Genomic DNA, 72,089 nt, shown 5'->3' with positions numbered 1-72,089 from the left:
CAAAAAAAATGCACCAAAAAAATAGCTGGTCATCTGAAAGATTTGACCAAATAAGGTGTTGGGAAAAGGTAGCTCTGCAATCATCAGCAGGGTTTTCTCTGAGTAGAAGAAACACCTCAGGTAGCTATTAGAATACAAAAATCCAAAAAAGGCTATTGCTATTAAATTGTTTATTGAAATTTGTTGAATGAGAATTATTCAACACCAGATCTGGATTCATCATGATGTTTTAAAGCAGTTAAAAGTAACATTGTTGAAAAAATACACCCTTAAAAAAAAGGATTTGATAAAAAAATTATTGGATATGCATGCTTATAATTCAAAAGCCTGCATGAACTATAGGTACTATGAAGTGCTCATATTTTTCGTAAGGCACATAAAAAAATGTAAAGGTAAACTGACGTACGCATTGCCCTGGCCGCTGTAGACCCACTTGGTTGTACCAATGCCTTGGTATGCAGATGCCACATAGTAAAGGCAAGAGTTGATATGAAGGGCGAACAGGAGATACCCAATAGTACGAATTACTCTGATAAAAAAACCAGATAGAATTAAAGGCATTATCAAAAACTTAAATGTATGTGATTGTGATTCCGTACCTCCAGATGTATGCCTTTGTCATGATGCCCTCAAGCCGATCACTGAACTCAAAAAAAGCCTCAAACTTAAAAGAGATAGCATCAGTGATCAGTTTCAAAAAAAGAAAACAATAACACTAACAAAACAGAATGATTTTAGGTATCACAAACCCTCATGATGCGATTGATTCTAAAAATGGACTGGAATCCAAATGGAAAATACAACAAATCCAGGGGTATGACTGATATTACAGCATTCTGAGCAGAGAAAATGAAGATCAATTAAAGTATTTTAAAATATTATTAAGTTTCTCACTGAATTTTTTTTTAATGTTGTTTTTTTAATACCTGAAACTTTGTGGAGGCTCTGTAATTCTTTTTAATAACAGCTTGGTCATACTGACAAAATGGAACAAATTTAATTTTAACAAGTAAATGATACAAAGTGAATGCAATTTGTGTTGAGACACAAATAATTGTAGGAAGATACTTTAATTTATGCTTACAATGATATCTCCAGCTTTGCAGAACTGCAGCCTTGGTTGGAAAATGATCATATCGATGATGTAGATCAGGTCAGCTATAACATCAACAGTAAACCACAGCGGTACTGAGGTAGGAGTGTGACAGGGGAAGGTCATACGAACTGGTATAAACCAAAGATTGTAGCTGAAGGCGATAGTCACCAGGCTAAGCCAAGTGATGTAGCGCCGATCTAGAGATGGTCAGGTAGATCAGTGAACATTTTGGGAGAATCAGAAATAGCAACTATTAAATATACTGCATTTGTATGTAAAGTGGATTTACATTAGTTTATTGATGATGTGTATAACCTGTGAATGAATCTATGGATGTGCCCAATACTTTATCCATTCTGTCTTCAATAGGTTTCAGGACTGTATCTATACAGGTGCATCTGATTATCGGACAAAGAGAAAGCATTTTTTCCTTGGCTTCTTCAACTTGTCCTTTCCCTTCTTCCTTCTTCACTTCTTTCTTCTCTTTCTTTTCCTCAGCATTTGTGGCTGCTTTCTTTGCCTCCTCCTCCTTTTTGATTCTCTCCGCCTCTTCTTTTCTTTTTCTCTCTTCCTCTTTCTTTTTGAAGAAATGCTTTTTTCTCATAACAGGTGCTAGTTTAAGCAAAATAGCCAGCAATGAGAGTAGATAATGGTATTGCTAAAATATTTAAACGATGATTAAAATAAAAATAAAAATAAAAAATAAAAAATAATAATTAAAATAAATAGATAGATAGATAGATAGATAGATAGATAGATAGATAGATAGATAGATAGATAGATAGATAGATAGATAGATAGATTTTTAAAACATTTATTCATGTGAAATGTTTTTGTACTCACTGACTGGAGGGCTGTGCTCAGGTGATGAGGTGTAGGGGTCTATGACTTTTTCTTTGTACAGTTGTGTACATTGTCGCATCTGGTTGATTATCTTTCGAAGCTGGGCATCGGAGTACCTATTTATTACAACTGGACATGGTGCAGATGGCTGTGGTTCTTGCCTAAATTAGAAAAGAAAGGAAAACAATTCTGTTAAGCTAAAAAACCTTGTTAATTTTTTTTTTGCTTTTAGGATTTAAATGTACAGTGGAACCTCAGGTAACGAACGCCCCGGCATACGTATAATTCAGGTTACGAATCACAGTTCATCAAAATTTTTGCCCCTGGTTACGAACAATATATCGGGATACGAACGTCACGCACCAAGAAATCACAGGCAAGTTGGTTGTTTTTGCTCTATCCACGCAGCTCGTCACATCAGTTAGCGTCCTGTGTCCCTAGCAAAGCATCGTGTTACTTATCCGATTGAACTTTTCCCGGCAGCAGCGTAACAACTCGTTAGTTGATGCTTGTGGAATGATGAGATGGACAACATTAGCCGATGCATAACCACTTTACTTGTTTTTATGAAGATAGATTAGCAGGGTTACAGTCTTTTCCAAAGTACAATACCCATAATGAATTTCACTCTGGACTTCAATACCAACTGATAGTAGCCTTAAAGAAACAGTTCTCATTTTCCCTCTAATGCAACAATTGTCTCAGCGTTCGTGTTAATAACACTGTCTTTAATATTCTATAATATAATATATAATAATATATAAATAATATAATATAATAAGATTCTCCTTCCAAACAATAACTCTCCCTCCTCCCCCTTCTACAAACGTAGTCTCCTGCAGCGAGTCTTCTCAAAGGGAAAGTACCCGGTAAAGATGTTTTCCTCTTTTATATGTTTTTATGTGGTATGATTTTAATATAACATGTTAAAAGTAAATAATATTAGTGAATATTGGCTTTATTTTTATTTAAGTAATATTTTTGGTTGTCCAGAACGAATTACCGAAGTTTCTGTTCATTATTATGGGGAAATTTGTATCGGGATACGAACTTTTCAGGTTACGAATAAAGTACCGGAACGAATTAAATTCGTAACCCGAGGTTCCACTGTATATTTATCCTTCTCCAGCAGCCAATGATGACCTTCAGTAGCTGCTTATATGTGGATTTTTCTCTCTTTATGGTCTGCCTTCAGTGTAAAACAGTCTCTGATGGGTTGAGCTCCATTGACTGAATCTGCCATTTAGGAGTATTACCGTAATTTCCGGACTATTAAGCGCACCCAAATATAAGCCACACCCACTGAATTTTACAAAGATTTTTATTTTGAACCTAAATAAGCCGCACCTGTCCCTAAGCCGTCTACTTTACACAGGGTTTAACGAAAGACAGTGTCTGTAATAGGGTGTAATGGGTGAAATATGTTGTGACTCCTTTAAGAGCAGAGCGACATTTTGGGAATAGCCTGCCACTTTTTTTCCCGGTATTACTGCATGTGTGCAAGACTAGGAATATGTCCTTATTATTTTCTGATGCTCATTACTAAGTTTCTTTGACTAACCCGTAACGCTGGAAGCTTTTCTCCCGATGCCGTGCAGCTCAGAACACAGGTGAAGTGTGTTTTTCATGCCCGGTTGTTTTCAGCGTGACAAATGATTCTCCTTTCCTGTAGACAGTGCGAGTAAACGGCAGGTCAAACGTCAGAGGAACCTCATCCATATTTATGATGTGGTGCGGCCTGATTCAGTGGGAGCGCACCCGATTTAATATAAAGTTTCAATGTTATGGGGCTCAGTTTTTTGGCTTGAAGCTTGTGAAACCGGGAAAAACACAGGAAAGTGCATAAATTATCCATTTCGTTGTTTAAGCCGCGAGGTTCAAAGTCTCAGAAAAAAGTGGCTTATAGTCCGGAAAATACGGTAGATGTTTTGCACAGAAGCTTGGGTTAACACCAAAAAGCTGCCGTCTGAACAGATTTTTATGTAATGTTATGATAAATCAAATGCAGAAATTTTACTACAGGCACCTATTCTGGCAGAGTTGCCATGTAATTATTCTATAAACCGTCCCTAAGAAATAATGTAAGAATCACAAGTAGTTGTGAATAATGTTTAGAAAAATATGATTAAATGATCAAAACTGATCATTTAATTAAAAAATTCACTTTTGGTAAAAAATATTGTGGAGCAGAACAAAAATAATGAACATGAATTATGAACTACTGATTAGTTTGCTAAATCCCTCAAATTAATCAATAAGTCAGATAAAAATAAAAATTAAAATTAAAAACACTTTTTTAGTGAAATGTTTTGCTAATTAGAACTATATAAAACCCCAATTTAGGGTATTTATGTATAAAAGTGTACTTTAAAAAATGCTAAATCCACATATTGTGTAAATCCTCAATTAAGACATTATAAAGTATGTAAATGATTATAAAATATAGTATGAAAGGTGAAGCAATTTGTGTAAATCAACATTTGTCTATGTCGTAAACGAGGTGTTTGCTCAACCTGATGCTTGTGAGTCTCGACAGAACAGATCCAGTGCGACTGTCCCGAACAAACAATTTACTCAATAGAACTTCATTAAACTATACCATGTTCACATAATGAGGATTACACAGTTTTTACTCACTGTACTGATGTTTTGCATTCATCCGTGAAACCAGTGTGTTTTCTTTTCACGTGCTCGTGCATCACTGCGCTACTTAGATGCCACACAAGCTAAGCTTTGCATAATTTGCAGGTTACAGTGTTCTTTTTTGCGTTTTAATATAAAATGGTCCCATGCCTTGGATGACTTTGGACGCACACTTTTTCCTGCTTCCGTTTGAGCCTGTATTCAATTCTATTTCGCAAGCTGTGCTACCTTACCATCACACTAACACATAACTTGAGCAGCCCAACTAATTGATAATGGCATTAGTTTACAATGTATTTCATTACCAATTATATCGATTAGCTGTTGCAGCCCTAATGATCTCTAGTATTAATCTCCAGTCTCATACAGTTGTAAATGTAACATACAGTTAGAGTAATTTTAAGTGCTGCTCAAATACAATTTTGGGTATTTGGAACATGTTGTTGGTCCACCCAATTACGTTTATATGTATATACACATGAGGTCTGCCTTGTGCTGTTGATTGCCCACTAAATGCTGGATCTTTTAATGCTGTTAACCACTTTGGTACTCTGATCAGGGAGTAGGAGCGATCAAAGATCTTTCCACATTTTAGTTTGTTCAGGGGTCACCATATACATATTAAGTTTGTATCAGAGATTGAGTGAATGAACAATAGTAAAGAAAAAACTAAATATCAAATATACCGTAATATCCACATACTGTTGTATAGACCAGTAACTGCAGATTAAACAACTAAATAACTCTCTAAAGGTGTGATTAGCCGACTAAAGAACAATAGAGTATGGATATTGGAAAGAACATGAGTATGAAACACGTAAACAACTTAAGCTTCTACATTATAATACCGAAGTATAATAAATGTACAATATGCTAGAATCAGAAACATAGTTAAACAAGGCATGGGACACATGTGTTTTACATATTTAGAAATATTAGCAGAACACCTGTTTCACATTGCACAGAAAAGTGACTCATATTTTCATAGTGCCGTATGTGCACCCGTGCGCACATCAAAACTGTGAGCACTAGGGAGTGCGCAGCACACGTCCTACATTTGTATGAAGTATTTTGTTTCATGTAAAGCAATCTAAAGTATAAAACACAGCAGCCACACACTGAAAACTATATAATTTAAAGAATTCACAACATACGCCCTCATATTTGAGCCACAAATGTCTAGAAGTCTCTCTTGTCATCTTTAAGAGCAGACAATGGAATAACGCAAATGACTGCCTTGGTGAGGACATTGACGTCTTCTGTTCTCACACATCCATTTGTACTGACCACAGTCTTGGAACTTTTCCAATAGGACACTGTGCCCTGGGGAGTTGTGGGTCAACTATTAAGACTACCGAGCCCGCTGTAAGAGTTTTTCACATGTCTGGAGTGTGGTTAGGTAGTTCCTTGTAAACTGAGTTCCTTTCATTTAAATCTCATAGGCACAAAAGGCTTCATGCAGTTTTTAGTCAGCATTACAAAGGTTTGTGCTACAGTCTGACCTGCTCTCCTTCAGTCTGTTATGTCTGGCTATGAATCACAGAAGAGCAAGCAGGAATGCATCCACATCCATAGAGTTTAGAAGCTCTATGTGGACAGCTCTTGTGGTGAGGCATTTGAAAATGATACCCAGCCCTTCTCAATCTTTCTGCCTATTTTAGCTTTATAAGGGACAGAACAGTCCACTCCTGTTGAATAAAACAAGGGAGAGAAATGCCTGAGAAATCTGCCAAATCTGCCATTTGTGGTACTTTGGCTGAGCCTTCTATCGTTGACAGGATTAACAGTTCAGCTGGTGGTGTTGAACAGCTTGCCATCCCCGCAAGGTCCAGTATTGCCTCTGTAATTCTGCACACAGCTATTCATTACCTGGGTGCAACAATCGCTCATCAAAGTCTTTAATGAGAAGCTTTTTTGCTGGATGCTGTGAATCTAGCATTATGGGGTGAATCTGTTCAACATCTTGGTTTTCCATTCTTTATAATCGTCCCCCAACTCTGAGCATTCTGGATCCCACTCTGGAGCAAGACACATTAGCCAACTGTGGTTTGGTGTAGTTTATGTGCTTTGAAGGCAGATATTTCCTCAAGCTTCACACTCTCTCCGTAGGACACGTTCTGCTTCACGATGATCAATGAACTGGTTGTCTGATGGATCCATCCATTCTTTTGAATAGACTTGTCAAGTCGCCGCCACTAACTTCCATGTGCTGAACTGAGTAGCATCCGGAGGTGCTTGAGCTAGATCTGTATTTGTTAAGGCAGCAGATAGTAAGACTCTTCAGTTTAGGTAACACGTCATCCCTCGGCTGTGCCTTTTGGCTAGTGCTCGGAACTCAATTTCATAAATAGTGATCCCTGACTCCAGCTGTAAGGCTCATCCTTATGATTTAGCCACAGCAGCCATAAGTTGCATTGGGGTAATGTTAACTCCCCTCTTCAATTAATTGGCCACCTGAACTTTTTCAGAGTCCAATCTTTATGCTCCCTAGTAAACTTAAGACCATTTTCCTAATTAATACTGAAATGCTGAAACCCTATTGTTTTTGTAGAGATTTTTATTATTATTATTATTATTATTATTATTATTATTATTATTATTATTATTATTATTATTATTATTATTATTATTATTATTATTATTATTATTATTATTATTATTATTATTATTATTATTATTATTATTATTATTATTATTATTATTATTATTATTATTATTATTATTATTATTATTATTATTATTATTATTATTATTATTATTATTATTATTATTATTATTATTATTATTATTATTATTATTATTATTATTATTATTATTATTATTATTATTATTATTATTATTATTATTATTATTATTATTATTATTATTATTATTATTATTATTATTATTATTATTATTATTATTATTATTATTATTATTATTATTATTATTATTATTATTATTATTATTATTATTATTATTATTATTATTATTATTATTATTATTATTATTATTATTATTATTATTATTATTATTATTATTATTATTATTATTATTATTATTATTATTATTATTATTATTATTATTATTATTATTATTATTATTATTATTATTATTATTATTATTATTATTATTATTATTATTATTATTATTATTATTATTATTATTATTATTATTATTATTATTATTATTATTATTATTATTATTATTATTATTATTATTATTATTATTATTATTATTATTATTATTATTATTATTATTATTATTATTATTATTATTATTATTATTATTATTATTATTATTATTATTATTATTATTATTATTATTATTATTATTATTATTATTATTATTATTATTATTATTATTATTATTATTATTATTATTATTATTATTATTATTATTATTATTATTATTATTATTATTATTATTATTATTATTATTATTATTATTATTATTATTATTATTATTATTATTATTATTATTATTATTATTATTATTATTATTATTATTATTATTATTATTATTATTATTATTATTATTATTATTATTATTATTATTATTATTATTATTATTATTATTATTATTATTATTATTATTTCACCCTAAAACTGATTGTGCAGACCAAACCATAAGGAATAAAGACTTGAAACTTGGACAGATAGTAGAGATTATATATATATATATATATATATATATATATATATATATATATATATATATATATATATATATATATATATATATATATATATATATATATATATATATATATATATATATATATATATATATATATATATATATATATATATATATATATATATATATATATATATATATATATATATATATATATATATATATATATATATATATATATATATATATATATATATATATATATATATATATATATATATATATATATATATATATATATATATATATATATATATATATATATATATATATATATATATATATATATATATATATATATATATATATATATATATATATATATATATATATATATATATATATATATATATATATATATATATATATATATATATATATATATATATATATATATATATATATATATATATATATATATATATATATATATATATATATAAATAAATAAATAAATAAATAAATAAATAAATAAATAAATAAATAAATAAATAAATAAATAAATAAATAAATAAATAAATAAATAAATAAATAAATAAATAAATAAATAAATAAATAAATAAATAAATAAATAAATAAATAAATAAATAAATAAATAAATAAATAAATAAATAAATAAATAAATAAATAAATAAATAAATAAATAAATAAATAAATAAATAAATAAATAAATAAATAAATAAATAAATAAATAAATAAATAAATAAATAAATAAATAAATAAATAAATAAATAAATAAATAAATAAATAAATAAATAAATAAATAAATAAATAAATAAATAAATAAATAAATAAATAAATAAATAAATAAATAAATAAATAAATAAATAAATAAATAAATAAATAAATAAATAAATAAATAAATAAATAAATAAATAAATAAATAAATAAATAAATAAATAAATAAATAAATAAATAAATAAATAAATAAATAAATAAATAAATAAATAAATAAATAAATAAATAAATAAATAAATAAATAAATAAATAAATAAATAAATAAATAAATAAATAAATAAATAAATAAATAAATAAATAAATAAATAAATAAATAAATAAATAAATAAATAAATAAATAAATAAATAAATAAATAAATAAATAAATAAATAAATAAATAAATAAATAAATAAATAAATAAATAAATAAATAAATAAATAAATAAATAAATAAATAAATAAATAAATAAATAAATAAATAAATAAATAAATAAATAAATAAATAAATAAATAAATAAATAAATAAATAAATAAATAAATAAATAAATAAATAAATAAATAAAGCTTCTACATTATAATACCAAGTATAATAAATGTACAATATGCTAGAATCAGAAACATAGTTAAACAAGGCATGGGACACATGTGTTTCACATATTTAGAAATATTAGCAGAACACCTGTTTCACATTGCACAGAAAAGTGACTCATATTTTCATAGTGCCGTATGTGCACCCATGCGCACATCAAAACTGTGAGCACTAGGGAGTGCGCAGCACACGTCCTACATTTGTATGAAGTATTTAATTTTATGTAAAGCAATCTAAAGTATAAAACACAGCAGCCACACACTGAAAACTATATAATTTAAAGAATTCACAACATACGCCCTCATATTTGAGCCACAAATGTCTAGAAGTCTCTCTTGTCATCTTTAAGAGCAGACAATGGAATAACGCAAATGACTGCCTTGGTGAGGACATTGACGTCTTCTGTTTTCACACATCCATTAGTACTGACCACAGTCTTGAAACTTTTCCAATAGGACACTGTGCCCTGGGGAGTTGTGGGTCAACTATTAAGACTACCGAGCCCGCTGTAAGAGTTTTTCACATGTCTGGAGTGTGGTTAGGTAGTTCCTTGTAAACTGAGTTCCTTTCATTTAAATCTCATAGGCACAAAAGGCTTCATGCAGTTTTTAGTCAGCATTACAAAGGTTTGTGCTACAGTCTGACCTGCTCTCCTTCAGTCTGTTATGTCTGGCTATGAATCACAGAAGAGCAAGCAGGAATGCATCCACATCCATAGAGTTTAGAAGCTCTATGTGGACAGCTCTTGTGGTGAGGCATTTGAAAATGATACCCAGCCCTTCTCAATCTTTCTGCCTATTTTAGCTTTATAAGGGACAGAACAATCCACTCCTGTAGAATAAAACCAGGGAGAGAAATGCCTGAGAAATCTGCCAAATCTGCCATTTGTGGTACTTTGGCTGAGCTTTCCATCGTTGACAGGATTAACAGTTCAGCTGGTGGTGTTGAACAGCTTGCCATCCCCGCAAGGTCCAGTATTGCCTCTGTAATTCTGCACACAGCTATTCATTACCTGGGTGCAACAATCGCTCATCAAAGTCTTTAATAAGAAGCTTTTTTGCTGGATGCTGTGGATCTAACATTATGGGGTGATTCTGTTCAACATCTTGGTTTTCCATTCTTTATAATCGTCCCCCAACTCTAAACATTCTGGATCCCACTCTGGAGCAAGACACATTAGCCAACTGTGGTTTGGTGTAGTTTATGTGCTTTGAAGGCAGATATTTCCTCAAGCTTCACACTCTCTCGGTAGGACATGTTCTGCTTCACGATGATCAATGAACTGGTTGTCTGATGGATCCATCCATATTTTTTTTAATAGATTTGTCAAGTCGCCCCCACTAACTTCCATGTGCTGAACTGAGTAGCATCCGGAGGTGCTTGAGTTAGATCTGTATTTGTTAAGTTTAGGTATCACGTCATCCCTCGAATGTGCCTTTTGGCTAGTGCTCGGAACTCAATTTCATAAATAGTGGTTCCTGACTCCAGCTGCAAGGCTCATCGTTATGATTTAGCCACAGCAGCCATAAGTTGCATTGGGGTAATGTTAACTCCCCTCTTCAATTAATTGGCCACCTGAACTTTTTCAATCTTTATGCTCCCTAGTAAACTTAAGACCATTTTCCTAATTAATACTGAAATGCTGAAACAGTATTGTTTTTGTAGAGATTTATATTATTATTATTTCACCCTAAAACTGATTGTGCAGACCAAACCATAAGGAATAAAGACTTGAAACTTGGACAGATAATAGAGATTCAATATATATATATATATTAGGGATGCACTGAAATGAGAATTTTTGTCCGAAACCCGAAAACCGAAACGAGGAAACACCGAAAGAAATAATGCCAATTATTATTAATTATTATTTTTTCAATTGCATAAATTAGTATTAAAGTTTCAAAGAATTTTGAAGTGATTTCTCACTGGTTTGAGTATACACACTGGAAGCTGATGTCATTCATCAGAAGGGTCAAATTAATGGCCTTTATGAAGTAAAATAATAATAATAATAATAATAATAATAATAATAATAATAATAATAATAATAATTATAATAATGATAATAATAATAAATATAGATGCAAAAAGTGATTAGCGGGTTCAAGCAAATGAGGTTTTCAAGTCATAATGAAGTCATAATGAAATAAAAATTAGGAACATTAGCAACATTTTCTAACAGGTGCTCACATGTAATTGGCAGATTGCGGCCATGTTTTTCGAGATACGCAAAATGTCCTCATAAGATCTTATGGCACACACTGCTTGCCCAGTGTCAAGTCTATCGGATGAATGGTTGCATAGTTAAAGACGTTTTTATCTTAGGTTTGCCATTTTGTGGCGCTAAACAATCTCATTCCAGTGACACGCCTACTTTGAAACTTTTGGTGACTTTTAATAGTGAGTAGAAATGTTTTTTATTATAATTCTTTTTGTATAATTTTCCTAATCACTGCCCAAAGAACATTTCTGAACTGAGTTAGCTCCGATTAGATGAAAAACCTAGTAGTAGTTCGCAGGAAGTAGGTTTTTAACATAATTAAGAATAATTTATGAAGGATTTGATTGACAGCAGATTGACACCTTGAGGCGAAATTGCTCAGCGTGAGATCAATAAAATCTTATGAAAATTGTACGTTTAAAAAATCGTGCAATATACAATGAAAAACACGATGTCGCCCCCTAGTGGCCGATGCTATTCAAAATTCATACAGACTTTTAGGGCCATGGGTCGAACATGCCTACCGAGTTTCGTTTTGATCGGCTTCCGTTGACCTTGTCTAACAGGTGCTCCAATGTCATTGATGGTTGTTTTTTGAGATACGCACATGTCCTCATAAAGCTTAATGAAACAGTCAATAGATATTTTCTTTGTTAAGACTGAAGGATTTCAAGTATCTGAAAGTTTTGAGTCTAGGATGTATCTTTTACGAGCTAGGGCCAGAAATGTGTAAAAAAAAAAAACAACTTTTTTTTAAACTGTAGTGCTTCCCTTTGGACCACTAGGTTGATACTTTGTCAACCTCTCCACAAATTGAAGCTCTACCATCTGGCCAAGTTTCCCTACGGTTTGATCTACATGATCAGATTTAGAAAGGAATAATATTAATCTCTACATTTCATGCTTAACCCCCTTAAAATCTCTACAATAACAATAGGGTTTCAGCATTTCATGCTTGAACTCATAAAAACAGTTATTGTGAAGTAATTTTGATTTGTTTTTATCCTGATAATTATGTGGAAAAATACAAACAAGTATGCAAATCAAAGTGTTTTCATTTTAAAAGATCTGCTACATTATGGACAACCAAAGCTAAAATACAAAATATAAATATAAGGTAAAGTTAGAAAATAATACAAAATGTAAGCGGGCAGGAATAGCTTGTGTACATGTTATGAAGAAATTATTCATCTCCCTTGCCACAAACATTACAGATGTGTATAATTGCTGGAACATGGTTCTGGTCCCACTGACTTGTAGAGACAGTTGTGCACCTCATGTTGAAAATGTGGCAGTAAATAAGGTGGCAGTGTGCACATTCTGTGCTCAAACTTTTTCAATATGCTACAGTGGCATAATTGTGGTCTGCCTGATGTGCTAACCCCTGCAAAGTTTTGCCTATTGTGTGCAGCAAATTGGATGACTGAGCAGATAGTAAGCACATTGGAGTTGTCCAGGGACCAGCCGCTAGTGGCAAGAACGACAAGTGTCTGTGCATTCCCTCTTTACTCCGTTGTTGTTTGCTTTCATGAGTTCCATTTTTTCTTTGTGCTCATTCACTAATTTGAAGAGACAATCGGAGTTCTCCTTCTTGCCAACGAACTCCGCCGCTGATTCAGAAAACAGCGGACACTGTCAGACTAGAGCCAACAGTCCTCACACTGAGAAAACTAAAGCCATTTGATGAAGTGAAATTCTTCCCTCAGACCTCAAAACTACTGTCAGTCATTATATATTAAACAAGTTACAAGGGACACGTTACAGCAAATAATTACATGAAATTTACACAAAAATCTTCAACACACTTAAAGAAACAGAAATGCACAGATCCTTGTATTAGAATTTGAAAGTTGACTTCTAGTTGCTTGTGGTCCTAGAACAAGTACTGTATTTCTGTCTTCTGTCAGAAATATAATAATTTTACATTATAATAGCATAACAAATCCGAAATAAAAATAGTTGAAAGTGATTAACAAAAACTGTTTCCATTAACCTGCTTATATAATACAAATGTATTTATTTTTTATTTTGTGTACTTGTTATGCTAGTTATATGAAAATTACCATATTATTACATTTCATCTTTTGGGTATTAATTTGACTTGTTATTTGCTAGACATCCCAGTTAAGAAAAAGAGACTGGGGAAGAACCCTGATGTCGACACCAGCTTTCTTCCAGACAGGGAAAGAGAGGTAAAGGTTTTTAATTATTTAACACTTCCTTACCAGAAGGCTACAATGTATGAAAGAGACCTAAAAAATAACATACCAGCACCAGTGAACAACTAACAAACATAAATAAACAAACACACAAATCATGTTTATGCACACACAAGTTTTTAAAAGCACAGCCTGTATTATGTATGTAAGGATGAGTTTGGTTATTCAGCTGAGACACCACACTGTGACAAGACTAGCATTTCTTAGCTTCCTGGTATGTTAATAAACATGGCCAGAACTGTGACAGAAAGAGGCAATTTGACATCAAAGCCTTTTTGTATGTTGATTTTACAATCCAGCATCATCTCCTCATTTATATTGTTTCATTTTATTTTTATTAACATTTTTTGTAATTCTTTGCTCTGACTAGCCATCAGCTGTTCCTTACAATTACAATACTTGTTTTGTAATTTGGTGGCTTCATGATTTTGTCTTCTTTTGCAAAGGAACCTTGACCTTGCAGACCACCACTTACAGCTGTATATATTTTTGTTTCTACATGTATTTTTTTTTACAAGTTCATTTACAAATAGATTGTGTGTTTTTGTGTGTCCAGGAGGAGGAAAATCGCCTCAGAGAAGAAAATCAAGGGTTGGTAATCTGAAAAAAGTTTGGACACATGTTTTATTTTATTTTATTTTATTTTTTTCCGTCCCTGTATTGTACATTAATACTAAGGACATCTAAACTATAAAAGAACACACTGAATTATGTAGCAAACAAGAAAGTGTTAAATAAACCAAAATATGTTTTATATTTTTGATTCTTCAAAGTAGCCACCTTTTGATTTGATGACAGCTCTTTGCAATCATTTAGTCAGACTCATGAGGCAGTCACCCAGAATGGTCAGAATGGTCTTCCAACAATCTTGAGGTTTCCAGGGTGTTGAGTGATTCTTGGCTGCTTTTTTTCACGATTTTGCAGGCCAGGTCATCTTACAAATAGCTCTAACATAACCTAAAGGTGTTTTTGGAGTCAATGTCTTGTTGGAAACAAACAAACAAAAAAAGATAATCCCACTAAGTTAAAACCAGGTGGAATGGCATGTCTCTGCACAATGCTGTGGTGTGCCCTAAATTTTGACTAATTCACCACTTTGCTGCAATTCCACTATAAAGATCAGAGTCTCTCTGAAGCATTTATGTAAATTGGCAGGTTCTGAGGCTGGTCATTTTAATAAACGTATCCTCTGAAGCAGAGGTATCTTTTGGTCTTCCTTTTCTGGGACAGTTCTCATGAGAACCTGTTTCATCATACCATTTGATGGTTTTGCTGGCTGCACTTGGGAATACATTTGAAAGTTTTTGGGTTTATTTTTGATTGACTTACCTTCATTGCTTAAGGTAATAATGGACCGTATTTTTTTTCTTTACTTTGTGTTATTTGCCATAACATAGATTTGTATAGTGGTTGCAGTAGCACTAATATGTCTATTGACTCTTTACTCACCCTGTCCTCTGCCAAAGACATCTGATGGTCTAAAGCAAATTAAGAAGGCAAGAAATGTCACAAATTACCTCTTGACAAGGCACACCTGTGAACTGAATCCATTCTAGGGACTACTTCATGGATCTGATGAGAAAATGCCATTCAGTTGGCAAGCAGTCATCAAATCTAAATGTAGCTACTTTGAACTATATAAAACATATCCTGGTGTTCTGGGTAAACAAACACTTTTTGTTTACTACATTATTCTATACATGTTCTTTCATAGTGGTCCTTAGTATTTATGTACAATGTTATGAAAAATGTGTTCAAACCTTTGACTGGTGTGTGATATTTTAGACTCTTAACTTAGACCCAACATGAGCCAGAATGCAACTGTGCTAAATAAGTAAAATTAAAAGTGGATGCTAGTGTACTAATCTATAAACTATAGCAAAATATAATAGTTTGTCCTATTCAGGTGAAGAAATTGAACTTACTTTCAGCTACTGGGATGGAGCTGGACACCGGAAAATAGTCAAGGTACTCACAACCGCAGCATGACAGCAAAATATTATTTTGTCAAAATATATTGTTCCAGGGTTTTCATTTGAGCTTGAGATCAAATGATAAAATGTGAATTTTTTTTTTATTTTTTTTTTTTGATATTTTCATCTACGTATTCTATGTGTTAACTAACTTTGAACAGGGCACCTGTGGTGGCTTCACCACTAAGCTTATGTAAACAATCTCAAATCTTTTTGCAACTTTTTATGGCCTCTATATTTTTGCCCTTAAATGGTGGACTGTGATACATTCTTTCACCATGGAGGTTTTTGAGGTTGCTGACATTTGTTTTTGGGGTTTCCCTCATAGCCCTTAATATGCTATCAACTTTATCAAGACTGTTTGTTAGTTTACCAGTGGTCTGAAAAGAATACAAATTGTTTTACTGGTTATGCCTAATGCTTGTGCAATGACAAGCAGTTTATATTTCAAATGATTTTCTTTTTTTTTTTTTTTTAATACTTAAAAAGGCAAATAAATCAAATAATAAAAATTTAAATTAAAATATTGCATGCATTGGTAAATTAGTTAACATTGCTTTTTTGTGCTGATGTTTTTTAAATGGATTTTACCTCTTTTGTGTCTTCATATCTCTGACTCTAGATAAAGAAGGGCAATACTATTCAACAGTTTCTCCAAAGAGCCCTGGAAGTTCTAAGAAAAGACTTTAGTGAGTTAAGGCAAGTCAACCTAAAAAAATATTGCTAGTATTCAAAAGCTTGCTTCCAGCTTTGAGGCATGTTTAGCCTGTGTTTCTTATTGTTTTGTGCCTTTAAAATATAAATTTTATATCAGTCTGTTAGTTATTTATATATTTATTTAAATGCAGAAGAAAAGTTTTAGCCTAAACTTTTGTCATTCAGTTGGATTTAGGTTGCATGGTTATATTAATATTGTTTGTGTAAGGATTAGATGCAGTCATGATGGAATTAACTCTTGTTCTCACATAGCAAAGTCTTCTAATATATAATGCTGTAAATGCAAGGGTATTAATACATTACACGTTGTTTTCTTGTCATTGGTTAATCCTTGAGTGGAAAACCAGGATGTGATAGACAATACAAATATACTGAGCATTCAGTTTAATCGTGTACATGGCAGTATAGGTGCATGATGAGTCATATACACACAAAGGCCAGATTCACAAAAGTATAGAACATTATGTTCTTGTGCTAGGGAATGTCTTGACCTTCTGCTGGGGAACAGGTTCTCTGTAGAGAACAAAGAAGGCAGAGTGTGCTGATGATTAGTTTAGAGCATATTAGGACATTAGCTATTTGTGTTAGGTTTCTATTTTCTGCTATGACTTCTAATGTATCTGATCTTCCCCCTCTATTTTGTTTCTTTTATTTCTATTCTTTTCAATACAGACCTTATATGTACTATTTCAATATTCACAAAATGCAGTGTTACCAATTACCCAATTACTTTTGCTGAACAACAGAAACCCTCTTTTAATTTTATGGTTTTATGTATCAGGAAATACAGTATCACCCAAAAGTGAGTACACCCCTCACATTTTAGCAACCATTTTAGTATATTTTCTCAATGGACAATACTATAGAAATAATATATTTTATAATATTATAGTTTAGAGTAGTCAATGTGCAGCTTATACAGCAGTATAGATTTGCTGTCCTCTAAAAATAACTCAACATACAGCCATTACTGTCTAAATGGCTGGCAACAAAAGTGGGGATTATGTTCTAAGACTAGTTAATTTTAAATGCACCCCCGCAGCCCCTATAGTACATTAGTGGATTCATCTAGACATTTTCACTTTATAAATGTAATAGTGTACAGTATTTGACCAAATACGAAGTATAGGAACCAAAGTATTTGACATAGTTTCAAATGTCTTTCCTAACGTTCCTAAACATTCGGTCCTGCTGTGGATTCCCGCGAATTTTAGGATAATTTGCAACTTGCTGTTAGTTAGGTTCCAAATGAGAACCCGCAAATTTGCAGAGCCACGAGTTTCAAACCGCAAATTATCGGGGGTTGACTGTACACCCTAATTGAACATGCCCAAATGTCAGTATTGTGTGTGAACACCATTGTTATCCAGCACTGCTTTAATTCTCCTGGGCATTGAATTCACCAGAGCTGCACAGACTGTTGCTGGGATCCTCTTTCACTCCTCCATAATTACATCAAGGAGCTGCTTTTCTACCTTCTGCTTCAGGATGCAACACAGGTGTTTAATAGGGTTCAGGTCTGGAGCCATACTTAGCCACCTCTTCACTTTCACTTTGAGCAGCACTCTGGCAGCACTCATGCATCTGTTTTTTTGAAGCCAGCTTCTGCACTTGAAGCTCAGCTTCTTTGATCGACCCTTGAGAGGCTTGTTTTGAGTGGAAAACCTCTGTCTGAACCTGACCGCTGGGGTGTTACCAATCTTCTTATAGCCTGGGCCATCTTTGTGGAGAGCAACAATTCTAATTCTCAAATCCTTTGCCACGAGGTGCAATTTTGAACATCCAGTGGTCAGTATGAGCACTTAAAGCACCAAATTTTAACAAGTACAAGATACACAAATTTGTATGGTCCAGTCAAGCAGACAAAAACATGGCCTTGCATAGTTACATGACGTACAGCTGTTATCACTTAGGATGTGCTCACATTTGTTGCAAGCTATTTAGAAAATAATGGCTGCATGTTGAGTTATTTTCAGAGGACAGTAAATCTGTATGGCTATACCAGCTGCACATTGACTACACTAAAATATATAAAAATTTCATTTCTATATTACAGGTAGTCGTCGACTTGCCATACCACAATTTTTTTCGTAAGTAGAGTAGGCTATATGTACAGTACTGTGAAATGATGCCGGAAGCTGGTAACAAAATAATGTACGCCGCGGCTAGCGTTTGTGGTCGTAAAGTCGAATGGTCGTAAGTTGCATAGGTTTTAAGTCGATGACTACCTGTATTGTCCTTTGAGAAGATATACTAAAATGGTTGCTGAAATGTGATGGGCGTAATAAAATCATCTGGTCCTCATAAGGGCTTTAAATTATATATATACAAATTCACATGAAGAAAAAAACCATGAAATAATGCACCGTGTCATTATTTTTTTTTTTTTCTAAAGCCATGTGTGAAAAACTAAGTACAACTTTACTAACTTTAAAGGATTTAAGAGGCCAAGTACAATCCCACTTCCAAAACTGTTGGGACACTGCTTAACATTTTACTAAAATCAGAATGCATTGATTTGCTAAACTCGTAATCCCATATTTTATTCACAATAGACAACACAGACAGCATGATAATCTTAAAATGTATCTTTTTAAGAAAAGGTTTAGGACATGTCTGTGAAGTGGAATTCACTCCCACAAGGGAGATTCTGCTGAAGGTATTTACTTTTGCATATATTGTGCACAAAGACACACACACACACACACACACACACACGCGCTCAATGTTTGTGCACATACTTGAGAATCTGGGCTTAGTGTAGCCAGTTCTGAGGTGTGCAAGTCAAGTCAAGAAGCTTTTATTGTAATTTCAATTATATATACACAATGAAATGGGACAACATTCCTCCAAACCCCTGGTGCTACATAAAACAACATAAAGCTACATAACAGCAAAACACAGAACTAAGGACTAAAGTAAGTTGTCCTCGCCACGTAAGGTGCATTGTGTGCAAACAGTGCAAGACAAGACAGTGCAAAAGACAAATACACAAAACACAAAATAGCGCTGCCAGTAAACCTACTGTGTATTATACAGTACAGTGTGCACAAGAGAACTGGATACAGGAGTGTACTTGTAAATAAACACAAAATTTAAACATAAAAGGTCATGCAAAACAGCAATAGCAGCAGTCAAATGGGAAAAACAGCATGTGTAGTTGTGTAATAATAAAATAATATAATATGGGTGGTACTGAAACATGGATGTGTGAAATGAGTATGAGTGTGTGTTTGAGTTCAGATTTGTAATAGCTCAGCAACACAGTTGAGTGAGGGTGTGCGTGGGAGTTCCAATTCATTTCTGTGTGTTGAGGAACCTTGGAAAGGCTTGAGGGAAAAAACTGTTGCACAGTCTGGATGTGAGGGCCTGAATGCTTCGGAACCACTACACCTTGATGGTAGGAGAGTGAAAGGTGTGTGTGTGTGAGGGTTGTGTAGTCGCCCACAATGCTGTTGGCTTTGCGGATGCAGCATGAGGTGTAAATGTCCGTGATAGATGGGAAAGAGACTCAGATGATTCTCAGCTGTCTTCACTATCCTTTGTAGGGCCTTGCGATCTGAGACAGTGCAGTGCCCAAACCAGGCAGTGATGCAGCTGCTCAAGATGCTCTCAATGGTCCCTCTGTAGAACATGATAAGGATAGGGGAGGGAGTAGGCTCAGCTTCTCTTTCCGGTGCTAAGGGAGAGTTGTGTTGAATGCTGAACTAAAGTCTAAAGTGATGGCCACTCCAATACCTTGACTTTGTTGTCCTTAAGCCACTTTGTAACTAATTTGGAGGTATGCTTGGGGTTATTGTCCATTTGCGCCCAAGCTTCCTTCCAGCTTCCTTCCAAACTTCCTGGCTGATGTCTTCAGATGTTGCTTTAATATATCCACATAATTTTTTTTTCTCATGATGCAATCTATTTTGTAAAGTGCACCAGTCCTTCTGCAGCAAAGCAGCCCCACAACATTATACTACCACCCCATACTTGACAGTTGGGATGGTGTTCTGAGGCTTTAAAGCTTCGCCCTTTTTCCTCCAAATATACCGTTTATCATTATGGCCAAACAGTTCAATTTTGTTTCGTCAGACCACTGGACATGTCTCCAGAAATTATGATAATTTTTCCTCATGTGCAGTTGCAAACTGTAGTCTGGCTTTTTTATGGTGGTTTTGAAGTAATGGCTTTCTCCTCTCAGAGTAACCTTTCAGCTCATGGCGGTACAGTATTCGTTTTACTGTGGATAATGACACTGTCTTACCAGTTTCAGCCAGCATCTTCACAAGATCTTTTGCTGTTGTGCTGGGGTTGATTTGCACATTTCACAACAAAAAACGTTCCTCTCTGGGACTCAGAATCCATCTCCTTCCTGAGCGGTATGATGGTTGTACATTCCCATGTTTTTTATACTTGTGTATTATTGTCTGAACGGATGAATGTGGGACCTTCAGGCATCTGGAAATTGCACCTAAGGATGAGCCATACTTGTGGAGGTAAACTATTCTTTTTCTGATGTCTTGGTGGATTTCTCTTGATTTTCCCATGATGTCAAAAAAGAGGCTCTGTGTTTGAGGTGTGCCTTTATATGCATCCACAGGTGTGCCACCAATGAACTCAAATGGAATCAATTAACCTATCAGAGGCTTCTTAAGCTCAGAATGGAATCATCTGGAGTTTTTTGTTTAAAGGTACCATAAACTTAGTGTATGTATACTTCTGACTTTGATGAAAGTGATAATAAAAATACATAAAAATTTTCCCTCGCTCGATTCTGACATTTAACAAATGCAAAAAATATGTTAATATTTATTGATTTAAAACAGAAAAAGTTTACTCTGATTCAATGTATGACAGTAAAGAAATAAAAGTTTGTTTTTTTCTGAAGTGTATGTAAATATCTGGTTTCAACTGTAAATGATGAGTATTATGATGAATATACAGAGCATCATTTTATACCAGTCCCCAACAAGACTAATCACCCTCGACTCCTGATTTGCTACTAAAGCAGTGACTGTTCTGCCCATGTAAATGTTGTCTTACAATTGGCAACATTTGTGCAAAAGCATATGGCAACTGAGGTAAAATCAGCGTTAACAGTTAAAATATCTTGTTCTACATTTGAAACATTAAAAAATAGTTTAATATGTGATGTGTTTATGTTTATGTACAGTGAGGAAAATAAGTATTTGAACACCCTGCTATTTTGCAAGTTTTCCCACTTAGAAATCATGGAGGGGTCTGAAATTGTCATTGTAGGTGCAGCAAATGGACAGCATAAATGGTTTAGTACCTGGGCCTTCAGTGGGAACTTAGTTAATCCACCTCTTAATACCACAATTATGTCACAATTATAGTAACCATCAATTCTATACAAAAAAACGCAATATAACAACGCATTGTTATATTGTGTTTTTGTAAAGTATTGATGGTTTCTATAATTGCAATGTAGATGGCATTACAAAGAGAGAGGCATTTCACATATGGAGGGTGAATACCATTTTATTAAAGCAAAAAACCCAGTTAAGACTCCAAACCTCTACACTACAACCTCAACTGTGCCACCCACATCATCTGGAGCAGTTCAGAATCAATATTTGTCTAATAACATGACAAAAACATAAAAAATATGTAAATACAATGCAACCTACTCACCAGAGATGCAGACTCAAAATTTGCACCGCTCCTCAGAGTCTGTAGGCCAGTGGTACCGCTCGTATTCACTGGTCTGGAAGTGGCGAACAAACCCTTTCCCGGGCTGAGACAAGCTAGCTAGCTTCAGGGTTGACCGACCTCTTCTCTCAGATGTCTAGCTTTTATTGAAAATGTATTTTTAGAATGTATTTTTTTTTGTTTTGTTTTAATAACCTTTTTTTGGGTAAGGATTCCAGTCCCAGTAACAAGCAGGTTCTAGTTCCTGTGAAATTTCACTGAATGCACATAAGAAAAAAAAATGTGTTAAGATTGTACTGTGAATGTGTATCTTTTGTTAATGTTGGATAAATAAACTGTTTAAATGTATTTTAGTTGTGTGACTTGTGAAAGATATAGACTAAGTTATTAAAGTCTATTTATAAAACAAATTAGCAATGCTTACACAATTATAGGGAGTAATATACATTGATAAAACCAAATAAGTGAAAATCTCACAAAATAATAATAAAAAAATCTACTAAGTAGTAATTGATAGTATTGATTTACTTAATAATTTGATACAATTTACTTTAAATACTTTAGATTACTTTAAATAAATCTGACATAAATTAAATATATGTAGGTAGCTTTTACTTAATTTCTTTATGAGCATTAAATATTAATTAGATTTACCTGATAATGACAGGTGAGGTCTAATAGTACTAATATTAAAGCAGTAAAATTTAATATTTTTTGATACAAACATGTTATGAGGATTTTATCAAGTAAATATTAAGAGGTTTTTTTATGTATGATCTTAAAGCTACAGTGTACAGCTGCTTCATAATAATTCTTGCTTTGGTTGTGCCTAGACACATCGAAGAGATCATTTCGTACACAAACATCATAAAGAGATTTCTGATGTTATTGAGAGAAACTAATGGGTACTGGGGTCTCATGTCTAAGTCAAGTAAAAATGAGAGTGATGAGTGCTCCATGTTTTTTTATCTTGATGATTATGTGAAGAATTGTCTTTGATGTGTGGTTGGTAAAAGTCAAGTTTTCTCAAGTCAAGTTTATTTCTATAGCGCTTTTCACAACAGACATTGTCTCATAGCAGCTTTACAGAAATCAACAGTCCAGGTGAATGGTGTGTATTTATCCCTGCTGAGCAAGCCATGGCGACTGTGGCAAGGAAAATCTCCCTTAGATGTAATGAGGAAGAAACCTTGAGAGAAACCAGACTCAAAAGGGGAACCCATCCTCATTTGGGTGACATCAAAAGTTTGATCATAAATCTTTCAACAATACAGAACACTGGAGAGTGAGAACTAACATGAGTAATAGAGTATTAGAGTAATAGAGTAAGATTATAAGTAATGTTCTTTCTGCAGTCTTATACAGTCTTTATGGTTAGTAGCTCCGATTTTTATGAGCTTAACATTTGTGATCAAAAACCTCAGAACCCAATGCTTGTTCTTCTTCAAAAAGTATCGGTACATCAAAACCTCTGGAAATGGCCTGCATTGACTTGATCTGTGGATGTGCTGATTTTAATGACATTGCCGAGAGGTTCAATAGGACTCTTAAAAGCATGGTCATTAAAGCACTTAATAGTCTCTCACCACAGTATCTTCTTCATGAACTTCTGTACCATTATGATCCACCATGCCAACTTAGATCAAAAGGTGCAGGCTATTTGTTTGTACCTCAAATAATGAAGACTACAGCAGGGGGTAGCTCTTCCCCTTTTAAAGCCCCACAGTATTGATACAGACTTCCAATTAGTGTTTGGGCTCAGACACAGTCTCAGTGTTGAAGTCGTGGATGAAAACATATTTATTTAGTCAAGCATTTTATTTATAGGTTTTTCGTAGGTAAAGTTGAAGATCTGGAAGGATTATGGATATAGAGTGTTTGGTCAACTGGGATATTTGTATGCTGTCGTCCCCTCTCTCTCTCACGCTCACGCATTTTTGTGACAATGGTGTGGTGGGCCGTCTCTTAACCCAGAGATCCATAATGTCTGCGTTACCTTCTGGCTCTCCTTTGTAGTTCTGCTGCCAAAACGAGTTGTCTTCTTTTTTTGACTTCAGCCATTAGGGGTCGCCACAGTGGATCATCCGTCTCCACACCACACCACGTCACCACATCCATAAACTTTCTCCTTGGCCTGCCTTTTTTCCTCCATCCTCAGCATCTCCTACCGATATACCCCATGTCCCAACTCTACACATGTCCAAACCATCTCAATCATGCCTCTCTCACTTTATCTCCAAAAAGACCTACATGTGCTGTCTCTCTAATAAACTAATTTCTAATCCTGTCCATCCTTGTCACTTCCAACGAAAACCTCAACATCTTCAGCTCTGCTACCTCCAGCTCCACCTGCTGTCTTTTACTCAATGCCACTGTCTCTAAACCATACAACAACGCAGGTCTTACCACAGTCCTATAAACTTTACCTTCCCACTCCACCCTGCCTGCACTCTTTTCTTCACTTCTCTAACACACTCTCTATTGCTTTGCACTGTTGACCCCAGGTACCCAAACTCCTACACCACCTCTTCTCTATGCAACCGCACCACTCCACTGCCCTCTTTCTTCACACACATTTAGTCTGTCTTACTCCTACTGACTTTCATTCCCCTTCTCTCCAGCACGCATCTCCAGCTCTCCAGGCTATCATCACAAATCACAGTATCATCCACAATCATCATGTACATGGAGTCTCCTGTCTGACCTCATCTGTCAACCTGTCCATCACTACTGCAAACAGGAAAGGGCTCAGAGCCGATCCTTGATGCAGTCCAACCTCCATCTTGAACCAGTCTGTTGTTCCTACTGCACACTTCACTGCTGTCACACTGTCCTCATACATGTCCTGCACCACCCTCACATACTTCTCTGACACACCTGACTTCCTCATAAAATACCACCATGTCCTCTTTCGACACCCTGTTGTACACTATCTCTAAATCCACAAACACACAATGCAACTCCTTCTGACCTTCTCTATACTTCTCCATTAACATTCTCAAAGAAATAATGCATATGTGGTACTCTCCCTTTGCATTAAACAATACTGTTGCTCACAAATGGACACCTCTTCTCTCAGCCTGGCTTCCACTACTCTTTCCCATAACGTCATGGTGTGACTAATCAACTTTATTACATTACATGTACCTTGCACAATGACAATAAAGTTGAATCTAATCTAATTATCCACAAATGGGGTGCAATTATATGCTATCAGTAAGTAGTACTGGGAAATGCAATTCAAGATTAGTACAAATAAATTAGGGCTGCTGCTATTATTTTAGTAATCGAGAATTCTAACGATTATTCCATCGATTAATCGAGTAATCTGATAAGAAGTAGTTTTTATTTATTAAAGAGTAATACTAAATAAGAGAGAAAACAAAATGAACAAGTAGTTTTTTTTTCTTATAAGAAACATCTTTTTTGGTGAAACTGCATACAAAAATATTGGTAATATCATTTAAATATAAGTAAAATAAAATATAAATTAATTAAAACTAAAACCATTTAATGCATTCAATATCTCTATTACATCAAAATACAAATACAGTTGTGTTCAAAAAGGCCCTCTGCAGTGACTGTGTAGAGTAAATTATGGGAAACTATTCCTGTAATTATTCTCACTCATTTATTTATTAATTAAATCTCAGTATTATGATGTGGTTTTCTTGTCTCTCGAAAAGCTGCTTGAAATTTTCCACGCACTAAATCTGTGTATTTATTGACCGCTTTAAAAATGTATACGGCCACCGCGGAGGCACTTTTTGAAAGCACTTTATATAAATAAAAATACATTTTAAGTTACTTTAAAAATGGTATTGTACGGTATTTTCTTTGTTTTATTTTGAAATGATCCCAAACTTTGAAAACTTGGTACATGGGTTTATTTCATTCCCAGCTATCAGAATGCATATTTGTGATAATCTGAAACCAGGTTTTTAACATTTTTGAAAGAACTCTAAAAAATCTGACTCTGTAACTATAACAATGTAAAGAAAATGACAGGAATTTTAACCTCCTACAGACCTTTTCAAACAATACTACTCGGTCCTGTATTTTTCTTGTGTACACCTGCTCCTGACATTTTTACTAATTGTATTTGCTATATTTAAGTAGCTTGGAAATAATGATGCAGCACAACTTACAAAGTGCTTTGAAGTCTCAAATTAAACCTCTGGATCTCTGGGCCTTCAGGCAGCACTACATTAAAAACAGGCATGGTTCTGTAATGGAAATCACTGCATAGGTTTAGAAGCACCTCCAGAAATCATTGTCTGTGAACATAATGATGATGTAAGTGAACGTGATCCAGAAATGCCACTGTCTTCTCTGGGCTACAGTCCCTGACAAAAGTCTTGTCGCTTGTGTACAAATTGACCTGAAGTGGTGCTGAAATCTATTTCTAATCAAGATTCTTTTACAAGAAATTGCTCATTTTAATCCCAACAGCTTTTGTAATAATGTTTCAGTGCAAAACGAAACGTATTCAAAAGTATTCTAATATTCACAAAAAGCCCAATGAGTAAATTTTTGCAAAGACATAAGTGTTGTCACCTTGTCATATGAGCTTCACCTGTGACTAATAATGGATCAATTAAGTCTCAGAAGTGTATAAAAAGAACCCCAATACACTAGACCTTCACATCAACTGCAACTAGACCCCTGCAAACATGCCTAAGATTCACCCTGAGACTAAAGTTTTGATTATCAAGAGGCTGAAGCCCAGATCCACTGCTGACGTGGCAGACACCTTCAATGTGTCTCAGCGTCAAGTACGGAGGATAAAAAAAAGATTTGAAGAGACTGGAGACGTTTTTGACAAGCCCAGGTCAGGCAGACCCCGCAAGACAACTGTTTGAGAGGACTGTTTGTTGGCTAAAAAATCCAAGGCCAGCCCATTTTCCACTGCAGCAGAGCTCCACGAGCCCTGGTCACCTGAAGTCCCTGTGTCAACCAGAACAGTTTGTCGGATTCTGTCTCGAAATGGCCTCCATGGTCGAATCAGTGCCCAGAAGCCAGCACTAAACAAAAGACAATTGAAAAACTGTGTGGCATTTGCCAAGGCCCACAGCCTGCTAAAAGGATGGACGCTGGAAAAGTGGCAGAAGGTGGATTTTTCAGATGAATCTTCTGTGGAATTACACCACAGTCGCCGCAAATATTGCAGGAGACCTACTGGAGCCCGCATGGATCCGAGATTCACCCAGAAAACAGTGAAGTTTGGTGGCGGAAAAATCATGGTCTGGGGTTAAATCCAGTATGTGGGTGTGCGAGAGATCTGCAGGGTGGAAGGCAACATCAATAGTCTAAAATACCAAGAAATCTTAGCTCCCTCTTATATTCCCAACCATAAAAGAGGCCAAACTCTGCAGCAGGATGGTGCTCCATCGCATACTTCCATCTCCACATCAAAGTTCCTCAAGGCGAAGAAGATTAAGATGCTCCAGGATTGGCCAGCCAGAGATGAACATCATTGAGCATATGTGGGGTAGGATGAAAGAGGAAGCATGGAAGACGAAACCAAAGAATATTGATGAACTCTGGGAGGCATGCAAGACTGCTTTCTTTGCTATTCCTGATGACTTCATCAATAAATTGTATGAATCCTTGCCAAACCACATGGATGCAGTCCTTCAAGTTCATGGAAGTCATACAAGATATTAAATTTGGATCTCACAGCACCACTACTTAATTTGTTGACATATTTTTGTATTTGCAGTAAATTTGTTCAATTTCTGTAGAGGCGACAAAACTTTTATCTTGCCAAAATTTGACCTTTCTGTCTTGAATAAATGATAAATCTTTTTTCAGTGAAACTAATTTATTTCAGTGCATTAAACATTATTTGGGAGGGTTTTAACTTTTAATATGAGCTATTTCTAACACCAATTGATTAATTAAAAGTCAGGTTAATAGCAGGTGTTTCTATAAAATAGATAAGCAACAAGACTTTTGTCAGGGACTGTATTTTAAAATTTCTTTATGTATTTTTCGCAATTTTTTTTACATACACATTTATTTATTTTTTGTGTGTAGTAAATCTGGTGTTAAGTCTCAGAAAGCGGCACATGAAATGTCTTGCAGTCTCTCCATATTTCCCTATGGGTTAGTTTAATAAATCAGTTGCTCAAAAATTGTGTAATTTCTTTCCAAATCCAAGCCTCATTTCACAATACCGTGCGAGTTCTGTAGGCTTTTCTCCTGCACCTAAACAAATAGGGCTGTGTGGTGTGGTGGTGGGAAATTGCACTCATTTAGCCACAAGAGCTTTAGTGATGTCAACCTCTGATATCTGGTGAAGAGGTCTGAGGTGCAGTTAGTGGGCCAGTTAATCCCAATTTGTTTATGGATACAAGATACAAAGACACTGTGTGCTTCCAACATTGTGTCAACAGTTGGGGGAAGAAGCACATTTGGATGTTATGATCAGGAAATGTTAATGGAAATGTATGTAACTTTTTAGTGAAACCTCCATTTAACATCTATATTTGACCACATTTGACACGCTAATATTGGTGCTCATGCTGGCAATAAAATACCATTCTATTTCACTGGTAACTTGTTACTTCTAGGATTCTTCTGACATTAAAATATGGTATATGATATCCTAAAATCACTTAAGTAGTTAAAATAAATGTGGCAGCATTTTACCCTGGAAACCACTAAGTCTGAGAAGTTATCAGAAGTGGCAAAAGTACATGCATTCTTCACTCAAGTAGAAGTACAAATACTTGTGTTTTGAAAGACTCTGGTAGTAGTTGAAATACAGATTACACTTTTTCACTCAAGTAAAAGTACAGAAATATGGCATCTGACATGTACTTAAGTAACAAGTAGTCATTAATGTTTTAGTGCCATGCTGGTAACTGGACCTCACATCATATTAATATATTAATACAAAACAAATTTCAAATTTTGTTATCTAATAAATGTATAAAGGGTGAACATCCACCATAAAGCAGAGAAATGATGATGATGATCAGGTGATCAGGAATGTCTCTGTTCTCATTCAGCTCCCTCTGTCTCATCCACGCTAACCCCAGACTTCTGGTTGTCTTCTGCTCTTCTCATTGTTACAGTAGCATCGTAAACTAGTCTACGTCTGTGGTGTGTGAGGAAATGATACACCAGTGGTAGATTGGAAAAAAAAACTGACAAAGACAAGGAATAGGTTGATGGACTGAAAATGGTGTAATAATAAGAAAAGATAGTGACATGTCACCAGATAGATTAAAACTAAAGTGAAAGCACAAATATTTGTGTAAAAAATTTTAATAAGTGAAAGTAAAAAGTAAATTACCAGAAAAATCTCCTGAAGTACAGTAGCAAAGTATTTGTACTTCATTGCTTCCCACCTCTGTAAGTTATTATTAGAAAAGAGCAGAACATATACATGGTTGCCTAATAAACTTGTATGTTTCAGGTAGAAGAAAAAAATTTATATTAAAGCAACCTAAATATTTACTTTGCACAGTGAAAGTTTGCCAAGATTTTAATTATTTGCCAAATTGCATGACAAATAATAACATGCACAAGCTTGAGTAATGATATACTTTCTATTTGAATTTGTTCAGAAGAACCTGTTGTGTCCATGGAGATATTTTTCTATTATAAAAAAAAAAAGACAAGAAATATAAATGAATAGGAAATAATCATTTGCTTTTAACCAATCACCGGTGAGCAGAAACCGAACGGCTTGGGAATGTTAAATTTTAATTCAGGGGTCATCAACGTGGTGACCGCGGGCACCAGGTCGCTTTTCTAAAAATAGCTGTTTCCTACCTTGTTAAATCAATGTTGACAATTATTGTGAGAAATCATTAACATGATCAGTGTCTTCACATAGATCAGGGGTGTCAAACTCAGTGTCAAATCCGGCCCGACGTACAATTATATCCGGCCTGCGAGATGATTTTATATAAATCTATTATTATTGTTATTAATGTCACGGCGATATGACGTGCTGATAACACAAACTACAGATCCCATAATGCAGCGCTTCAGCTGCCTTACCGAACGCTAGACTACCGGTAAATAGAGCCTTTCAAAACCAATGGGATTCTGAGTAGATGTTTATTGACACTGCCGGGAAACACGTGTGTCTTATATGTGGAGCGACTGTGGCTGTAATTAAGGAATTGAATCTAAGACGGAACTACGAGACAAAACATCAGGAGAAGATGAAAAACCTAAATGCAGAGCAGAAGATACAGAAAGTAGAGGAGTTAAAGAAGAATCTGACATTTCAGCAGATGTTTTTCACCACAGCAAAATCACAAAGTGAAGCTGGTGTGAAAACAAAGGAGAAATCAGAGTCATATCAGCCGGTTATTTACTGAGGGAGAGTTTCTGAAGAGCTGCATGATGAAGCTGTGAGATGTCTGGTGTTTGACAGGAGATATTTTTATAAAGAGCAAAATATTTTAAGTTATTTAAAGTTTAAGATTATTTTTTATAAAATGGCATAAGAGCAAAGAAATCTGATACTTAAAAGCAAACTTTTTATGAGTTTTTTGCAGCATGTTTATATTTCTAACTTGTATAATTTTGACAGGAGATATTTTTATGGAGAGCTATTTATTTAAAGTTTAAGTTGATTTATTATGGAATAATATTCCTGTCTGTTTTTATTAATATTTATGTTAAAAAAAAATTTAGTTTTAGTGTGTTCAATAAATTTTTCTCCTGTTCGGCCCGCGACGTAAAGTGTGCTTTGAGTTTTGGCCCCCTGTGCGATTGAGTTTGACACCCCTGTACTAGATGAATATCATTAATTAATTATAACAACATATAATTAAAGGTAAATTGAGCAAATTTGTTATTTCAGAAGTGTGTATCAAACTGGTAGCCCTTCACATTAGTCGGTACTCAAGAAGTAGCTCTCGGTATCAAAAAAGTTTGGTGACCCCTGTTTTAATTGATAGTAATACACTGCTGACCAGAAGGGGGAGCTACAGAGACTATCTGAAACTCGTTCAAGTCTTCAATAATATAATTACATGTATTTATTAATTTTTTTATATTTCGCCATCTTTTTCAGTGCAGCAGAGACGTGCAGTAAGGAGAGGCAGCACCTGTTATATTCCAATAAAAAAATACTGAAATGTGAAACTATAAAACAAAGCTTTGGATTACCTCTGAGCAATCCTATTTACACTGAACTGAGCGTGGGGGAATAAGTACGTGTATTTGCGTGAATATCACCAATATACTGTTTGTAGACTTTCATTTGCATGCCATTGCCTTCCATCGTAAAGGTAACTTATTTAACATCTGTGTAAAAATCTGTGCTATCGAGAAGACTGCAATAAAAATAAACCCTGAGAGGCAGCCAATATCCCTGCCGCATGGGGGCGTGAGAACCCAGGTACTGGTTGTATAACTTTTTTTTATTATTATTCCCCCAGTTTCTGACTGAAATTTTTCTTTCTTGAAAAGACCTGTAGTTACTAACTCGGTTCTGTAGATATCACTAGCATCTGAATTAAAAGGAAACTCTGATTCAGTCTTAGTCCTTCATCTCATAATTCACAAAACCACTAGAAGGTCTGACAAGCACATATAATACACGATGGTAACCCACTTTCTAAATACTTAGCTACATTTCAACCCGACGTTTAGCTCTCAGCACCGAAGACTGAAGACAAGGTTTATTATTGTATTTATTTTTGGTCTTTCTTGAAAGTACAAAACAAAAACACAAACATTACAAAACATTCTTTAACCAAGGCGACATAGGCAAATATGAATAAGTAAAAAGACAATGAAATTCAGTCAGTAATGGTGCAATCTTGAGGTAACAAGCAATGTAAGTGTTTTGGGGGTTTCTTAACCAAATAACTTACTATGTCCTCAGTAGTGTTATCGAATATGCCTGGGTTATAAATTGAACACACATTTGTTTTACTACATCTGAAAATGTGTTAGATAAGCAATGATTCAACCATCACGCTATCTTCTAATTCTTAGCAAATGCAAATCCTAAAAGCACAGAAATAAGTAGGCATGCTTTCAGCACCAATACACCGGTATGTTTGGCATATCAGCCAACCAATCTGTTTCCACACAGGCAAAGATGTGCAATAATTTTCAAGCAAGAGCATGAGGAATGATAAACCATCAAAACAGAAATGGTAAACTGTGCTTGAGGCACAAAAAAAAAACTAAAAATAAAATAAAATAAAAAAATACCCAAACCAACATTCACATACAAAGTGGCAGAAGAGCAACAACAAATGCTACTCCGATACAGACATCTAATTTAGACTTACATAAAAAATAAAACCCATGTTAAAATCGAACAAATGTAAAAACTTTACAACACTGTCTTCTTTAAAAAAAAATTTAAAAAAGGACAACAATTTATATTTTCTATGTTTTAACAAAGACACTGCATTGAATGAAGTTGCTGCGTTGACCCTGACCCTTTGGATGTTGCTTCTTATAACCCTTTAATGGTTTTGCATCAATCATGGCAGGTAGATTCAGCTAGCGAAATTATTTTCAATACGTACATGCACTCACTTCAATATGGATTCCAAATACAAACTAAGTCCGTTACCCTTCACATTTTTTAACCACTTCAAGAGTTATATGCTATAAAAACTGCAAGACAGTCCACAAAACACAAGTCTGCGTGAAGAGCTAGTCTTCTGATGTGAGATATGCCGGAGTACATGAGTAATGCTAACAAATGTGATCAGAAACGTAAAGGTTTTTATTCCCACTCCAAAATTTTCTTTCTTCGTCCAACGGGGTTCAGATTCACATTATGCTTAGAAGGAAGAACGACTGGCTGGGAACACATGTGGCATCAGCCCCAACTGTAAAATACTGGACTGTGCAAATGCATATCTATCATCTTCTAACCTGTGAAGAACACAGGGACAGTTAGAGGATAAAATGCTTTATATGTAACATGTATAATAGTGGGAACTGAAATATGGGTTTATACTTACAGTGCTTTCTGTTCACCACTGAGGGGGCACATAGCTGTAGGTGGGTGTGCCAGGAGTTCGATATGTGGGCACTGTGACTGGGTGGGGAGCTACTGGAGTTGGGGAGTGAGTTGTTAATAATGTTCCTGTAGAAAGTAGGAGGCATTACACACATATGCACAACCCCCCAAAAAACGTTCCACTTAAACTGTGAAATACAAAACATATAAAAATCTCTGGTGGTGGACTGCATAAAGCAGATACACAAAATAAGCATGATTAGCAATCAATAAATCATGGTTAATAGATTCAGTTAGCAACAGTCATTTAGAAATTATATATATATATATATATATATATATATATATATATATATATATATATATATATATATATATATTATATATATATATGTATATATATATATATATATATATGTATGTATATATATATATATATATATATATATATATATATATATATATATATATATATATATATGTATATATATATATATATATATATATATATATATATATATATATGTATGTATATGTATATATATATATATATATATATATATATATATATATATGTATATATATATATATATATATATATATATATATATATATATATATATATATATATATATATGTATATATATATATATGTATATATATATATATATATATATATATATATATATATATATATATATATATATATATATATATATATATATATATATATAATATGCGATGGTAGTATCAACTGATAGTGATACAGTTCTGAAATAAAAACATTCCAGGAAGCAGCTAATATTTGGGAATAGTTCACAAACACAGCAGCTTCCATACATGTGATGACTAGAACTTGTTTAAATGATTTCATATGATCAGTAAAATGATTTCTTCTCAACACTGGAGAAAATAGAGCAACATATTAAGATTTTTCCTCACACAAAAACAATAAAAAAAACCCAGGAGATAGACATTAAACCATATTTTTTCTAAATAATACTAAATAATTCGAACCCCATTGACTCTGACCTGGACAAAGCACTCACTTAAGATGCTCAAACTACTGAACGAATGAGTAAATTCCAGTTTACACCATGTGACCTTTGCATATGACAGGAGTAATGCAAGCATCATACTGCATCCAGGACACAAGCATATAAATCAATGTCTTAATCATCCCTTTCTTTAAAAAAAATAATAAAATAAAAAAAATAAAAATTATAATTATAATTATAATATTTGACTGCATGTAATGACAATAACAGCCACCAATTCTTGCACCCTTTTTTACTGGATCGTGCAAGATCTTACTCCTAATGAAATGTTATTTTAAGCCTTCTGATGTCCTGAAACAGATTTTGCTTCATCTGTGAAAAAATGGCTAGTCAACTACTTAAAAAAAAATATAAAAATAAAAATTATTATTTATATATATATATATATATATACCGTATATATATGTATTTCTGATACAGCCGAGACAATATTGCACCTTATTTTACTTTATATTTTGTGTAATTTTTGCCTACATTTTTTATACACGCAGTTCAATATGGTCACCAAATACTAATTCCCTCTCCTTTATTTAAACTTGCTCAGGATTAGGATTTTTTTTTATTCAAGTGTATTTCTAACTGGTGTGTGTAGGTTACAAAGGGGAAAATGAATCAATCAAAGGGCTGGGCAGCATGATAAAATGATTACATTATGATACTTATTTTTATACATAATATGTTTGGAGACATACAAAACAAAAATGTTGTATATTATAAAACTAATTGTGTTAAATAAATTATTCATCACTAAAACAAAGTCTATCTTTTGTCTTCAAATTAAGATTTTTACTAATCTAAAACATGCGGTACAAAACTTTTAGGAAAATTGCTGACAATAATTGTGACATTGTACAATTGATCATAATGTTAATGTTGTATAACATTGCTGAGCTATACAGTATGTCACAATTTTGTTTGCTTACCCGCAGACATTGCCATAGTAGTTCCTGCTACCATTCCCATGGCAACTCCGTTAGGGCGTGGAGGAGGGATGGGAGGAGCGTATATAGCCGCTGGCATCCCATTGGGCTGAACCACTGTAGTGTGATGAATAACATGAGGTGGTGCGGCGTACAGAGGCTGTGTGTAGTAAGTGCCTTGCTGCTGTGAAGATATATATATATATAATTTTTGTTATGAAGAAAAAGTCATCTACATGCGTACTCTGCAGGATAATGTACACATGAATTGCATTAGCCTCTTACCTGAGCATAGGGATTCTGCTGAGGATAAGAGCTCCTCACAGGGTACACAGCAGCAGGGTAAGGATTAGGGGAAGAGGAGTAGGGGGGTACAGCACCTGTTGTTGGAGAGCAGGACATTTTGAATGGTGTCCCTTGGGCATAACCTAGAAAATAGTTATAAAAAAATAAATTTAAAAAAAAAGTCCAAAAAAATGTAGTCACTGAAGTGTTCAATTAATCTTTATTATGTCACAATCATCCAAGTGCAAAGAAAGTAGGGCTGCAATAACTAATTGATAAAATCAATAACAAAATTCGTTATTGAATAGTTGGGTTGTTAAAGTTATGGGTTTAGCGTGGCAGCAAGATAACACAGCAGCTTGACTAATGGCGCAAGGTACAGGGTCAACCGGCAACAGGAAAAAGTGTGCGTCCCAAGTCATTCAAGGCATGGTAGCATTTTATATTAAATGCAACAAAGAAAACTGTACCTGGAAGTTGTGTAAAGCGGAGCTTGTGTGGGATTGAAGTACCACAGTGATGAAAAGAAAACACACGAGTGTCACGGATGAAGGCGAAACATCAGCACGGTAAGTAAAAACTGTAGAATCCTCATCATGTGAAAATGGTGTAGTTTAATGAAGTGCTATTGTGTTAATTTTTTGTTTGTAACTTCAGGACAGTCGCACAAGATCTGTTCTTCGTAATTCGCAAGGTTGTGTGCATCAGGTTGTACAATCGACTCGCTCGCGACAGTGATGGATTTAATTAAAACGGTGCAAACAAACTCAATCTAAAAGCAGCAAATAGAAAATTTATCATTTCTACTCACTGTTGCGGTTTTCAGCAAATGATTATTCTTTTTTTTTTTTTTTGATAAGGCCTGTTAGCTCGCTGTGTTTCTCTGTTCCATTCCTTTTATAGCATTTATTTGCTACAATGGATAACTTCTGTTTTCCAACTTGATTTACTGCTTTACTTTATTCAAATGCTTGTTTTTAATGTTTGTATATTTAATTTATGCATACCGTATTTTCGGACTATAAGCCACTACTTTTTCCCCACGCTTTGAACCCCGCGGCTTAAACAATGAAGCGGCTAATTTATGGATTTTTCCTGGGGTTTTTTCCCGGTTTGATAAGCTTCAATCCAAAAACCTGAGCCCCATAACCAATGAAATTGCCGAACGGGTTCAGGTAAACCAATGAAACTCTTTATATTAAATCAGATGCGCTTCCACTGAATCGGGCTGCACCACATAAATATGGATGAGGTTCCTCTGACGTTCGGCCTGCCCGTCACTCGGACTGTCTACAGGAAATGCGAATCATTCGTCACGCTGAAAACAACCGGGCATGAAAAAACACTTCACCTGTGTTCTGAGCTGCACGGCATCAGGAGAAAAGATTCACCGATGGTGATTTTTAAACGCACGACGATGCCAAAAGAAAAACTCTCGAGAGAAATAGTTGTGAAAAGAAGGAGGAAGACAGTAAACAATGACTTCCTTTTAGGCTACTGTTTAGATACAAGCCGTTTAACAGACACTGTCTTTCATTAAAGCCTGTGTAATGTTCATTAGTTTCAATGTAGACACCTGCGGCTTATAGACAGGTGCGGCGTATTTATGTTCAAAATAAAAATCTTTGTCAAATTCAGTGCTTATATTTGGGTGCGCTTAATAGTCCGGAAATTACGGTATATCATTTAATTATTATACAACATAAAATTATTTATATATTCTAGATGCTTATATCTTCGCAAATGAACAAAATATCTGGTTTTTTTTTGTTTGGTTTTTTTTTTACAAAGATTGTCAAAACAGTGTTGTACAGTCATCCCTCGATTTATCACGGTTCGAATCTCACGGTTCCACTCCCACTCCATGTCGCAATTTTCAATTTGGCACATAACTATTTGTTTTGCAAATGGTCCCGATTTCAGTTCATCATAAGAAATGAGTACCATTACAAGAAACCGTAGGTTTCTGCTTATTTACTGGTTGTAGTGTCCTCTGACATAAAAAAAAAATGGGTGGAGTTTTAGCCAATGAAAATAAAGAATGCAATGATGTGTATCTTTAACTCAATCCCTTTTTTATGTCATAGGACACTTCAACCAATAAACAAGCAGAGAAACTATGCATATGCTACAGAACTGTACTACAGTACTCACTATAAATCAGATTTCTTTTTTTTTTTACAAATTTATACACAATTCATCTCGCTATATTCTTGCAAATATTTTCTGTGTGTGTTTAAAGAATGTGGCGGAAATTAGTTTTTCGTGGATCCCAACAAGCAGCCACTAGAAGCTTTATCATTTCTAAATTAAAGATATTTAAACTCAATAATGCAAAATTGCTTTTGCATTTTTTTAAAGTATACTTTTATACATAAATACCCTGAAAATATGAATTTTATATATATATATATATATATATATATATATATATATATATATATATATATATATATATATATATATATAAAATCCTTAGTTGCAGCCCTAATAGAAAGCAAGTAAAGCAAGAGGGGAGAAGGGATTCAGCATAGCAGTTTTAATCATTATGGCGTTTGGGTCTGAGGCCAATACAGGTCTTCTTTCTGGATGTCTCTCTTACCTGTAGGAAATGCTGGTGTTGCTCCAGAGTACATGCTGGGGGAATATGCAGGGGCAGCCGCTGCATAGCCAACTGGAAATCCAGCTATGACACAAAAACAGAGGAAAACTAGTAATACATCCTAAGAATAGTATAACAATCAGGCATGCTTTACAAACCATTTATTTTACAAGACAAATAGTCAACAAAATCTCTTCATTGTTTACCTGGGTATCCTATTCCTTTAGCGTTGGCATAGGGAACCCCTGTTTGTGCAGGGCTGTAGACAGGATTCATAATGTTGATTGTTTGGCTCCTAAATAATTACAAGGTAGTGAATAATTATAGAATTAGGAATCAGACAATGCAACATGTAAACCTACCCACTACACTATAGACCAGTTAATATTTCACACCAATTTCTCTATTCATACATATAACATTTTATCACTGATCATCCGAAATATCTCAAGTGGCATGTTGGGCCTCAAAAAAACATAATACCTTGACCTGTGTGTATTCTTTTAAACGTATATTTACCACCATGTCAGATACAACGCTGTGAAAACTTGATTGTACGGAAATGCTCTACTTTTAAATATCTACGAATGTCTATATGTCGCTGTATCCCTGTTTCTGCACATTTACAGTCGTGTCTTCACACACTCCAAACTTTTTGGCTGCAAACACTTTTCTCTGGCCAGATTTTTGTAAAAATGATGATAAATATTTTCCAAAGGCTGCAATGTACTTTTGACACTTATTTTCTGGTAATCTACCCTGGTGCTTTTTTAGCAGTAAATCTCTACAGTATTAAGATACTGTGTGTGTGCGTGTGTGCGTGTGTGTGAGATAAAGCTGATCTACAGCACTACAGGACCATGTCACTGTTCTAAAAACTGGAGTATACTACAGCTCAGCCAAAACACTTCTCTAGTGTTGTGCGGTTCCAGCAATGACATCTATGCTGTTCAGGTGCAGTTTTATTTACAATGACATTTTTGGTCCCTGGTCTCGAGTGTAATTAATCTTTGGTACACTACTGGTTTATGTGAGCATGTTAAAAATCAGCAGTGAGCCTCCAGACTGGACACAGCCAAGTCCCTCTTTACGGAATAGGGGGTTGAGGAGAACATGGCATGCTAGCGGTGTGAGGAGATGCAGCAGCGTAGGCCGCGGTTTTGGCAGTGCATGGCATTGGATTGGATTGGATTGCACTGCGTTGCGTTGCGCTGTTTCATCCTCCCGTATCCCCAGATTGTACCACCTTATTCTCCCACTCGCATCTCCGCCGCATCCATCTCCCGCTCCATCCCACACTAATCCACGCTCAAGGCCCCTCACCCCGGGCCCGTCCGCAGCTACACAGCGCCGCTGACGCTTACTTACGTCTGCTCGTGTTGTGATGTGGATTCTGTGTCTCCTCCCTGCGAATAACAGCACAGAAACAAGCGCGATCTCTTTTTCTGATTTTAGCCCTTGATGGTCGCCTCGCACTCTAAGACTGGCTACGAACACTGCGCAGCAGGACTGTCGGAGATGTGCGTCACTTCCGGATTCATTCACGGAAACTGTGTCAGGTAGAGACCCACAGCGGCGCTCAGTGGTTTGAGAGAGAGAGAGAGAGAGAGAGAGAGAGAGAGAGAGAGAGCGCGCGCGCGCGCTGGACAAAGCACACCCGGGGAAGAAGAACAAGAGGGAGAAGAAGAACAAGCAGCAGCAGAAGAATGAGGAGAATAAGAGGAACGATAAGAATGAGAAGAACAACAAGAAGAACAAGAACAAGAAGAGGGGAACAAGAAGAACAAGAAGAACAAGAAGAACAATTTAGAAGAAGAAGAAAAAGAGGATTAAGAAGAAGTAGAAGAATAATAATTATATTATTATTATTGTCATGCAATTTAGTGACATTAATTATTTTCAGATTTTTAAATTCAACACATGATCTGATGTCTGATGTCTCGGTTGTCTAATCATGACGTCTCTGATCATTTATACCATACAAATTCTGTACACACCTAATACTCATAGCGCCTCACTTTAAGATGCAACCGACATTAGTCCTAAAACTAAATCCAAAAAGACCTAAACCTAATTACTGCCTCTGAAAACGCTTCAGAAATTCATACTGGATCGGTCGAGGCCTGGGTTACCAACAACCACCACAGGTATCATTAGCCAACAGGGTACCAGTGGAAATTGGGCTACTGCTGGTCGAATGAGGAGACAGAGAGGAGGAAGATGTCTACAGAGACAACAAGGATAGGAGAAGTGTAGGAGAGTAGAGGATTGGGTTGATACTTTAAATGTTGGTACTATGGCTGGTAAAGGGAGAGAGATAGCTGATATGATGGAGAGAAGAAAGGTAGATATGTTTTAAGTTCCAGAGACCAAGTGGAAAGGGAGTAAGGCCAGGAACATTAGAGAGGTTAAACTGTTCTATCATGGTGTGGATGGAAAGAGAAATGGTGTAGGGGTGATTCTGAAGGAAGAGTACAGTAAGAGTGTAGTGGAGGTGAAGAGAGTTTCTGATAGTGTAATGAAAGTGAAGCTGGAAGTTAATGGGGTGATGATAAATGTCATAAGTGCTTATGCTCCACAAGTCGGCTGTGAGATGAAGGAGAAGGAAAGATTCTGAAGTGAGTTAGATGAAGTGGTACAGAATGCACCTAGGAATAAAAGACTGGTAATTAGGGCAGGCTTTAATGAGCATGTAGGTGAAGGGAACAGAGGTAATGGGTAGATATGGCTTTATGTATTTAGCTAGAATGATGGAAATGGCAGTGGTGAACACGTATTTTAAGAAGAAGGAGGATCATAGGGTGACGTATAAGAGTGGAGGAAGGTGCACACAGGTGGACAATGTTCTATGTAGGAGATGCAACCTGAAGGAGATTGGAGACTGTAAGGTGTTGGCAGGGGACAGTGTAGCTAGACAGCATCGGATTGTGGTCTGTAGAATGGTTTTGAAGGTGAAGAAGAAGAAAAGGAGAGTGAGGACTAAAAGAGGAATAAGATTATGGAAACTGAAGGAGGAAGACTGTAGTGTGAGATGCAGGGAAGAGGTCAGACAGGATGCTTGTGGTGGTGAAGAGGTGCTGGATGATTGGGCAACTACTGCAGAAGTGATAAGGAAGACAACTAGAAAGGTATTTGGTATTTGGTAGACAAAGAGATGTGGTGGAATGAGGAAGTGCAGGAAAGCATATCAAGAAAGAGGCTGACAAAACAGCATTGGGATCGACGGAGTGATGAGAAAAGTAGGCAGGAGTACAAGGAGATGCGGCAGCAGGTAAAGAGGGATGTGACAAAAGCAATGGAAAAGACATACGAGGAGCTGTATGAGAAATTGGACATTAAGGAAGGAGAAAAGGATTTGTAACATTTGGCCAGGCAGAGGCCGAGCTGGAAGGATGTGCTACAATTTAGAGGAATAAAGGATGGAGACGGAAATGTGTTGACTAGTGTGTTGAGAAGGTGGAGGGAGTATTTTCCTGTTTGCAGTGTTGATAAACAGATTGATGACTCAGACAGGAGTCTCAATGGACTAGGATGTTTGCAGATGATATTGTGATTTGTGGTGAGAGTAGGGAGCAGGTAAGAAGAGCCTGGAGAGGTGGAGTTATGTGCTGTTAAGAAGGGGAAAGTCAACCAACTGTTTGTCTGATTTACCTGAAACTTGGCATGTAGAGTTTGTCCAGTCTGCCATAAGGATTTATGAGGACATTTGTGTATCTCAAAAACATTGCCGCCATCCACCAATGACATTTGGGCACCTGTTACACAAGGTTATCGGAGGCTGATCAAAACAAAACTCGGTAGGCATGTTCAACCCATAGCCCTAAAAGTCTTTAAACATTTTGAACGACATCGGCCACTAGGGGGCGATATCGTGTTTTTCAAGTGTATAAATAATTGTAAATTGCACGATTTTTTTAAAAAATCAACTCAATTTTTATATAATTTGATTGATTCTGAGCAATTTTGCCTCAAGGACCACTGCTGACAATCAAATCATTCAATAAATATTTAAAAACTTACTTTTGCAAACTAGTCCTAGGTTTTTCATTTGATCAAGACCAAAAACCAAACCAGTGCAGAAATGTTAGCTTGTCAAAAATTATAACAAAAAAAAACAAAAAAAACATTGCATTTCTTTCTCAAAGGATCGCCACAATGTAGTAGTCGTGTCACTTTGACAAAATGGCCATAAATCATGAACGGAACGAGGCATCTTTACAATTGCATAGCTTTGCCACTTGGTGGCGCTAAACAAAGAAAAAATACTAAACCGTTCATCCGATCGACTTAATACTTGACTCGCAGTGCCTTTTTTCAAATGTGCCGTACATTTTCATGAGGATATTTGCGTATCTCAAAAAACATGGCCGCCATCTGCCAATTACACGTGGAGCACCCGTTACACAACGTTACCAGAGGCGTATTACAACGAAACTCGGTGGATATTCCTGTCTTTTTCTTAATGACCCCCAGTACCCCAGTTGCTTAAACACTGCTAATCGCTGCTTGTAGGTATATTTATTATACATTTGATGCTAAACTCACGTTTATTTGTTATAACTAAAACACTTTCCCCTTTGCCTCTTGCCTACGTCTCTCTGGCTTGTTTGTAAGAAATTAATTAATTGTTTAGCAACTGTACAATAACCATTGCTGAGACTGCTATATAAATAACATTAATTTAGCAAATGTGTTTAATAAGCAAAATGTAAAAAAAAAAAAAAAAAAAAGAAAAAGATTTGTCTGCACTACACGCATGTATACCCGCGCGCGTCTCTTTTCACTCCGCTTTAACCGGTAGAGGGCGACCGCGAGTCTCCTCCTTTAGTTTTCCCGGCATGCACCTGCAGCTCCACCAGCCGACTGTCGCCGCACACAGGGAACATGGCGGTCATCAGTAAATACTTAACAGCGAAGAATTCCTCGATAGCTGGCGGTGTCCTGCTTGTTTTGTATCTGCTCAAGCAAAGACGAAAGTCTTCGAGGCTGAACAGGTGCGTATCATGTCACTGAATGTTTTCTTTAGTGTTCACAACTCCACACGCGCGCGCGCGCGCCGCTTTCACGGCGAGAGAGTCGGACTCGCTTCGCTGTGTCACACTTGACCTGCATTAGGCAATTGGTCAGAACGGTCACCCTCTGCTGTTGTCTCGCGCAGTTAATGATCTCTTCAGTGTGACTGATTTCAGAATGTAATCTCTTCAGCGCACTTAGTGTCTGTTTAAATGACTTCTGCCATTTATTTCATTCTTCATTGTCCACGAGTCCAGCAGTAGAAATGTCTCGAGGACAGTTGTAAAGCAGTGGGACAGGAATGTGATCCACATACGAGCTCACAATTTTACAAACATGTTTTTCCTGCCAAGTAATTACACACAAGCATGCATGCCTGTCAAAGACAAATTAGTAGTTGACTCACATTTTCTTTCATTTTTCACGCAAAAAAAAAAAAAAAACAGCAAGAAGGGTTCATCCGAGCTGATCTTGAACAATGAAGTAAGTCATCTAATGCATATCTGTTACCGCTTCTTTATTATTCTGATTAGTCTGTAAATATTGTAGTTAAATCTTCCAGGATGTTTTTTTCCATATAAGCATTAGTTCAGTGTGTCTTCAGTATACACTCTAACAACAGGGTTTTACATGTACAAATATATAAATTAGTTAAGTAGATTTTAGGGCAAATAAAATGTATTGAAAACTACAGTTTTCTTTTTTTTTTACTCTAATTATTCTTGCATTCTAAGTTGTTTTTTTGTCCTCAAATAATCAGAAAGATCATAAAAAGGATCGGGCCGTCGTGGACCGGCTGTTTTTTAGCCGTATCATGCGGATAATCAGGATCATGGTCCCGAGAATGTTCTGTAAAGAGGTGAGTGCTTCAGAAGAATAAAACAGACTTTTTTTTTTGTCATTGACAATTAACACAAGTGTAGCAGTGAGGATGGCTGGAAGGAATTGCTTGATAAGATAAAGCCGTAAATTTGAGCTGGATGCACAGTGAGTTAGTATGTGTCAGTTTTTGTTCTTTTTCTTATAAAATCTAGTATTAAACATCGCCATTTACACCCAAATATATTGTGATCGATTGAATTTGTATGCTGTATTTTTGTAGTGCAAAAACATTTCATGCATATTTTATTATATATATATATATATATATATATATATATATATATATATGTGTTATATTTTATTATCTTTGTTTGTATATTATATCATATTGTTTTCCTAGTCCTGGTACCTGATCCTGATTGCGGTGATGCTGGTGGCTCGGACCTACTGTGATGTTTGGATGATTCAGAACGGCACAATGATTGAAAGGTTGTATCCTAATACTTAACTGAAGTAATGTAGTAAAAAGTAGTAGTTGTCATTATGTCTAAATTGTAAAATATTATTTTAGAAACATGTTTTGATTATATATATTTTTTTCACAGTGGTATCATTAGCAGAGATATCACACTGTTCAAAAGGCACTTTTATTCCTACATTACAGTCATTCCAGTGGTAATGTTTCAGACTAATGTATATATATTGTGTGTGTGTGTGTGTGTGTGTGTGTGTGTGTGTGTGTGAGAGAGAGAGAGAGAGAGAGAGAGAGAGAGAGAGAGAGAGAGAGAGAGAGGGAGAGAAAAATTGTGCTTTGGACTTAACATTGTCAGTTTGCTGATCCAAATCAAGAATGTTGATTAAACTGTCCTTGAAAATGGCAACTAATGTACTACTTAGCTGTGTTTGTTTCTCACACTGACATACAGATCTCCTCTGATTTACTTTTTTTTTTTTATTGGTGCGCGCACACAATTTATTTTTTTTTTTAATGCCATTGCATGTTTTTGAACATTTTCTTTTCTTTAAAAAAATGTTTCTCTTGTTTCTGTGCATGTTGTGGTTTACAGTGCAATTATTGGTCGCTCTACCAAAGATTTCAAGACGTATTTGTTCAACTTTATGAGGGTCATGCCCATTGTAAGTCTTCTCTCTATTTTCTTTTAAATACTATTTAGCTGTAACTCAGCATTGCTCTGTGATTTAGTAGAATTATTTCGGTTTTCAAGTCTGAAAGGTTGTAGAAGGTCAGAGGAGACCTGGTCATATATAATCAGCTTACTTTAACTTGTGTTTAACAGTCTAATTTAGCAGCAAATCAACAGCTGCAAAGTTTGTGCGCATATTTAGCTTTCTAGTGCAAACTAACAGATACCTGCCCTTTCTATCCACTTGTTGCTAATGTGATGTAGCTGAATCAGAGCACCATTTTAATGTTTAGAGTTTCACCTTGCTAAATCCTTTTTTTTTTTTTTTTTTTTGCATTTTTGCATTTGTATGAAAATAATGTAGTGGACACACCAAATGCCTTTCCACCCTGTAGATCGCCCTGGTGAACAACTTTTTGAAGTTAGGACTGAATGAGCTTAAGCTCTGCTTTCGTGAGAGACTTACTAAACATCTCTATGACGAGTATCTGAAGTAAGAACTTGATCATTTATTCACTAGTGGTGTAAATTCAATGCTCTGTTTGTCCCAAGTCCTTATATTTCTGTTTTATCACTCCTTTCAGAGGATACACCTACTACAAGATGGGAAACCTGGATAATCGAATTGCGAACGCTGACCAGCTGTTGACTCAGGATGTGGAAAAGTTCTGCAACAGCGTAGTTGACCTGTACTCCAATCTTAGCAAAGTACTCAATTTGACTCAGTTGTAGTTATGATAAATATGGGCCAGTTTTGTTTCACTTGTACAGAGTTATAACCTTTTTCTCCTTTTTAGCCTCTTCTTGACATTGGCCTCTACATCTTTAAGCTGACTACGGCTATCGGCGCTCAGGTAGAATTAAACTCATTTTGTGTAGCACACATATCGAAAACATGAAATAAGCAATGACTTGATATCATTTATTTTTGCTGTCAGGGCCCTGCTTCGATGATGGCCTACCTGCTGATCTCAGGCCTGTTCCTGACAAGGTTGAGGAGACCCATCGGAAAGATGACCGTCATTGAGCAGAAATATGAGGGCGAGTACCGATACGTCAACTCCCGGCTTATCACCAACAGGTGACCTGCTCGATCTAAGTACTGAATCTCATTCATCGTCTAACAGTTAATGCTTTTTAAACTCATTCTTTTTTTTTTTTTACCTTGCTGTTGGTGTGTCTTAGTGAAGAGATTGCGTTTTACAACGGAAATTTCAGAGAGAAACAGACAATTCACGCTACCTTCAAGAAACTGGTGAGAACTACCTGTTTTTTGTTGTTTTTTTAAATCAAAGTAAGCTCTTCAGATATGGGAATTTTTTTTAGCTTAATTGTCATTATTATTTAATGTTCTGTATCCTCAGGTTGACCACTTGCACAATTTCATATTTTTCCGTTTCTCCATGGGCATGGTAGACAGCATCATTGCTAAGTGTAAGTTCAAACTTGTTGTGAAAAGACACTTACTAAACTTATAAATACAATCTCACTAAGCACAATGTTAATATGAATGTTAATTCTCCGATTGTCCCTTGTGCAGACTTGGCCACGGTAGTTGGATATCTGGTGGTGAGCCGACCGTTTCTAAACACGGCACATCCACGGCACCTTCACAGCACGCACGCGGAGCTGCTGGAGGTGAGCTGCCTCGGCTTGCATACAGATTTAAATACATTATTAGCTAAAAAAAAAACTTGTATGCAGAAGCTACTATTCCTTTACATCATTTAAATAGTTTAAACTTTACTCCAAACCTCTGAATTTTTTACATTCATAGGATTACTATCAGAGTGGCCGCATGCTGCTGAGAATGTCACAAGCTTTGGGAAGGATTGTACTTGCTGGTCGAGAAATGACCAGACTTGCAGGGTAAAGATATTTTATAGCTATGTTTTTGAGTCATATGTATTTCATTAAAATTGCACCATTCTAAAGACAAGAAATCTTCAATGTAAGTTAACCCCTTAGTCGTCATCGCCAGCGCGACGATATCCCATTGTTCTCAGGTGTTAATGCTTAGCAATAGATTAAATAAAATGGGAGAAGAGTAACAATGACTAACTATACATCATTCTAAAGCCTCAAGCAGCGATTTCAGATCACTGTTTTTCAATGGAAAACGCATAACGAATGTATTTGCTAAATTTGTGTAAGCAGTACCCAACAACAACATGCATAAAAAAAAATGCAGTACTTAGATATTTATTGTAATAACGAGTCACAAACACATCCACTGCTGCTAATCCTGGTTTATTAGGAAAGATAAAGCTCCACTGAACAACATGCTGTAAAGCATTTTTGCTCCAACCAAACAATAGTGTGTAATTTAGATAGTTATTCTTTTGTTTACATCACAGAACTTCGACTGGTGTTTGTGTGTGTGTGTATACATTTCCGAATCATTTTCGCATAAAAAATGACATCTTGCTGGTCAAAAAACCAAATATTGCTGGTAGAATATAGTGTTACAAAACAAATGACCACACAAAAATTTTTTTGTAAATAAACAGTAAAAGAGGCGGAATCTCGGACCTGAGCCTCCACTCTATAGGCAGGTGTCGTGACGTTTTTATTATGCGCCACATATTATTTCAAACCTTTTATTTCCAGCCAGTAGCATCATAGAAACAAACTGATTGATGGAAAATGTAGCCAATGAGTGCAGGATTCTAACGATATATGGGAGGATCTTATTCCCCACGTGTGTGTCTTAGTTTTATTACTCTTTACAAACTCTTACTGGTCGAAGCAGCACACGTGTACATGAACCAGGAAGTGGATGCAGCTCTCAGTTCCGCACAAACAGCTTGTTTCCAGCTCGTGCTAACTGGACTTTGTTTACAAAAAAAACAAGGAAAAAATTGGACAGTCAAAAAAGTTGTTTTATCTGAGATTTGCACAAAGCAGCGATGTGGAAAATATTCAACAACAACAGAGACTTGGAGATCTGCATGGAGATGCTATTTTACATCTGTTACAGTTACAATATATCTCCCTTTACAGTTTTATACAATTTTATAGGTTCTATTGCCGTTTGTTTTTATAAGAAAAATGCTTGAAAAGTAAGTGTGTGTGTGGATTGTTGGGATTGGAATGGCCGGGCATCAATATGAATGGTCATGACTGTAAAGCAGTAGCTTGTCTGGCTACCTGGGCATCAATATGAATGCCATATAAATATCAATAGCCAAACATGTATAACAGTTGTCAGTTGAGTTTAGCAGGTGTCTCTCAAACAGGGGGAGGGAGAAAATGATCAGACATAGTCTCAGATTAATGTTTGTAGGAATAACATTTGTCATGAAAATCTTCATAATATTTGAGACTCATGAGACACTCAGTACTTTTCTAGATTGCTCCAGGACTGATTTCATGTATTTATATATGAAGAAAAAAATGATTTAATTCAGGATCTTTTTTTTTTTCCACGGTACTTCATCATCTATAACTTTCTATAACTTATCTTTTTGAGCAATATCAACTTTGAATAATGGACATTAAAGCTCAAAGTGTCTTCTTTTTAAATATATTGTGTATGTAGTCCACTTTTATCAGGAACTGTTAACATTTAAAGTTAGGTTGGGCATTTTCAGCGGTGAGTCCCAAAATCAGTGCTGAAGGCGAACAGGTTAATGACAGTCAGCAGGTTTTGTCTGTATTTTTTATTTATCAGCCGTTGCTACTGCTTCTACCCATCGACTGAATCTGTCAACTATCACCAGGATATACTTTTTCCCTGCTACCCTGTCTTGCATGTCTACAAAGTCTATTACCCATGTTGATTAGAGAAGTGCATAGACCAGATCATTGTAACAGGAAAGTGATCATTGACACAATCAGGAAAGAATGGTGATCACCATACTTGGCGGGCATGGTAGATCATTTCCTGAGACAATGTGAGGTATGTGCAAAAAACAATGTTAGGAAAAACTTCACAGCCCCCATCAGCCATATTACCTACTGGTAATTTTTTAAAGGACGACTGTTGCCTAAAAATATTAGAAAGGTATATTTTAAAGGATGTAGGGCAAATTCAAGGCAGACAACATTGCAGTGTTGGTTGAAATATGAGCATTCAGTGACAACACAATTCTAACTGTAGAATTTGGAGACCGTCTCTTTTGTGTTTTTTCATTATTGAATGATCGTCATAATATGACGTTGCACCTTGACAGGTTCACCACCCGTATCACAGAGCTGATGAAGGTATTGGCAGAGCTGAACATGGGGAAGTATGAGCGCACCATGGTGTCTCAGTCTGAGAAAGGTGAGCACTCAGTATTGCTGAAGCCAAAATAGTAAAAAGGCATTTTTGCCATATTAGTCTTAACATAATGTCTCGTTTCCAGAATCTGACACCGTAGATAAACTGACGCTAGTGCCTGGAAGTGGACGAATCGTATTTATGGACAACATGATCAAGTACTCATTAACTCTTTCTTTATTTACAGTTTTAAACAATATGTTGCGATAGACTGCCATGTATTTTCTGACATGTCCTATCTGTTATCCATCTCCAGGTTTGAACATACACCCTTGGCAACTCCCAATGGAGATATTTTGATTAAGGACCTCAGTTTTGAGGTACTCTTTATATTTTTTATTTAATGAAGAGTTTATATTTTGCATTAATGTGATCTCTTAAGATTATTATTTAACTTTATATATTTACAGTTCAAAGATTTTAATTCTGTACTTACTATGTTTGTGTTTGTGTCTCAAGGTGAAATCTGGCACAAATGTCTTGGTGTGTGGGCCCAATGGCTGTGGAAAAAGCTCGCTGTTCAGAGTTCTTGGAGAGGTTAATTACTTGAATTTAAAGATTTTCATAGGATATAAACCGGATGTGCAATGCAGCACCATCAGAAAGCAGACTGTATGTGTCATTGTTATATGAGAGTGTGTGTGTGTGTGTGTGTGTGTGTGTGTGTGTGTGTGTGTGTGTGTGTGTGTGTGTGTGTGTGTGTGTGATCCTTTAGCTGTGGCCTCTGTTTGGTGGGAGCTTGACAAAACCTGAGAGAGGGAAGCTCTTTTATGTTCCTCAGGTAAGATTCCTGAAGAGGAATGATTTACTAGCAGTTCCATAGTGTAATGAATGTAGCACTGTAGCTATCGATTATTTTGGTAATTGAGTATTCTACCGATTATTCCAACAAATTATTATCCGAGTGATCAGATAAGTACTTTTTCTTTTAGTAAAGAGCAATACTAAATATAGATGAGAATATTAGACAGGTCTATTAAAATGAACAAGTCATTCGTTTCCTTTTTTAAAAAAAAAAACATTTTATTGCTGAAATTGCATAACTTAACCCATTTAGTGCATTTAATAGATAGCTATATTACATCAAAATGCAAATATGTCAGTGAAGAAAATCATAAATAAAATACATTTTAGATTACTCAAAAAAAAAAAAGTAAGCGCACTGGTGTTTCCTTTGTTTTAGTTTAAAATTATCCCAAACTTTGACGTTTTCTTTGGCCTGAATCCTATGGAAGCCCGTTTCCGTCACAAAAAAAGGTTTGCCTAATTCCGACTGTTTTTCTCGCACTTTTCTCACACATTTTTGGTGCATCAACCGGTTTCCATGTTGTCGACCTGAAGTCTGAAGCTGTTGTTGTATGAACAAGGCTCCTCTGCTTCATCTTGTTACAGAGTTCTCTCCAGGGATCGGAGGCTTTGTTTGATACCATGCGATTTGATTGATTGTAGCCCATTTCATTTTTGATGTGTAAATCTTTCTGCCGCTACAGAGGGGGGCGACGCTGCCCGATTGGTTTAAACAAAGTTGGAATTGCAAGAAATAAACTCCAGAATTCCGAGGGGGGAAAAGACTGTGTGGCGGAAACGGGCTTCCATATAAATCTTCCCGGCCTTCGCTGTTTTCTTCCTGTTCATCCATTTATTATTCATTCTGCAGCGTCTTCTGTGTTTACCTGTCCCGAGCGCTCCAGAATTTAGCAGGGGGTGCATCAGTAATAATGCTCAGCGGGGAAACGCAATGCTTTGTGCACAGTTAAATCAACTGAACTTTTTTTTTTGTAACTCGAATTGCTCAAGGAATTGTTTCAGCTCTAATTTAATGTCTTAACACTAATTTCCTGTTGTATTTTGTAACTTTTTCTTTTTTAGAGGCCTTACATGACACTTGGGACACTGAGGGATCAGGTGATCTACCCTGACACTTTTGAAGACCAGAAGAAGAAGGGGATTTCCGATCAGGTCCCAAAGAACATCAAAATCATTAAAATAAACTGCTGTTTCAGATATTCTCATTTCAGTCAAAAAAAGTATAATATTGCTATGTCTCAATCAATAACATGTTCTCTATGTGCATTAGGTACTTAAAGAATACCTGGACAACGTGCAGCTTGGGCACATTCTTGACAGAGAGGGCTCCTGGGATACAATTCAGGACTGGATGGATGTTCTCAGTGGTGGAGAAAAGCAAAGGATGGCGGTATGCAAACAAACCTCTGCATATAATAAAATCATTACCTTAAATACCTTCTTTACCTGACTTGAACGTAGATGTAGAAGAGCCCCAGCCAAAAAGTTCTTGTTCTTGCAGATGGCTCGGTTGTTCTATCACAAGCCACAGTTTGCTATTCTGGACGAATGTACCAGTGCTGTAAGTGTGGATGTTGAGGACTACATCTATAGCCATTGCAGGAAGGTAACAAGGCCATCAGTACGGTTTTCTCTTTTCTTATTACACCTGACATCTTTTATAAGACAGTGACCACTTTGTATTTTCTTGGCAGGTGCACATCACTCTGTTCACAGTGTCTCATAGAAAGTCTCTCTGGAAGCACCATAAGGTGAGATAAAATTTTCTGTTAGCCTTTTAATGGCTTCATACATGTGCAGCTGTTTTGTATTAAGAAGTTCCAGTCTCTATCTGTGAGGACTGTTTTATACATTTGCAGCACCAGTGCATCATGCAAGTCTGTATGCACATAATGTGAACATGTCCACTAGAGGGCAGAAAAGGGAAAATCTGAAAGTCTGTTACATGTTTCACTTCATTAAATGTGTTTGCAAAATGCTGCTACTTATTTCTCAGTTCCAAATGAAATACTGTGCTGTTGGGCATTAAATATAATCTGATTAGAGACAGTTTGGGCCATAATTAGTAGTATGAATGATGTATAATGTACATCTGCTCTGGACACTTAAATCTTTAACATGGCCTAATACGTCATTGTTATAGCCCTTGATTAAATATTAATCCCATGGTCTGTCTGAATACCGTATTCTGATTGGCTAAAAGGTTTAGTTCTAGTCAGTTTCATCACCATTCGAAGTTAATGTGCTGCCTAATAAACAGCAGTTATCATTGTAACATGCAGTCACAGTTGCAAACATATTGTAATTACCTTTCCCAATAAAGCGGATCATTTTTGCATGTGATTTAACTGATATGCACAAGATCAGTTTGAGGAACAGGAGCCGATAACATTAAAGCATTTGCATTAACACCAACAGTTTCATTGTTAGTAGAGAAGAAGCATGGATGCATAAATTTCACACACAGTCACACTTTCTCTCTTGCTAATATACACACAATCTCTCCTTCTATATTAATTATTTACACAAAAAATGCCATTCAAATAAATCTTGTTCCACCACTTTGTCTGTGTATAGTTTACAAGACGTCCGAATTTTAAATCTGTATGTAAAATAAATAATAAATATATTATAAATGTTGTTTCTATTAATTCAGTTTTTTTTACAGCAAATATAAAGGTACAGCTTTAACTTATTAATCCTGGAAAATCAACAGAAAATCATTTTGATACTTGTCTTTTCTTGATCTCTCTGCATGAGCCTGAAGATATTTTAGGAGGTTTATTTACTTTTAAATAAATACAACTAAAATACTTTCTAAATACTTTGTGCACATTATAAAACCACTTACCAGGAGTGCACTCATGTTAAACAAATATTATACCCAACAAAAACCAGTCTTTGAGCACATTTTAATTGACACAAATAGTTATGTGACTAGAGACAAAGAAGAAGGAATGCGTTCAGAATTCAAGTGATAAAAAGAACTAGACTTTACAGGTCATTCAGTCTGCTTTTGAAGCAAAAGCACTATTAGGAATATGGAGGTCACATGCCAGGAAGGTTGTGGTCCTTTGTGCACTATTACTTTTAGCACAATCTTCATTCTCTTTGCATCTCAGGGCGGACGTGCAGAGGTATAATCCAAGCTTAACCTGTGTTTGTTTCTTTTTTCTTGCAGTATTACCTCCACATGGATGGAAGAGGAAACTACGAGTTCAAACCCATCACTGCTGAAACAGTAGAGTTTGGCTCTTAGAGTCGCAGCCACAGCGCCAGATATGAAGCATAGTAATACGGCAGCAAAATCTAGGATTTTGTTTTTAATCACTTGTAACATTTCTTTTTGTTTCGACACTAAATGTTTTGTCTTCCATGATTGTATAATTGTATAATTTGTAATTTAAAGTGTGGTCCGATTTACCGGACAGCCACTAATGAGAATAGTGAATGGGCTAATCCTAATGCAATGTGTTCACATCTTATATGTAAACTAAATCACGTTTTTGATGAACTAATGCGATAGGAACTCGTCTGTATGGTTCACTCTGTCATATCAATACCAGTAAACTGATCTCTGGTGTTTGATGAGGATTCATGTAGTGCTAATAAACTAATGATCCTTTATTCATTTTTATTGACACCAGGTAAATATAATGGTAATAAAATGTCCATCTACTAAGTGGCCTTAGTACTTACTGTTGTGACGTGTGATGGGTCCGTTGTGTGGCCCATGTATGACGGTTCAATGGACCGGTACCCTGAGCGTGTTACCTTTGATGGTATACAGGGCAGATTGCACTGATGTACTGATTTGCAAACCAAAAAACCTTGTACTACTTGCTGTCTGAAATCGCCTAAACGCACATTTCTGTCCCAACAAAATATAGTTTTCCATGCTTTTGTTTCAAAGAATAAAACATCTGTGTAAACCTTATGGATTTTGTACACAAAATGACTAGAAATATAGAAAATCAGAACCATGTCAAGCTCATAGAATTACATTGAACTTACTAGTGCATTTTCATTAAAAAAATAATTCTGGATGTGTTTTTGTGGCTGTGCGCTTTTTTTGCTTTTTTTTTTTTTTTATCAGCGGGTTGCACTTTAAACTATGCTTCAGTTGCAGACACTAAAAGATGTTGGACATGTGTAAGAAGTGTGTCATGGGTCGTTCAGATCACACCTTCATTTACCCTTTAATCTTGCCATAAAACTGTACGGTACTTAATTTTTATTCACACACATGTAGGTAAATATATTCATTTCATTGAAATCTAATATCTAATGCAGTATGTCCTGAAGCTGTTTTTCTGCTTCAGGTTACATTTGGGTATCATGTTCTTTTAGAACACTGTAGTCTTATTGAAGACAGCAGCACCTTATCAAGTCTTCACCACACCCTGTTCTTTCTAGGTTAAAGGCTGCTCCCTCATGCTAAAGTCAGCCGTATTGGCTCTGTGGATGGTGTGACCATAAGCTGCTTTTCTAGTTCTGTTAATGATTCATGAAGCGAGTGAAGAGCTTCAGCTCAGTCAACTGGAAAGAACACTATACACAGAACACTACACTATATACACTATATAATAGTGAATTGTAGAATCAGTGATTACAAAACATCAGTATACACAGCTTAAGAATTAATAAAGTACATTCAATATTATGTTTCTACTAGTCTTACAGCATTCAACATTGAGCTATCTGAACCTTCTCTGTCTCCCCCCCCCCAAGTCAGTTGGACTATAGGAAAGTTTTGTTTATTGTCAGTATGGCTTGATATCACGTGGAGTGCATGACAGTTTGTACCCCTCTCAAAGCTGATACAGGAAGGTTTTAAACCACAAAGTACTTCCTCTTTTAAGTAGAAAAAAAAGTAGTTATCATGCACTTCAGTTCTTCTGGTTTTTGTGTTGATGGTTTATTTTGCACGGATCTCAAACTCAAACACAACATGTCCTGTCTGGCTACATTTCTCCTGTTCGGTCTTCAGACAATCTACAGTCTATGTCAAGCTCAGGAACACAGTACAGTTTCTTTCTAAATACTAGTTTTGTTTAGTTTCATAGTACTACATATTTTTTATTTTCGATACGTGTGTGTTTGTCTGCATCTCTTTTTACGCATTGTGTGTCTCTTAAGGCTCTCTTCGTTTTGTTGGTATTGGAGACTGGGGTGGAATTCCCTTCTCCCCCTACTACACAGCTCATGAGCAGGGGATAGCAGAGGAACTTGGTAAAGTGGCCAAAAGTGCAGGATTGGACTTTGTCTTGAGTTTGGGAGACCACTTTTATTACAGTGGAGTCAAGGACATCGATGATATACGCTTTAAGGTCTGTCATCATTGTTTATGACTAAAGATATGGCAAAAATGTGGTTAATTGTGAACATAGTCTGTTAGGTGTATTTGCAGTTGTAGGTCAGTGATCCATGTTCTGTGATAATGAAAAGATTGGAAGATCAAGTTCTAAGATATATAGTCCAGCAGAGGTTGATGCTTGAGCAAGGCCCTTAAACCTCAGCTTTATCCGTATATCATAATTATTTAACACTTTTATCAAACAGGTCTTAAAAGTGAACAGGGTTTGAAGCTTTTCAAAAAGACAAACAGTTACAGTTCTGTAGTGCTTTGAAATAACAAACAAAAACAACAATAATTAATCAATAGTCCAGAGCCCTGGCTGCTGAGGCAGACCTGCTTTATGACTGGGTTCATTCTGATTTACTGTCAAATATGAAATTGTAGATTGATTGTAAACATATTTTGTTTCAGGCTTGTGCTATAACAGTTGGATCCTGTTTCTCATATTCAGAAAGGTGTAGTTTCACGGGTATAAATTATTTAGAGGCAGACAGAACTGAAATGGCAGTGAATATTGAAGACACTCGTGACACGCTGTTAACATTAATATGATTAACACGCCATCTAGTGGGCATAGTTTTACATGCAACATTTGAATTCTTATGCCCCCTTTTTTTTTTTTTTTTTATTTTTGGCCAGTACAGTGGAAAGGCAAGTACATCCAGATTCCTGGGTTTAAATTTCACACTTTCTACTTTCAGGCAACATTTGAGCATGTGTTCTCTCATCCAGCTCTTATTGCTGTTCCATGGTATTTGGTGGCAGGAAATCATGATCACTTGGGAAACGTGTCCGCTCAGATCGCCTATTCAAACAGATCAGAGAGATGGTGAGTGTGTGCCAACAAGTAAACTATGGTATCACAACATGTTGAACTCTGCTTTGGTTTTTCATAAGAATTTATACTGGCAAGAACAAAATGTTAAATGTAATGTATTGTTTCATCAATCCACAGGCATTTCCCAGAGCTCTATTATGAGCTGCAGTTTAAGGTTCCTCACACAAACGTCTCACTGACAGTCCTGATGATAGACACAGTGGTTCTGTGTGGAAATACTTATGATAATATCCACCCTAAAAAACCAGAAGATCCCAGACTTGCAGAACAACAGTTTGAGTGGATCAATAAGAGACTTCAAAGCACCAAGTAAGAGCACCAGTTTTTAATGAAATCAGACACATCTGTTAAACTGAACAAACACAAGTTAAAGCATAGCTACAAACACAAAAGCAAAACAACTTAAGTACCTGAGGGTAAACCACAGACTGGTAGGAAGCATGATGATTGAGCTGAATGAGTTTTTCTCCTTTAACAAAAGTTGTATGAATCCTTTATCAGGAATGTGAGGACTTTGAAGCATGTTTTTGAAAGGTCTCACTGCCACACTCCTTTCCATTCCCACATTCACACAAGCATTCCTGAGGACAAATTGTGACACTTGCACATTGTCCACACAAGTAACTATATCAGAATTTACAGTCAGCATTAAAATCAATCCCAACAAACCCTTAGTCATGCTTTAAGAGTTGTGAGTAAACAGTGTGGAAACAAAGAATCAGTATTACCAGTGGCGCACCCCATTCCAAAATAGAGCATGATTAAAAAGGTCTTGCGTAACACAACACAATTTTACTTGGTGGATCTTGAAGAATTCATTAGTTTGCCTTCAGATGAAAGATTAAACATGTTCTGTTACCTTGACCTTCTAGTGCAAGATAATTAAAATATCTTGATAACTCAGACCTTAAATGTCCACTGAACAGAGGAAAACTGCCTTGTTTCTAATGTTATTTCCTTTTAGGTCTGAATATGTGGTGGTGGCTGGACACTACCCTGTGTGGTCCATCGGTCACCATGGTCCTACACGTTGTCTGGTTGAAAAGCTGAGACCAATGCTAAAGAAGTACAATGTCACTTTATATCTGAGTGGTCATGATCATAATTTACAGGTAAAACCCTTTTTTTTTGTTTTTTTTTATCACGTTATTTACCTTACAGTGGAACACTATTTAAAATATGCCTTCTTTCAATAGTTTATTAGGGAACAGGATGGAAGTTCATTTGTTGTCAGTGGGAGCGGGGATGTACTGAACAACTCCACTCACCACATTAAGAGCTTCCCATCATCTTGGCAAGTGTTTTCCAGTGCAGTAAATCACACTTTAGGTGGTTTTGCATACTTTGAGGTAACAGAGAGCAAGATGTCAATTAGCTATCTACAGTTAGATGGAAAGTGTGTGTATCAGATCTCATTCCCTAAACGCAGCATATGAAAAACTAAAGGAGGCTTAATAATGAAGTGACTGAATTATCTGAGCAACGTTTTTAGATCACATTTCATTATAGTGATCATCATAGTCCTGTTAAGCACAACGAAAGAAAATAATAGTCAGAACCTCTGTGTCTGTATGCTGAGATGTACAACTGTAACAACAGAAAGTACAAAAAACACACATATGTACATGAACAAAGAGAATTTATTTGTAGCTTAACCTTAAATAATAATAATAATAAAAAAAGTTCTGTACCTTTTACTATAGATTTCACATTTCTATAAACATTTTAATGTCCATTGCTATTTTCCCCAGTTGTTTATCCAAAGATGTATGTATGCAATATAAATCTCTCATTTCTTTTATATATTGTATGTTAATTTAACATCAATTAAATCAGCAAACTGCAAAACAATAAATATCTTTTTACTAAACTAATATACAGATCACTTATGTAAACTACAAAAATAAAGCATCTATTATAAAAGTAGTACTGTTGTTAGGTAGTGCTTATGAAATATAAAATATAAAACAGTATGGAATCCCAGTGATTGAACGTACCGACAGAAAAAACCCGCAAAAAATGTACATCTGCAGACATTTGTTAAATAGTAAATCCTGTGTTATGTCTACCTTGTTTAGTTTCACAGAAACTAAATGAATTACAGTGTTTAACACTGTAATGTTCAACAAGAAATGTTAACTCCAGTACCGTGTATTCCCATGAGTGTGAGTTTTCACACACCCTTTAAAGGTACCCCCTCATTCTTCTCATTATCTCGTTTCTGACGTCGATTGCAACAAATAACTATGACAACAATCAGCGTTGATATGATGACAAGGATGGCCAGGATACATCCAGCAATCACCCCAATGCTGTATTCTAAAAGAAGAGAAATGAAGAAAATTGGTGAAATAATTATTTAGAGGCCACTGATAATAACATACACATAAATGTAACTGTGTACATTACCCCTGTTTTGTTTTCTACTTAACAGAAGAGCATAACATGGACTATAAAACTATTTGACTTTGTAGTAATACAACTAACATTTCTAGGCAAACAAAAAAAAAGTTTCACATTTTAGGTAAACTAAACTAGGTAAACAGAGTTACTTCTCTGCTACAGTAGAGTAATTAATGTATGAAATATTAATGCAATATAAACGGTGACCAAATATTTAAGAGAGGCAAATACTGTACCTCTGCCAAGAGCTTACCTTCAAAAAAAGACGTGTTACCTGGAGAGCACTGAACCTGACTTAACTCTCCAAGCTGATTTTTACTGCCTCTGGAGGGAATTTGGACTTGCACAGTGAAGCAGTAACTCACCCCTCTGTCCAGGTCTGGTAGCTCTACCTGGTTGCTTGCACTCATCTTCACTTTCTGAATGGGGAAAACGCATTGCAATTAAATATACACTATGCTGTTTATCTTCATTTACTGTAGCAAATGGAACTTCATACATTTCTTTTAAATACAATGCAATATCAAAACAGGTGAATATATGATATTCCTACTGCATGTTTGACATAAACCAGACCAAAAATATACATTTGTATTAAGTTTTATTTGACTCTTTCCCATGTTAAATATGCAGCCTGCAAATAGCTATAGAAAAATGATTTTCCCACATTTTTCCCAATATTTGATGCATAGGCAAGTGCATACAATCATGCTGATTTGCTGTACCAAGAGAATAAACTTTCTTTCGCCCTCAAGAATGTTCAGTATAAAGAAAAGTGTTATATTTTCATAATTCTATTATATATTATTGTATACCATTAACTTTCTGGAACTGTTAGCAGTTCCAAAAAGGGGGGAAAACAAGATTTAACTATGAACAGTAAACTTAACTAAAGGCACACCATAAACATTAACCACTGTTTTCACTGTTTAATAACTGGCATTAAGAAATTAAATTTAAAAGCCATCCCTTACCTTTCCAGAGCTCTTGGCTTTATTGTAAGTGACTATGTATTGCAAGTCATTTTGAAAGATATCCTGAATTGTTCGTGTCTTCTTCTGTGCATCAAGGAGTGCTGTTGGAATATCTTCTATGTAGAGGGTTGTCATCCGTTCGTCCTTGCTCACCTCGATCTTAAATTTAGGACTGCCAATAAAGGCTGGACAAAAACATGCCACAAATGGAAATTTAACAATGGCTCGTCCTTTTTTTTCTAACAAACAAAAAACTATATAGGAAAAAAACAAACATACTGTCTTGATAAGGGCAGAACTGATCAGAAGGCGTGCGTGGGAACTCGGGGGAATCAAAGGACACGCCCGGCAAAGGTTCGGACAGAACGTCTGCTGTGTACTTGCTCTTCAGATCTGCAAATTCGACTGTGAGATCACATTCAGTTTTATTCATCTGAATGCAATGAGAGGTCCGTTGATTGTCTCCCCCAAATCTGGAAGAATTATATTGAGGCAGGTTATAAATCCATCATACAAAGAATTACAAGTCACTGAAGCATGCTGAAACATGCAATGGGTGTGGATGTTTTTGCATTACACAAAGCAGTAATGCTGAAAAACCTCAAAACTGCTATTTTGATCTGTTTTAAGTATAATAGATATATAGTGCTAATTTCCCCCTTGATTATGGTCTCAGAATTATAATTAAATTATTTGTCTACAAGTTATATATAAAGGTGTATATATGAAGCATAAAAAGACAATCCTTCTTAAATAGATATATGTGCAGTAGCATGACTGCCTGTTCCAAGTAAACACACACAAATAACTTTTTAAAGACAAGCAAATGTTTGTTATTTTTTTTTATCTAAATGACCTCATTCTATAGAATCATTTGATCCTAGTCAGGGTTGTAGAGGTCCTGGAAACATCAGGGCAAAACTCGGCAAATATTTGGCCCACACCCTAAATGTGAAGCCAATCACAGGACACTATGTATATACACTGTCTTAGGGCAATTAAGCACAACCATTCTACCTACTGGCATGTTTTCAACCATATAAACATGAGGTGAACATACACAGGAAGCCCATAAAGGCAGTAACCTGAGCTCAAGACCAAGCTGGGAAGCATAGACTGTAAGGCAGCAAAACTTCCTGCTCTTGAATCCATGCTATCAGCCCATTGTCAAAAGAAATGACAAACTATTCAGCATTTAGTGGTCTTAACAACAAATCACTGGCCAGAAAACCATCAAGAATTAAATACACATGAACCCCCCATGCCACCATTTCGTTGCCTTGTACTTGTACATGTGTAATGACAATAAAGTTAAATCTAATCTAATCTAATCTCATTTGCTTGTTTGGGGAAGAAGTAATAAAAAGGCAAATTTACGAATACTGCCTTCATGTATGAAAAGCTGATAATGATAAGAATGTTTAATGTAATTAAAGCATTACATTTTTATTTAATTGTCTAGGGTTTCGAAATTCTTCCGACTTTTACCAAAGGAGATGTTTTGGGTAAATATGTAGCCTAATTCTTTCCTAAAGATTGTGGCAATCAGATTATAATAAAATTGTCATAAATCATTTTACTCGTTACCTACTACACATTATGCAGTAACAACAATGAAAACATTACCAAAACGATTAAAAGGTCCACTGACTCTTGGAAGTTGAAAAGGGTACATTATGACATAGTAATAGTGCCACAAAACTTCTCATATCAAGTTGTTTTATCTATTTGTTTATTTCTTGTTCATTAATAACTCCTGATAAATGATTGTATTGTTAAGGGCATTAAAAGCTTAACATTTTTTACATTCTGTTCTTAAACATGATTTGTATTTATTAATTTCTTTGTGTACAAATCCTTCAAACTTGTACCAAAGATGTGTATTAAATAAACTTATATTATTGTTTATATGAAAAATATTTTCAACTTAAGTCAAGAGCGACTGATTCTAAACTAACCTAAATCCTATTGTGCGCGCGTGCGTGCGTGCTTTTGTGTGTGTGTGTGTGTGTGTGTGTGTGTGTTTCTTACTTTGAGAACTCCACGGTGTAAGAGTAGTTTACTGGTTTAGGGCGCCACGTTAATATTGTCTTAAAATTGTAAGAAACCCAAGTGACTGCCTGAGCCTGTGGGAAAGATCCTGAACACACAGAAATAACACAAATCAAAACCGGACGTAAGGACAGTACGGGTACAAGTCAACACAAATACATATACAAACTATACTATATGAATTACATCTTAAAAGGAAAAATGCTACATTATTAATATGTATTTATAAGCACGTGTAAAGAGGGCTCACCTGAAACCACAGTGTTCAGACACAGCAGCAGCCACACGCCGGCAAAACTCCAGTGTTTTTCCGTCATTTTATTCCCGTGAGATCCTACGTTATAAAAACAGCTCCAATAAATCAAGTTCGACTTCTGTAAGCAGGTGAAACTCACGGAGAGTCCTTGAGATGTTCTCTCGTGGATGTGAGGTCGTTAATAAACGCCGCTGGAGGAGCTGGAGGAGTAAATCAGGGGACTGAGGGGCTTTGTCATAGGCTACAATAAAGCACGTACATGTTAACCATATAAGGTCATCCGCCTGAGCTCAGTGTTGTGAGATTTCCAATTCACGGGATTTTTTTTGCGCCGCGCGACCGACATCCGTCACTATATTCCAGTATGAAACATAATCCCACGCATTTAATACATAAAACAATGACACCAATTAAATGTGGTGTAAACCCGATTACGTTTTCTAAGTATTCCAAGTTTGTCAAGTTGAATAATCCCACCAATCATAAGAAACTGTCCTCTGGTTTTACGATGACAAATAGACATGATGCAGTGGTGGCTTGGAAAATGACACATTTTTAATGATTGTGATTATGATTGCTTGATCATCCACAACAGGTTTTCATGAAATACACAAAACATACAGAAACTGTATTGCATCTTCATTACGCTGAAGGTTTTTGTATTTTGATATCACTGTATTGCATATGCCAGCAATTGTATTTTTTATCTGCTTGAGATTCTTCAAATCATGCATCAGTAATGTGGAAAAGATAAATGGTAAGTATGGTACATTGTGCATTACGTGAAGACAAAACAAACATCTTCCAAGCATAGCTTCATCTGAGCTGGCATACCAGACTGTAGAGTAAATTAGGTTATTGCAGCAATAACCTAGTTTACTCAACAGTCTGTTGGGCCAGTTTTATCTTTTAGACAGAGGTGTGTCTAGGATGCATTAATCATATAAACTTAAGACGGAAGAAAGTACCATAAAGCAATGAATGCATGTGGGAAGCTAAATGAACAAACCATTGAGCCAACAATGACTAGACCAGGGGTCACCAACATGGTGGACCACATGAGTAGCCCACGGCCTTTTCCGTTTCCTACATTGTTAAATCATTGTTAATCATTATTATGAGAAATCATTAACATGATCAGTGTCTTCATGTAGATGAATATCATTCATTATTATTAATAACATATAATAAAGGGTAAATTGAGCAAATTTGTTATTTCAGATCAAACTGAAAACTGTGTGTATCAAACTGGTAGCCCTTCATATTAATCGGTACCCAAGAAGTGGCTCTTAGTTTCAAAAAGTTTGGTGACCCCTGGACTAGACAGGTAGGTGGTGGACAGCTAGAAAGGTAGATGGTGTTCATTATACTTGGAGTCACTCTTTTGTTGTGCATGTGACATACCTTTATTGGCTAGTAGCACAGGTTAGTACAGTTTGGCCAGACTCTCTGCCACATGCGGTCTGTAAACAATCCTAATTACAGTGAAAAACAAATCTTCTTTTTAAGCACTCATTCCCATCATATACAGCATGGTCTCTTCCTTTAAAATTACTTATGTATACATATAGAGCTAGTAGAAAAGGATTATAGTTATCTTCTAATAATTACAGTATTCTAACTCTATTTGTTTAAATTATGTCTATTCTGATCAATAATATATTATATATATAATTTCACTACATTCAGGCCAGGTTTAATGCTGTATTAAAGTTCTTCACAAAATAATGTGACTGACTCACTGGCAACTTGCACAGCTCTTTGTGCCAATAAACTGCTTTGCCTATTCAGAAGCTTATGCTAATTAGAGGCTGGATGCTTCTATCTTGTTGGTTTGCATGCTAAAGTCCTTTATTCACACAGCAGCTCAGTGAACAAAAGAAGTGTTCTGAGTGAACAGGAAAAATATTTTTCTCTATAAATCTTAGCTATTTTTGTGTAATTATAATCAATATTGCTGTTTCTTTCTGGTAATCATATTTGGCTATATAATTACACAAAGATGATTTCTTTAACTGATTCTAATAGAAAAAAAATCCTTGGTAGAGCTGCTATACAGAAAGCTACTCTCTAGTTGAAACATGAAACCCATTAAACATGAAAGACTGAGTCATTAGTCCAGACTATTCATGGCTCTACAGAGGGAATTCATGTCTAAAGTTTGTAGCTCAGACAATCTATTTTTTACGTAGTCCTTATATAAAAATGTCCACATTGCTAAGATTAATGTAATCCTTGTTTTACATTCATATTGGAGCATACATTTCCAATTAGCTCTGATACTGTCTAAATTTAGAGTTTAGTGACTCAACTCTCTCCCCAATGTATTAGCCATTTACTGTTCCATTACTCAGTCCCATGTGGTATTTGCTATGCACATTTTAACAGACTAGAATGTGAGAATAGTAAGTGTAATGTATTACTTGGGAGTATTACTAAGGAGTTTCATTCATAATTTGGATAAAATATGGCTAGCTGGTCAACGAAAATAATCCATCTTACATAACACTGCAATAAATAATAAAGCATTGGTCAAAAATAATATTATGCAGTGTTTGATTTAAAAAATGCTTTATTTACTAGGGTCAAGTTTTTTTTACATCAAACTTACTCACAGGAAATATGTTTAAGAATTAAAAGATCAGCAGTAGTTTCTTTTTGCTTGATTCTTGTTCCAATAGGAAGCATTTGAATAGACTTTTTGTTACAATGCAATATTCACACATACTGTGTAAAGATATTATTTCCCATACCAAACTAATAAACTAAATGGTTAATGGGCTATAGAAAATAAGACAGAATTTATTCTGTGAATAATAACTATTTACATCAATATTTTCTCCAGTAAATAAATTAAGATTTTCTTTGTCTTTATTACTTCATACATTGCTTATTACAATTAAAATGGTCAATTTGCAAATCAGCTTTTCCATAGTAGGCATAAAATACTGCAAAAGTATAAAATTATTATTGAATTGAATGTCTATTTTATGTACAGGTAGTCGTTGACTTACAACCACGATTGGTACCGACAGACTGGTTGTAACACGATTTGGTCATAAGTAGAGTAGGTTATTTGTACAGTATTGTGAAATTATGCCGGAAGCTGGTACGCACTGTCGTACGCCACGGCTAGCGATTGTGGTCGAATAGGTCGTAAGTTGACAACTACCTGTATGTTGGATGTCATATTTTGTTATTATTATTAATATTATTATTATTATTATTATTATTATTATTATTATTATTATTATTATTATATTCTTGATGTGTGAAGAAAAGAAAAGCATGCAGAAAAACAGCGGTCCCCTTTGTTTGCTCCTTTGTTACTGAAATTTCCTAAAACTTTCTAAAGGCATGGTGAGAGCTGCATGGGACAGGCAGGAACTATACAAACATCCTGTTATGCTGAGCTAAGATGAGATTTCATGTAAACTCCACTGGTAAGACAATGTCATTACCAGCTTTACAAAATCTGCTGTACATGTCAGAATCTTTGTTCTTTGTGTTTGCAATTTGGAAATCAGGTTTGGGGGATTTTAATCTGTCATTCCGTGAGAACTGTAAAACTGGCAGGTTTCTTCCTGTCAGCATTGCAGGTAGAAACTTGTTTATAACTTTGCAATTGTGGCTAAAGTTCTAGGATTATGTTTAAATGGAAACAGATGAGTGTAATGCCCATCAGTAATTTTAGGGTTTGATTCTTCAAAGTTGTTGAGAGAATAAGTTGTTTTCCAAACATTCACATGAACTGGCCTGGAAGCACTTTAGTGCCACCTGCACTAGTGTAACTATTGCATTCCTTTTTAGTTAACACACTTTCCTTTTAGAGATCTGTGCTGTGCTGACATTATGGGCATGTATTTGGACAGCACAGGCAGACAGTTCTAAGCCACAGAGTCACATAACATGCTGTGGTGCTCTTATCATTGAGCTGTGAACTGATGCATGATAAGCAGGGTACATTCCTCCCGTTCAGGTGAAAGCATTCCTCAGCTTTAACATATGCGGGAAGTACTGTTTCAGGCTTGTGGCAATACTTAGGGTGAGATGTACTGTGCAAAAGGAACATGCTTGAACATTTTTAAATAATTATCGTTTCTGATATCCTGAGCTTCCTTTATCACTGCACAGTGGCTAAGAAGGCATTTATTTTCAGAGGAATGAAAATTATGTCATCAGGTCTAGGCACAAATATATAGAACAATTAAACACTGTGGATCTGCTTTATGCCCCTTATATATCTGTGGGAACCATTCATTCATTTTTCCCCCTGAATCTGTGGCAGATCAAAAACACATCATTCAGCCGTTACACTGTTATTTTAAAAAGTTATTCGGCAACTCTGTAGGGAAGAAACGTCTGTACCAGCTGTAGCCAATCACATGTGGTTCCAATTTGGAATTGGTGTACTCAGGGGCTTTGTCTCATCAGACCATTTGTAACATTATCCACAAGTTCATATAGATATAACAGATAAATGATGGATGATATCTTCTAAAAAAACAAACAAACAAAAAGGAAAACCAACATAAAATACAATAAAATAAAATACAAAAATAAAACACTATCTAAAAGAATTAACCTAAAACGCATATTTTGGAGGTTAAGCTTTGCATGCCCACATCCATTTTACACATTAAGCAAAAGCAAAAAGGATATTATTGCTCTTGTTTACTTATTATACTTCCTTCCCTTCTCTGGAATACACCCAGAAATTAAGTTCAGGATTGCAGTCTTTAGCCTCCTCTTACTAGAATGTTTAACAAAATGTCTTACAAAAAGATAACTGCTTGTTCAAGCACTATTTTGTTCGGGAGTATTTGCTAGTCATTTATGCCTTGAAGGAGTTAACTACCATGGAGTGACAATATATCCACTGCTCAATTCCCCATTTTGAAAACTTCCCAATAATCTTGTAAAACTAAGACTGATAAATATGAGTTTCTCAGGGTGTATCTGATGCCTGGAACATCTAGGATAGAATATAAGTGTCACAAAGTAGCATACATACATTGAACCATGTCTTGATTGAACATACAAATCAGACACGAGGTGCACCAAAAATATATTTTATGCATGTAAACTGAGGCTGCATATATGCCTGCAGTATGTATATAGAAAGCATACAATTTACCTTCATGGGTGTACATTTCTTTGAGGTACGGTAGATCATCTTTTTGTCTGTTCAGTGCAGGACATCATAATTGTATGATGTCAATATGTGTCTAATTATTACGTCAATATGTATCTAATATTTGTTGTATGATGTTAACGTGTCTAATAAATATAGCATAAACAAAAAATAGATGATAAATTGCACACCCTGAATTAGTAAGTTAGACCTTGAGTCCAGAACCTTGGTTTTGCTTGCTAAACCTGATAGCACACAGGAATAAAGCTTTGTAATTTCCCAGATGTGTAGGGTCATTAGCAGTATTTTTGTCCTGTGTCTTTAAGTTGGTGGTAAACAGGCATCTGATGGTCTTCTCAGCAGTATGAATTAATTATTGTAATAGTTTCTAATATATTCTTGGATTGAAAAGAGGATGATGACAACAATACAGGAAATAGAAAAATACTGGCCAATGAAGTAATATCTATATTATCTAGTGTATCTTAATCATGCATGTGATGTTATCCTTCCAATTTTCTTTGATTCTGTATTCATTTAAAATGTGGTTCTACCACAGTATATTGGAGCTGAAATGTAAATAAATAATTACAAAATAAGTGAATTCAGATATCTTGCGTGTATGACATTTACAGCCAAATTGGATGAATGGTAAAGAAAGTACAGGTAATTGGACAATTGTCAATTTAGCCGTTGCAACATTATCAAGTAAAAAGTCTTGATCAAGAAAAGTAAATCAAGTAAAATGTCTTGATCATTTGGTCCAGCTAATTAGCTAAAATAACAATAATTTTGTCTAAATATTTGTGAATCTGACCGTATAATGTTAGGTAAATGCAGTTTATGGCCAGTTTATAAATCTATTTTATTTGCGTTGACAAGTAAGAATGAAGCTATAAGAATTTTAAGCGTAAAAATGACTGCTATAATTACAATGGCCTTTTACAATTACAATTACGATATAGTACAATTGTATTGTATACAATATAATACAATTACAATATAACTATTATGACTGCTATAATTACAAGTGTACTCATGATGTACATTCTTTCAGTGTCCAATTATACAACTGCATGTGCAGTAATCTGGACTAACTTCGAAAGAAATTGGTTCCTATTTTAAGCTGTTTCCTCTTAAGATTTCTTCATCGTGTCAAGTCAAGGGGTTTGTCCCACTGTTAGCTCTGGCTTACTCATTAAGGATATAAGCCCACATCCGGATTCCTTCTTTATGACAATGTGTATTGTTACTAAATTAATTGTCTACAGAATGCAAGATGCATTTACACAAAAAGAAAAAAGAAATGAGTGCATGTAGGAATGATTTATAAAAAGTTATAAAGATTATAAGGAAATCTTAGCCATAACCATCAAAGTGGACATATGTATAAAATGAGCATGAGTTGGCAAGGGATACATTTCTGTACAGTACATTTTTATTATGTATTAGAAATTCTGTCTAATTATATGGTAGACAATGTTGAAAAAACATTTGAATTCCTTTCTGGCTTTACTTTTCAACAGGTCAAGACATGCAGTTTAGGGATGCTCTTACCCTTGTTGAATTTTGTTTTTGTGGATTGAGGTGAATCAGACTTTGAGCCTCAGTGAGATTAGTCATATCTGAAAAGGCAATCTAAAAAAGTACAGACATGATCCCTGTACTACACAAAACAAAACTGAAAATATACTGTGGAATACCTGAGTATGCTTTAAAAGGCGAAAATTTTCACTCGTGGATTCAAGCCAAAACGGATGTGCTTATCATAACTCTGATTAACATTGTGTTTAAGTGTCTGCAAGAGTAATTGATAAATCAAGCCAGGACAAACACGCTCATAGTTTTAATATGTCTTTTGGCCCTTTTTCTCAGATGCCCGCATATAGCTGGTGTTCTTAGATTGCTCCCGTGATGTCTGCAATCAGCTTCCATTATAAAGAACACTTCTATAAATCTTATTTGCCTTTTGTTCTTATATGGACCTGACACTGACACAAAACAAATATATGGGCTGAAGTGAGAGAAAAGATGAATTATGAGTGAATCAGGTCAACTGATTATAATGCACCTTAAAATTTCAGAACCTATGAATTTGTTCAAGACTTCTTTTACATTATCACTGCCATTACTAATTAAAAAAAAAATTATCATTAACATCATCATCATCATCATTCTGAAGTTAAAGAATTATAAACTAAACATAAAGGTCAACCATCAACATATTTATGAGATGTGTTATGTGTTTATATGTTTGCATGCTTGCTTTAAACTCTATAATTGGATCTCGTTATTTTGTTATTAATCCAGTTTAAAGAATTCAAACTACTACATCTGGTCTAAAAAAAAAAACTCACTTGAAGTCTATTCTACCTTCTGGCTTTATTTCATGATGTCTGATGATCATTGCGGTCATTAGCTGTTTCAACAATAAGTGGTCTGACATGAGCTTTGACGTGACTGTGGTTTCATGAAGCTTGCTTCAATGTTCCTTTAACTTGCTTGTTGTTGCTCTAATACAAAATGCTATCCTGTATTCTATTTTAAAAATAATCCTAAACACTAAGGTTCTATTTCCTCTTGTCCTGTACCACCAAGGAGATTTCCTTGTAAACTAGTGACGTTTTCCTGTTTGCTTGGTCGCATGCCAATAGTGTAATCAGCATATTTTGACTGAATATTACCTATTATATTCAGCCTATAAAAGGTTCATGCTTTTCCTCTCAATAATCCCAATAAACCCATTGTCTGGTAAATTCAAGATATGTATTATTAAGACATGCTAGAAACAGTGCTCAAAATAGTTTGTAAGTAAAATGTCTGGGTAGTGCATCATAAACAACATAGAACTGAGCTTACATATGTAACTAGATTTCTATGACTGAGCGGAAGACCAGCAAGTCATCTGGCTTTCTTGAGATGATTAGAAGAGTCGGAAGTTAAGCTTTGGTTGGAAAATTTGGTAATGCTCTTGCCTGAGAAACTTATTTCGCTGAAATCCGAATGTTAAATAAGAGGTTGTGTGTTTCTTTGCGCAACCATGTATGGGGCAAACTACTGTGGCAGTCTGCAGGTTCTCTGTAAAGAGAACCTAATCATGGTATCAGTTGCAGTTCCCACTTATAAAGCCACATCATTTGAACACATGTCTTTTTCTATTCCTGTAAAAATGCACAGCTAGAAATTGTGCTAAAATTGTGTTTAGCAAGAATAATGATTTAGCCAGACATATTTTTGTATTAATAAATAACTGTATTTGTTTTAACTACTGGTAAAATTGTGTGAAAAAGTGAATTCCAGAATTTGCATGAAAAACAGGACAGAGAAAACATCCCCCGTATAAATCTTGTCTATTGTTATAAGAAAGCAGATGTTGGGGAAGAGACCGTTCTCTGATCTGCATCATCTGGGAAAACAGAAATGCTAAGTGTTAATTCCAGCTCAATGGGTTGCATTAAGAGCTCCCTGTGGTGTTCTTTCCAAGACTTTTGGAGAACCATGCATATGATCCCACTCTGGGTGCATAACAGCCTTTCGTTCATTTAATATTTGAAATGAATAATGTTACATTATGCTAAACAACAGTTTCTGTATGGCTTTATTATCAGAAACACAACAGTTAATTGAAATGTTGATCATATGAGCAGCAGGTGACTGGATACTTGATGCAGATGTTTGGCTGGAATGTCAATTGAACCTGTACTGTATGTATATATAAAGTTCTATAAAGTTATATATTAGTACTTCAAACGTTGGACAAACACATGTTCTGCCCTAATCTCAGGATCTCTGACATTACTCTCTAGAGAGATATTTGTTTTTCTAGTTTTCTAGTTGAACACTGGTTCAACTCCTGTAAAACATCTCAGCTGTATGCTTTTTGCCAAAAAAGCAAACATGCATTTAGGACCATTTATTCGTTAAATTACTGCCTGCATACTAAATGGACTCCATAATACACTTCCTTTTTTTTCATTATTGTTTCAGCTGGTAGCCAAGACCAATTCTTTTCACTCCAAGCTTGAAAAATTATCAAAGACAAACTGTTTGTTCTGAACTGAGCACTAATGATGTGACATTGCACAGATTGCATGCCATTTATGCTACAAAAGAGACCAACTATAGCCACCAAGAGACCCTTTTCAATATTTCAGTCACTCTCAGTTTAGTCTGTTTGTTTTCTCACACCACATGAAAACCACATTTAAAACCACTTGGACTTGAATTTCTGCAGCACAAGCATGTAGTAATCTTTTAGTAATCCCAAAACAAGGAAGTTGACTCAGGTGCAAAGTCTCCGTAGCAAAGGGACAATATTGTGGCTGACAACACACCACGCTCTCAACAATACAAATATGCTCTTATCAGCTGATGTGTTACAAGACGCTGGCATGGCCAGAACATTCCACATGCTGTGTAGACAGAGTCGTTTACTGCGCTGGGACACATAACCCTTTACTTACCAAAGATATTAAATTCAATTAATTTTAAGTTTATTTCTATAGCGCTTTTTATAATAGATATTGTCTCAGAGCAGCTTTACAGAATGTAGAATTATAGAACAAAAATATAAAGAAGTAAACTATTTGTAACTATCCCCAATGAGCAAGCCTGGGATAGCTGTGGCAAGGAAAAAATGCCTTCAGGTGGTATAAAGAAGAAACATTGAGATGAACCAGAATCACAAGGGGAACTAATCCTCATTTGAGTGACCTCAAAAGTGTGATTATAAATCATTAAACCCACACCGTAGTGTGTGATTATGTGTAATGTCCTTTCTATAGTCTAATACAGATAGTTGAATTCAGGAGCTCCTGGTCACTAAATTAGCTCAACATCT

The 72,089-nt window shown here is 35.2% G+C and overlaps 5 protein-coding genes across 7 annotated transcripts in view; 2 read left to right on the top strand and 3 right to left on the bottom strand.

The window, feature by feature from the left end:
- Positions 1-1,700, bottom strand: part of LOC124383793 (cyclic nucleotide-gated cation channel beta-3-like) — a 4,139-nt gene extending 2,439 nt beyond the window's left edge. Inside the window, exons 1-7 of the mRNA XM_046846098.1 lie at positions 1,412-1,700; positions 1,085-1,293; positions 927-977; positions 750-836; positions 600-664; positions 407-529; positions 1-124 (exon numbers count right to left, since the gene is read on the bottom strand). The exon at positions 1-124 is cut by the window's left edge and continues 18 nt beyond it. Of these exons, the coding sequence (XP_046702054.1) occupies positions 1-124; positions 407-529; positions 600-664; positions 750-836; positions 927-977; positions 1,085-1,293; positions 1,412-1,700 (948 nt within the window). The remainder of the gene's footprint in view (positions 125-406; positions 530-599; positions 665-749; positions 837-926; positions 978-1,084; positions 1,294-1,411) is intronic.
- Positions 1,701-32,009: 30,309 nt separating this feature from the next.
- Positions 32,010-39,741, bottom strand: fam168b (family with sequence similarity 168 member B). Of its 2 annotated transcripts, none has more exons than XM_046848500.1 (7): positions 39,551-39,741; positions 38,389-38,477; positions 38,183-38,266; positions 35,581-35,723; positions 35,299-35,476; positions 33,319-33,443; positions 32,010-33,229 (listed from the first exon to the last, which is right to left on the bottom strand). In XM_046848500.1, exons 2-6 carry the CDS (start codon positions 38,456-38,458, stop codon positions 33,331-33,333), a joined length of 588 nt encoding a protein of 195 aa, XP_046704456.1. In that variant the 5' UTR covers positions 38,459-38,477; positions 39,551-39,741; the 3' UTR covers positions 32,010-33,229; positions 33,319-33,330. The 2 variants fall into 2 exon arrangements, with proteins under 2 accessions (XP_046704456.1, XP_046704455.1); XM_046848499.1 differs by having other exon boundaries at positions 35,299-35,479; positions 39,551-39,738.
- Positions 39,742-42,999: 3,258 nt separating this feature from the next.
- Positions 43,000-54,279, top strand: abcd3a (ATP-binding cassette, sub-family D (ALD), member 3a). 2 transcript variants are annotated; one of them, XM_046848092.1, is made up of 23 exons: positions 43,000-43,176; positions 43,642-43,678; positions 43,956-44,054; positions 44,418-44,506; positions 44,623-44,692; positions 45,558-45,655; positions 45,747-45,870; positions 45,960-46,016; positions 46,101-46,243; positions 46,348-46,417; positions 46,527-46,596; positions 46,703-46,800; positions 46,940-47,031; positions 49,338-49,429; positions 49,512-49,584; positions 49,683-49,746; positions 49,886-49,963; positions 50,142-50,207; positions 51,296-51,385; positions 51,504-51,623; positions 51,735-51,839; positions 51,928-51,984; positions 53,415-54,279. In XM_046848092.1, exons 1-23 carry the CDS (start codon positions 43,067-43,069, stop codon positions 53,490-53,492), a joined length of 1,980 nt encoding a protein of 659 aa, XP_046704048.1. In that variant the 5' UTR covers positions 43,000-43,066; the 3' UTR covers positions 53,493-54,279. The 2 variants fall into 2 exon arrangements, with proteins under 2 accessions (XP_046704048.1, XP_046704047.1); XM_046848091.1 differs by lacking the exon at positions 44,623-44,692 and adding an exon at positions 45,085-45,154 and having other exon boundaries at positions 43,002-43,176.
- Positions 54,280-55,077: 798 nt separating this feature from the next.
- On the top strand, positions 55,078-57,909 carry acp5b (acid phosphatase 5b, tartrate resistant). The gene is made up of 6 exons (XM_046848258.1): positions 55,078-55,257; positions 55,373-55,563; positions 56,294-56,421; positions 56,548-56,739; positions 57,395-57,542; positions 57,627-57,909. The coding sequence occupies exons 1-6, from the start codon at positions 55,116-55,118 to the stop codon at positions 57,864-57,866; spliced, it is 1,041 nt and encodes a 346-aa protein (XP_046704214.1). The 5' UTR covers positions 55,078-55,115; the 3' UTR covers positions 57,867-57,909.
- Positions 57,910-58,052: 143 nt separating this feature from the next.
- On the bottom strand, positions 58,053-62,352 carry f3a (coagulation factor IIIa). Its single transcript, XM_046848259.1, has 6 exons — positions 62,110-62,352; positions 61,839-61,947; positions 60,087-60,280; positions 59,808-59,992; positions 59,087-59,252; positions 58,053-58,749 (listed from the first exon to the last, which is right to left on the bottom strand). The coding sequence occupies exons 1-6, from the start codon at positions 62,174-62,176 to the stop codon at positions 58,604-58,606; spliced, it is 867 nt and encodes a 288-aa protein (XP_046704215.1). The 5' UTR covers positions 62,177-62,352; the 3' UTR covers positions 58,053-58,603.
- Between the last annotated feature and the right edge of the window lie 9,737 nt (positions 62,353-72,089).

Source organism: Silurus meridionalis, chromosome 4 (assembly GCF_014805685.1).
Source record: "Silurus meridionalis isolate SWU-2019-XX chromosome 4, ASM1480568v1, whole genome shotgun sequence".
Classification (NCBI taxonomy): Eukaryota; Metazoa; Chordata; class Actinopteri; order Siluriformes; family Siluridae; genus Silurus; species Silurus meridionalis.
Note: the sequence above shows the minus strand (reverse complement) of the source record. Positions and strands in the feature narration are given on the sequence as shown.

Bases quoted from the DNA above. Each gene is read 5' to 3' on its own strand.
- acp5b (XM_046848258.1), top strand. From the start codon at position 55,116: ATGCACTTCAGTTCTTCTGGTTTTTGTGTTGATGGTTTATTTTGCACG. The intron at 56,740-57,394 runs GTAAGAGCACCA...ATTTCCTTTTAG, and splicing joins AAGAGACTTCAAAGCACCAA to GTCTGAATATGTGGTGGTGG. The intron at 57,543-57,626 runs GTAAAACCCTTT...TTCTTTCAATAG, and splicing joins GTCATGATCATAATTTACAG to TTTATTAGGGAACAGGATGG.
- abcd3a (XM_046848092.1), top strand. From the start codon at position 43,067: ATGGCGGTCATCAGTAAATACTTAACAGCGAAGAATTCCTCGATAGCT. The intron at 45,871-45,959 runs GTACTCAATTTG...TCTCCTTTTTAG, and splicing joins TGTACTCCAATCTTAGCAAA to CCTCTTCTTGACATTGGCCT. The intron at 51,386-51,503 runs GTCCCAAAGAAC...TATGTGCATTAG, and splicing joins AGAAGGGGATTTCCGATCAG to GTACTTAAAGAATACCTGGA.
- fam168b (XM_046848499.1), bottom strand. From the start codon at position 38,458: ATGAATCCTGTCTACAGCCCTGCACAAACAGGGGTTCCCTATGCCAAC. The intron at 38,267-38,388 runs GTAAACAATGAA...TTTGTGTCATAG, and splicing joins TAAAGGAATAGGATACCCAG to CTGGATTTCCAGTTGGCTAT. The intron at 35,724-38,182 runs GTAAGAGAGACA...ACTATTTTCTAG, and splicing joins AACACCAGCATTTCCTACAG to GTTATGCCCAAGGGACACCA.
- f3a (XM_046848259.1), bottom strand. From the start codon at position 62,176: ATGACGGAAAAACACTGGAGTTTTGCCGGCGTGTGGCTGCTGCTGTGT. The intron at 61,948-62,109 runs GTGAGCCCTCTT...CTGTGTGTTCAG, and splicing joins TCTGAACACTGTGGTTTCAG to GATCTTTCCCACAGGCTCAG. The intron at 60,281-61,838 runs GTAAGAAACACA...TAATTCTTCCAG, and splicing joins TACACCGTGGAGTTCTCAAA to ATTTGGGGGAGACAATCAAC.